At 45.2% G+C, this 72,089-nt stretch overlaps 2 protein-coding genes across 3 annotated transcripts; both read left to right on the forward strand.

The window, feature by feature from the left end:
* Positions 1–23,337: 23,337 nt before the first annotated feature.
* On the forward strand, positions 23,338–29,498 carry LOC137818237 (alanine--glyoxylate aminotransferase 2 homolog 2, mitochondrial-like). Its single transcript, XM_068621527.1, has 9 exons — positions 23,338–23,898; positions 24,645–24,875; positions 25,697–25,867; positions 27,611–27,754; positions 27,933–28,112; positions 28,515–28,740; positions 28,833–28,946; positions 29,034–29,120; positions 29,211–29,498. Exons 1-9 carry the CDS (start codon positions 23,548–23,550, stop codon positions 29,252–29,254), a joined length of 1,548 nt encoding a protein of 515 aa, XP_068477628.1. The 5' UTR covers positions 23,338–23,547; the 3' UTR covers positions 29,255–29,498.
* Positions 29,499–29,771: 273 nt separating this feature from the next.
* LOC137818238 (uncharacterized) lies at positions 29,772–33,914 on the forward strand. Of its 2 annotated transcripts, none has more exons than XM_068621530.1 (2): positions 29,772–30,909; positions 32,271–33,914. In XM_068621530.1, exon 2 carries the CDS (start codon positions 32,969–32,971, stop codon positions 33,782–33,784), a length of 816 nt encoding a protein of 271 aa, XP_068477631.1. In that variant the 5' UTR covers positions 29,772–30,909; positions 32,271–32,968; the 3' UTR covers positions 33,785–33,914. The 2 variants fall into 2 exon arrangements, with proteins under 2 accessions (XP_068477631.1, XP_068477630.1); XM_068621529.1 differs by lacking the exon at positions 29,772–30,909 and adding an exon at positions 31,211–32,093.
* The last annotated feature ends 38,175 nt before the right edge of the window (positions 33,915–72,089 follow it).

Here is a 72,089-nt window from a genome sequence, read left to right on the forward strand (position 1 = left end):
CTCCAAACTCCATTAACGATTTTGACATCCTAGCCGCAAAATTCTCCACTCAATATGCCACTAGCCGACCGCATCACATGTCCTCCATGTCTCTCCTAGCGGTACAACAAGAAAAAGGTGAATCTCTTAGAACCTTTCTAGATAGGTTCAACAAAGCATGCATGAACATCCGAGGGCTCAAACAAGAGGTTGCATTGCACCATTTGGTCTCGGCCATCCGACCGAGCCGTTTCACTGAAAGTCTCATTAAGAAACCACCTCAAGACATGGAGGACCTTCGAACTCGAGCAACCAATTTCATGCAAATCGAAGAACACATTGATTACCATCAACGGTTCAAAGCTGTCGGATTCGGAGCCCTTAAAGACCAAACTCAAAGTAAAGAAAGAGAAGTCGAAACCGAACGAACCGTCCGAACCACTCTGAGGTCCGACCGGAATAGGGGAGGCCGAATCCCCAGGTTTAACAGTTACACCCCTTTAACTGTGCCGAGGGGACGAGCCCTAGATGAAGCACTACAAACGGACCTAATCCCGACATTGAAGCAGTATCAAACACCACCGAATGCAGATACTGCTAAGCGTTGTCAATACCATCAGAATTTCGGTCACACGACCGAAGGATGTCAAGCTTTGAAGGATAAAATTGAAGAACTCATCCAAGCTGGCCATTTACGGCAGTTCGTCAAGAGGACAAGGAGTTCAAGATCCCCACCACGGAATACTGACCGTCCTTCCCGTGGTGTCGACCGGTCGTACCGTAACGATTACAAACGCCACACTGACCGTAGCCAGACTTCGCGAAAACGCAGCGAAAGCCCCGTTCGGCGTACACGCGCCCGTAGCACAAGTCCCGACCGAAACGCCCGACCTCGCCAACGAGTCCGCGAAGTCATCAACATGATTGCTGGACCCGTTAACTTGGGCGAACCGAACCACGAAACAAATTATATAGCTGGAGGATTTGCCGGTGGCGGGTGCTCAAATTCCGCCCGAAAGAAACATCTCCGTGACATCCAGTCCGCTCATGCTACCACGAGGAGGCGTCCACATATACCTCTGATTACTTTCACTGACGAAGACTTTACAGCCATAGATCCAGCCCAGGACGACCCCATGGTCATCACTGTAGAAATTGACAAGTTCGCAATTGCCAAGACTTTGGTAGATCAGGGTAGCTCGGTCGACATACTGTATTGGGACATTTTCAAGAAAATGCGCATCCCAGAAGCACATATTCAGCCCTATAACGAACAAATTGTAGGGTTCTCAGGTGAACGGGTCGATACTAAGGGGTACATAGACTTGTACACAACCTTTGGTGAGGAAGACGGCCTCCATAAAACAATAAACGTACGATACCTCCTGGTTAACGCACAAACTTCCTACAACATCCTGCTCGGTCGTCCATCCATTAACAGATTAAAAGCCATTGTGTCCACTCCACACTTAGCCATGAAATTCCCCTCGGCTAACAACGACATTGCAACCATCCATGTCGATCAAAAAACCGCTAGGGAATGCTATGTAGCAAGTTTGAAAAGTGAGCCAACTCGACGACTCTATACAACCAATACGGACGACCGAGTCCCGCAAAAACGAGGACGTTCCCCCACACGGCGTTCCGGACGACACATGTCCCGTCGTCAAATGATAGCCCTTGTTGACCTCGACCCTCGCATGGACGATCCCCGTATGGAAGCAGGAGAAGACTTGCATCCATTCCCGCTTCGCGATGATCGCCACACTACGCACATCGGTACTTCGCTGAAACCGGACGACCGAATAGCCATCGGGACGACACTTGTTAAAAATTCCGATCTTTTCGCCTGGATGGCCGCTGATATGCCTGGCGTAGACCCACAGGTAATCACTCACCGATTACCACTGTATAGAGAAGCTAAGCCAATAGCTCAAAAGAAAAGACATATAGGCGAGGAACGACGTCAAGCCGCACGTGAGGAAGCCGACAAATTGTTACAGGCTGGATTCATTCGAAAGGCCCATTACACCACATGGCTAGCCAACGTGGTTATGGTGAAGAAAGCGAACGGAAAATGGCGTATGTGTGTTGACTACACAGACCTCAATAAAGCTTGCCCAAAAGACTCGTATCCTCTGCCTACCATTGATCGTCTCGTCGACGGTGCAGCCGGGCATCACATCCTCAGCTTCCTTGATGCCTACTCTGGCTATAATCAAATCCAAATGCACCCGGCCGACCGGAAGAAGACGGCCTTCATGACTGATTCCGGCAATTTCTACTATGAAGTGATGCCCTTCGGACACAAAAATGCCGGAGCCACTTATCAAAGACTAATGGACCACGTATTCCACGACATGATTGGTAGGAATGTTGAAGTCTATGACGATGACATCGTCGTCAAGTCCGACTTATGCAAACAACATATTGCCGACCTAAAAGAAGTTTTTCAGGCCCTCCGCCAACACCAGATGCGACTCAATCCGGACAAGTGTGCGTTCGGCGTCGAGGGGGGGAAGTTCTTAGGTTTTATGCTAACTCATAGAGGCATAGAAGCTAACCCCGAGAAGTGCAGAGCTATCTCCGAAATGCGAAGTCCCAACTCCATTCAGGAAATTCAGAGACTTATCGGCCGACTCACCGCACTATCCAGATTTGTTCCTAAACTCGCCGAACGAACGAAGCTCATCGTCCGACTACTGAAAAAAGCATCCCGCTTTGAGTGGTCGACTGAATGTGAGGAAATTTTCCTCGATTTGAAAACTTTCTTATCAACCCCGCCGGTCATCCAGAAACCGGACGCACGAGAACCCATCATAGTCTACCTCGCCGTTTCACACGAAGCCGTCAGCTCAGTCTTAGTGCAAGAAATTAATTTTGAAGAACGGCCGGTTTACTTCGTCAGCCGCGCCCTTCATGGCGCCGAAATCCGATACCAGACGATCGAAAAGGTAGCCATGGCCCTCATCATTACCGCCCGACGAATGCGTATGTATTTTCAGAATCATCGGATTATTGTTCGGACAAATTACCCTATTGTAAAGATCCTCACTAAGCCAGATTTAGCCGGACGAATGATCGGTTGGACGATCGAACTATCCGAATTCCATATTCAGTACCAACCACGCGGAGCGATCAAGTCGCAAGCTCTCGCCGACTTCGCAGCTGAACTCACTACTTCTTCAGCCGAGACCGAACATTCATCATGGATCTTATATGTTGATGGCTCCTCCAACGAGAGGTCGTGCGGCGCTGGAGTTGTTTTGGAAGGCCCCGGCGAGATTGTCATCGAGCAAGCCCTCAAATTCGACTTCAAAGCTTCAAACAATCAGGCCGAATATGAAGCGATATTAGCCGGTCTACGTCTCGCTCAAGAATTAGAAATCACTAAGTTAATTTGCAAAAGTGATTCCCGGCTTGTCATCGGTCAGCTTAACGACGAATATGAAGTCCGAGAAAGCTTTTTACAGCGATACTATCACTTAGTCAAACAGTCGATGAGCACCTTTTCTGAAATTTCTATGCAGCACGTTCGACGCGATCACAATACCCGCGCGGACGCCTTGTCCCGGTTAGCAACCACGAAGTGTAAAGGAATGCATCGGTCGGTCATCCATGTTACGCTTGCACGCCCAAGCATCGACCTACAGGAATGCCTGACGACCGACACGGAATCTACTTGGATTACCCCAATCAAGCAATATTTACTCGACGGCACATGTAGTCCTCTCGGCGAAAAAACCATGAAGCTGCAGGCCGCCCGTTTTGTCTTAATCGGCGACGACCTTTATCGCCGAGGTTATACCCAACCACTCCTTAAATGTTTGACACCAGACCAAGCTTCCTATGTCATCCAAGAGTTGCACGAAGGAATTTGCGGAACTCACTCCGGCGCACGGACAATGGCTGCCAAAGTATCCCGGGCCGGATACTATTGGCCGACCGTCCAGGATGACTGCACCAATTTCGTACAAAAATGTCTTAAATGCCAAGAGTTTGGCACTTTGTCCCATCAAAAGCCTGAGGAACTCCATTTTATGTTATCACCTTGGCCGTTCGTCCAATGGGGTATGGACATCATTGGTCCTTTCGCCCCCGGTAAAGGCCAGTGTAAATTCTTACTAGTCGGCATTGATTACTTCACCAAGTGGATCGAAGCCGAGCCCCTGACTGCAATCACCGCCCGCAATGTTCAAAATTTCGTATGGAAAAATATCGTTTGCCGCTTCGGGCTTCCACAAATCATCATCACCGATAACGGTCGGCAATTCACCGACCGAACGTTAGCTGAATTTTACGAGAAGCTCCACATCAAACACATCGCTAGTTCAGTCGAACATCCGCAAACAAACGGACAGGCAGAAGCTGGAAACAAAGTTATTTTGAATGAACTGAAGAAACGTCTCGGCCCAGCAAAGGGCAACTGGACTGAAGAACTCTTAGAAGTATTATGGGCATATCGCTGTACTCCTCAGACGACTACACAAGAAACGCCGTACAGCCTAACGTATGGCACCGAAGCTATGATCCCCGTCGAGATTGGCGAACCCTCTCTCCGCCGGCAAACCCTTGATCTTGATCTAAACAAGGAAAGCCTCTCGGTCGGTCTCGATCTCATCAACGAACTCCGGGACAAGTGTAGAATTAGAGAAGAAGCATGCAAAATTCGGGCGGCCAGACGATACAACTCCAAAGTTAAACCAAGATTGTTCCACAAAGGCGACTTAGTATGGCGAATGCGGAGCAACGCACGGAAGGAAGGAGGCAAGTTCTCCAGCAATTGGGAAGGACCTTTCCGCATAACAGATACGGCAGCCGGTGGAGCCTATTATTTAGAATATTTATCTGGGAAGGAAATACCGAGAACGTGGAATGCCACACATCTCAAATTTTATTACAGTTGAACTTTAATAATAAAAGTGCACTCTTTCCTCGCTCGGTCGGTTTTTCCCTAAGGAGGGTTTACGACCGGGAAGGTTTTAACGAGGCACTAAATTAAAATCCAAATCTCCTAGTCCTTTACTCAATTCATATCTCGTTCGGTTTCATAGGTATTTAACGAAATCAGAATTTATCGGATTTATATATGCCTCGCTCGGCATCAGAATTATTACTTTTAACGAAGTCAGAATTATATATGCCTCGTTCGGCATCAGAATTATTACTTTAACGTAATAATAATTATTTATGCCTCGTTCGGCATCAGAATTTATCGGATTTATATATGCCTCGCTCGGCATCAGAATTATTACTTTTAACGTAGTCAGAATTATATATGCCTCGTTCGGCATCAGAATTATTACTTTAACGTAATAATAATTATTTATGCCTCGTTCGGCATCAGAATTTATCGGATTTATATATGCCTCGCTCGGCATCAGAATTATTACTTTTAACGTAGTCAGAATTATATATGCCTCGCTCGGCATCAGAATTATTACTTTTAACGTAGTCAGAATTATATATGCCTCGTTCGGCATCAGAATTATTACTTTAACGTAATAATAATTATTTATGCCTCGTTCGGCATCAGAATTATTACTTTAACGTAATAATAATTATTTATGCCACGTTCGGCATCAGAATTATTTACTCAATCTTATGCCTCGTTCGGCATCTGAATTATTACCTTAACGTAATCCAAATTATTTATGCCACGTTCGGCATCAGAATTATTTACTCAATCTGATGCCTCGTTCGGCATCTGAATTATTACCTCAACGTAATCAGAATTATTTATGCCACGTTCGGCATCAGAATTATTTACTCAATCTTATGCCTCGTTCGGCATCTGAATTATTACCTTAACGTAATCAGAATTATTATGCCACGTTCGGCATCAGAATTATTTACTCAATCTTATGCCTCGTTCGGCATCTGAATTATTACCTTAACGTAATCAGACTTTTTTATGCCACGTTCGGCATCAGAATTATTCACTTATTTATGCCTCGTTCGACATCAGAATTATCTTATTACTTTAATGTAATCAGAATTATTTATGCCTCGTCCGGCATCAGAATTATCTTATTACTTTAATGTAATCAGAATTATTTATGCAAGTGTGCATTGCCCACATGTCGGGTCCAGCAATTTTCTATGCCACATTGTTCATTAACTCTTCAAAAGAGGCGTTAGGCTGTGGGCCAGGGGTCTCCCCCTCGGCCTCCTCATTTAAATTATCATCGGGGTTGACCGGCACCAGCTTTCCATCAACTATTATTTTTTCTGTCGTACTGGTCGTCCTCCAGGGGTGCTACATGCAGGCAGGCCGCTTGTCCGATGCCTAACCGAAAATATTCTTCGCTAATGCGAACGTCCCGTCATTCCGTTAAATTTAATGTCTGACAACTCGAAAGGCACAACAATTATTACGACTCTTCGGCTTTTATTCACCTCGAGCCTGGGGGGCAAGTGTACTGGTAGGCACCGGACGAACGCACGTGGCCGACCGGCCTTATACACAATAAATGGAAACGAACGCACGTGGCCGACCGGCCGTATACACAATAAATGGAAACGAACGCACGTTCCGACCGGCCGTATGCACAATAAATGTAAGGGCATTTATGTGACAAGCTAAGGTGGTTAAGATACACCTCCGAAGATTAAGGAATATGCGTTTAGAGAAGATATGTTCCCCGGGTATTCCGGAGCACGACTGACAAGACATATCCATAACCACCCTGAGCCCAAGGGATAGAAAGCCCATTAGGCAATCCTATAAATACTGTGCTCAAGCCAGAGAAAGGTACGTTTTCATTCACTTACGAAACTGCGCTTAGAATCTCATACTTACTTGAGCGTCGGAGTGCCTTCGCAGGTACCCTCCCCCGCCCGACCGAAGTGGATAGCACAAAGGGACGACCGACCAAAGGAGACAGCAAGAAAGGACAATCGACCAGAGGAGAAGAAGATCAACACGTCAGCAATTACACCACGTCAACCGACCGTGCCTGGGCCCCATCTCTCCACTCAGGTACAATAACACTTTCACAAAATTCGATAATGATTTTTTAGTATTTAATAGTGTATTTTTTTGTTTTTTTTTTAATTTCAATACTCATCAAATTTTAAATATAGTAGTCAGACATTATTCTTTTTACAATAAAATTTAAATATAATATTATAATATATATATATATTATATATTACTTGATACTATTTTTAAATTAAAATAATAATAATGTGTCTATATGTATTATTTAAAAAAAGTGTATATATAAATAAAATATTTTATTAATTTAGTACGATTAAAATTTAAATTTTATTAAAAATTAAAATATCATTATAATTTTTTTAGTATTATCATGAAAATAATATTGTACCGCCCTGATGGTCGGATGCGATGACGTGGCATCCTGTTACAGTGTAGGCGTGTTGACAAGGCGCCAGGTTGACAGTTGGGAAGGAAGTCGGGAGGCACGTGTAGTCGCCGATAGTTAAGTTGGCGTGTTCCGATCTCCAGCTTACCAGAATAGGCGATCGCCAGGTTGAGGACGAAGTCGCCAGATGCAGACTCAGGCGACCAGGCAGTCGGAGATCGCCAGAACAAGCACATCGCCGAAGTTAAAGGAGAAGCAAATTATGAAGGCGGCCGGCGAGACCACAGGGAAGGTGTATGAAGGCCCTACCTCGCCAGTTTCAGTAGAGATCGCACTCCTGAGTTAGCTATGCACTGGGCAGCACCATGCATAGGTAACTTAGCCAAAATGAGAGTAGAAGTAGCGCCAAGTCAGGGAGCCTCCAGATGATGGCACGTGTACAGTTGGATACGAGCCACGTGTCCAAGTCTGTAACTGCCAGGAGAGAGAAAACCACCAGGTATATAAGAGTTCCTAACAGATTTTCTAAGGTACGCACGTTCAGTTCATACACTTTACGCTTGCGAGTGACAGAGCTGTTTGTGAGAGAGATTTGCACGATTCCAGTTCTTAGTATTTGGTGATACCGTCACTGACTTGAGCGTCGGAGTGCGATCGGCCGCAGCGGCGCCGTATCGTTTCTTTGCAGGTTCTTGAGATAGATCCCGAGGAGGAACGGAGGTGAGTAGCGGCGCGCACGTCGATCCTTTGACGAGGCATTCTCCAGCGCTCCGGTCAACAGGCAGAATCAAATATTATGAGACCTAATTTCATCTATAAAAAAATAATTAACTTAATAAATAAAAACTAAATTTATTCAAAATTTATATTTATAAATTATTTTTTATTAATTTTTAAAATATATTTCTTATACAGATTAATCTATAGACCCGCATGGAAGGGAACTAATAAAATCAATCTACATTTCATCTACATGGGCGGACCAAATTCCAGTGTACTGGTCCACATTCTCGTCTCTAACTTTTGGCACATCTTTATTGGCCATAGCTTTCATATGTGGTGATGTTTTGTCCTTTGCAAAGGAAATATTGTGTTCATGATGAGTTTGTGTCTTATATCTTAAATTCAAAAAGACAAGCAACACCGAAACATACATAAACACGTTCCACATCAATAAATGATGATGAAAATTGGTTGTGGAAATCCTACTCGGCAAACAAACATAGAAGTGTCATCACAATGCTCAAAAAGCCTACATTCTTAGTTGTGGAAAACCTACAATGTTGAAAGCCATTTTTATTTTTTTTACTTTTCCTCTTTCTGTCTAAACAGTCTATGAATTGATCATGATACTGATACATTTAGTTTAATATTCTTTATTAGCCCACCCAAACAACTTTTGATACTATATAAATTTTTTTTATTGTTTATCTCAAATTTGTAAGCTTTAGGCTCTAACATAATAAAAAAATGTTTACTTAAATATATTTATTAATTGATAAACTAGTACTAGATGATGAATGTCCAATTTATAAGTTTGAAATTGATAATTTATTTTACTGGATTATAAGTGTATGATAAATTACATGATCAAGTAGTTAATAAATGTAAAAATAATATAAAAGATATAATTATATAAATAAAATTTTAAATAAAATATATTTATTATGTATTTACAATTTTATATTTTTTAAAAGAATTAAATTGTTATTAAATTTTGTAGTATTGTTATTTTTTAAAAGTTGTATAGGATATTTTGATTTGGTCAAGTTGGTTTATTTAAATGAGTAGATGTAATGTGTATTAATCAAATTAATTAATTATTTTTTTAGAAATTTAAATTTTTTAGTTTCCAATTTAAACTGTTTTATTACATATTTTTTTACAATTTCCACATGATAGTTACTTTAATTTATAATGTTATTTTTGTTAATTTAAATTACATAAAAAATTAAAAAATATTGAAAATAGTACAATAAATAATTATTTTTATAAAATTAAAATAAACAATAATAGGTAAAAAAAAATTAAGAATAACACAACTATACATTAAAAATATAACAATTGTTTATAAAAACTCGTTCAAAATTCTTTTACAATGTCAAACAAATTATTTTACAATGATATTGATGTTGTAAAACTCTTCGCATTGTAAATGTTTTTAAGTATTAACTTTTATTTAATAATATACTTTTTTATATAATGTATATGAGAAATGCCGTATTTATTTATTTAATAAAAAATATGATAAATAAATGCAACATTTATGGCCAATAAATGCAATATTTATAGATATTTTTATTGTTAATTAAATTTTATATAATAAATAAAAAAAATTAATGTAATATTTATTGATATTTTTATTACTTATTAATTTTTATACATGTATATGTACTTAGCTTAATCTTATATTAAATGAGAGTGTAGCTCATCATTAATTAAGAATATAACTTATGTAAAGAGTCACAACCTATTAATTATTAACACGTAGATTTTTTTTAACAAAATTAACCAGAATTTCAGGAAAAATAAAAATATGCTTATTATATTGAACAAAGTACTCGGGACCTCGGTCCAAACATTTGGGTGTAGTCAGCTCGACTTTGGGTGAGTGTGGACGCAAAGGGTGGGTCATGAGTTTGGCTTAGATATTGGTAGTCAGCTTAGGAAAAATAAAAAGAAGTATTTTATTTTGGTTATAATACAAATGTTAGTTAAATACAAATAAAGGTTGTTGAGAATAATGTTGTTAGCACCCGAGAATAATGGTGCACATGTAAACAAAATATTTTTTTGTTGTTAGCACCCGAAGATAAGAGGTGCACTTGAACATTTGGTTTTTCTGTTATGGTTATATGCTTTATGTTGAGATTATACTCTCATTAGTAGAAGCTGAAGAGAGGATATATATAAAATGGGCTTGAGACCTCCGATAAAGGTATGTTGTTGCTGAAAACTTAAGACTGAAACTGATTTGATATTTGAATTCTCTCACTAACTTGATCATCGGAGTGATCAACAGGTAGAGCCCCTTTTGTCCAAGTGAAGCGAAGCAACAGTTGGAGACAAAGCAGAAGTGGAGCTTGTCCATTCAGTCCGCCCGAAGTCAACCGGTGAGAACATTTGGTGCCCACCGTGGGGCCCGATAAAACTTTATCTCATCCACATTCGTGATTGAACCTTTTGACGTGATGAGAAACACAAGGTAAGGCCCGTAGGGATCTGAAGGAAGCGATGCCCCTGTCTTACAACAACTCATGGATACCATGAAGGCCCTTCAAGAGGCGAATGAGGAGAACAGACGAGAGTAGGAGCAGATCCAAGAGCAGAACTCCAAGGTACATAATGATCTTAAAAGAAGCCTTTTCTACGTTCGACCTTGTTCACATTCCCAGATAGCTGAACTCCCAAGCAAAGATGTTGTCTAAGCTAGCCAGCTCAGGGAAGGGAGGTGGGCAGAGGTCAGTGATCTAGGAGACATTAAAGTTGCCCAGAACAGCTAAAAGAGGACCAACCCAGGTCAGCCACGTGGTCTTAGGGATCAACTCAGGAAAAAGGAGAAGGTATCGGTCGATGACTCAGGGAACCCTGAAAGTCCCAAGAGTAACCACCTACGGGTTATTGGAGAATGAGTTTCTTGAGGTTTTACAAGTTGACACCACAGAGACTTGGATAACACCCTACAAGCGTTACCTAGCTGATGGGTAACTTCCTACCGAGCCCATGGAGGCCAAGATGGTTAAGAGGAATGCAGGGCGGTATACCCTAATAGATGGCAATCTTTTTCGTCACGGTTATACCCACCCAATCCTCACATGTGTAAGTGGAGATCAGTGCGTCTACATAATGGCCGAGCTCCATGAAGGCATTTGCGGTAGCCACATAGGAGGATGAACTCTCTCGTTGAAGGTCATCTGAGCTGGGTATTATTGGCCGACCATGAAGGAGGATTGCGTGAAATATGCACAACGTTGTGAGAAATGTCAGAAGCATGCTGATTGGCACCATGCGCCAACCGAGGAGTTACAGTCAATTTATAGCTCGTGGCCTTTTCACACGTGGGAAATAGACATTTTAGGCCCTTTCCCTTTGGCGATACGCCAGATGAATTGAATACTTCACCAAGTGGATTGAAGTCGAGTCAGTTACACAAATAACTGCTCACAGGGTACAACATTTCGTACGGAAGAACATTGTGTGCCGTTTTGGGATTCCGAGGCACTCAGTGCCCGACAATGGAACCCAATTTTTTAGCCAACAGTAAGGTAAGCTCTGCTCGGAGCTCGGAATAAAGCAGATTTTTGCCTTGGTGGAACACCCTCAGACGAATGGCTAGGTTGAGTCAGCTAACAGAATCCTATTTAGAGGATTGAATAGGAGGTCAAAAAAGGCCAAGGGAACTTGGTCAGAAGAAATTCCCAGAATCCTGTGAGCTTATCATACCACCCCGAAATCAACAACCAAAGAGATGCCTTTAGTTTGGTATATGGGTCAGACGCCATGATACCAGTGGAAATACAAGAGAATTCTCTTTTGTTCCAAAGCTTCGTTGTTGAGGAATTTAACGAATGAAGGATGGTAAACCTGAATTCGTTGGATGAGGTACGCGAACATGCCCGTATTAACTCAAAGGCTTTAAAGAGAAGGGTGGAGCTAAAGCAAAAGACCAAGAAGAAATCTCGGCAATTCAAGGTTGCCGACTTGGTGATGCGAAAGGCCCATTCCTACGAGTTAGAAAACAAGTTATCTCCGAAGAGGACTGACTCGTTTCGCGTAGTCGAGGTGCTTGGGAATGGAGCGTATAGGCTGGAAACCCTGGAATGGGGAGCCATTCCCCGAACGTGGAACGTGGAAAACCTCAAGTTTTACTTCAGATAAGACATCTCATTTTAATGCTTTCTTTTTAACAATGTGATGTTTAAGATGATGCTTTTTTTTCCTTGAAAGGGTTTTTTAACGAGGTCATCTAGTGATAAATTTGTACGTGGAAGATGGTGCATTAGTTTTGTTGATTTACTTGAGTTAGCACATGGTAAGTCGACCTAGCTCGGTGTAAGTATGTATACTCGAGCATAGGCGCACTGTGAGAGTACTTTGTTTGTTGATTTACTTGAGTTAGCACACGGTAGGTCGACCAGCTTGGTGTAAGTACGTATACCCGAGCATAGGCTCCCTGTGAGAGTACTTTGTTTATTGATTTACTTGACTTAGCACACGGTAAGTCCACCTAGCTCGGTGTAAGTACATATACCCGAGCATAGGCGCCCTGTGAGAGTACTTTGTTTGTTGATTTACTTGAGTTAGCACGCAGTAAGTCGACTTAACTCGGTGTAAGTACGTATACCCGAGCATAGGCGCCCTGTAAGAGTATTTTGTTTGTTGATTTACTTGAGTTAGCACACGATAAGTTGACCTAGCTCACCTGAGCATAATCGCCATGTGAGAGTACTTTGTTTGTTGATTTACTCGAGTTAGCACAAGGTAAGAAGACCTAGTTCGATGTTAGTACGTGTACCCGAGCAGGGGCGCACTGTGAGACTGGTTTGCCTAGTGGTTCACTTGGTTTGGGGTCAGGTAAGACGACCTAGCTCGGTGTCAATATGACTACCCGAGTATAGGCGCCCTATGCGTAAATTGGTTATCTAGTAACAGCTAAGACTACCTAGCTCGACATCAGTGCGATTACTCGAGTATAGGCGCCTGTACATAAAATTGATATAGATGAAGTATTTGGCAAGGTAAGATGACCTAGCTCGGCGTAAGAACGACTACCCGAGTATAGGCGCTCTGCAAACTGATTTGTTATGACTAAATTGTTTGATTTGATGTAAGGTAAGACGACCTAACTTGGCGTAAGAACAATCACCCGAGTTTAGGCGCTCTGTGAAATTATTAGATGACATGTAGTGGAATCCTTCGATTATATACGTGGGTAAGATGACTGAGCTCGTAGCAATTACGATTATCCGAGTAGGTGCTCTGCGGATTAAGGCTCAGAGAATTCATGATATGCGGCCTTTGCCCAAGTTTGTGAAACAAAGATGTGCAAGTCGAGATTGAATATAAGCTCGTTTAAGCTATGGGTTTATGGTTCATCGAAAGGTTAGTTCTCTGTTAAGTGAGAATTCCATGGTTTTTCATGCTTAGCCTTACCCAAGTTAGATTTTCGTTATACTTATTACTTCACGCTCAGAATGTAGAGATGAATTAGTGTAAGTGATAAGGTATTTGCATGTGTATTGATAGTAGTTGCGTAAGGGCAATTGCAATTAGGAAAGAAAATTGTTATTTTCATATTTAAGCTAGGAGAGGCTCGCTATATGATTTTTGTTAAGATAAGTTAAGTAACGAGGTGTGCATTTGTAAAGGTCTCAAAATAGTTATACATGACAAAGCGATTCAAAGGCAAGAAATAAAAAATAAGTAAGGTGATGATAAACATAAAGTGTTCAAATTGTTAAAGTGTTAAGATGAGTTAACATATTACAGACCATAAAAGTTAAAGTTATTCCTCCTTAATTGGTCGTCGACCACGGTCTTTTCTAGGTTTAAGGCGGAAAGATCTAGGGTTGGATACACTATGGCTGCTTGTTCCAAGGCCGTTTCAAAGCCAGCCAAGAAGGATCGGGTAGCATCGTCTTTGAGGGCTTCAATCATCTTGGTGGAATCTTCTTCCTTGTGTGCCATCTCCTTCTTCAGGTTTTCTATCTCGCCCAAAAGCTTGTTCCTCTCACGGACAGAGCCAGTGCCTCTTGGGTCTTCTTAGTGTAGAGATGTTCAACTTTTTGGTGTAGGTCCTTGAGTTGGTTATTCTTCGTTTGAATGTAGTCCATCCCTTTTTGGAGCTCCAGGATCTCTTTGTTCTTTTGTTCTTCGGATGCCTGGCGATCTTGGGCCTTATCATCGACCAAGCAAGCCAAGGCAAATGTTGTTGGATATGAAGTCAGGACCAATTGGGTTGGGCTGACTAGAGACCATATTTAGTGAGTGGGCTTAATCATTGTGTCCCCTTTATTATCTCTATTTAAAGAGATCATCGTGCTTGTAATTTTGTACGCAACAGGAAAGAAATAAAACCTAATAGTTTCCCGTGTGGATGAAGGTTGCAGTTGGCGACCAAACCACGTTAAATCTTGTGTCGTTTATTTTTCTGCAGTTGATTCATGATTGTCTGTGTTGCTTCTGCGTGCATTTTTCACATCAAGTGGTATCAAGAGCTTTGGTTCGTTTACACACTAGAGATCCGATCAGCAGAAATTAATCGACGAGACGTGAAAATTGCGGTTGCAGTAGCGTCCCAAAGTTAGGGTTTCGCAATGGCAGCAATACCGTCCCAAAGCTAGGGTTTCACAGAGGCGACAACAGCATCCCAAAGCTAGGATTTCGCAGAGGCGACAACAACGTCCCAAAGCTAGGGTTTCGCAGGGGCTGCATCAATGTCCCAAGGCTTAGGGTTTCATAGCGGTGTAAGGAGGAGGCTCCCAGATCTGCTTCACGAAGGCGATTACCAGTGACGGTGGTGGTGCGAAGCGCTAGTGCAGTGGGGACTATGACCAGGTCTGTTGGTGAGTGATTTTGGGTGGTGCAATTTTTGTGTTCTTGATTTAAAAAAAAAAAAAAAGATTGCCAAGATCTGAAATTAGTTGTACCGAGTATCTCGTCTAGTCATTTGAGATGATAGAAGACGGGAGGTTCTGAATTAAAAAATTCGATTGTACAAATTTCAGTTGGTGGAAAATGCAAATTGAGGATTTGCTAGTTCAGAAAGATTTGGACGTGGTTTTGGGCGACAAGCCAGAAAAGATGTTTGATGCAGAGTGGGCAGGTTTGGATCGGAAGGCTATACCCGTTATTCGACTCTCTTTGACCAAGAATGTTGTGTTCAACATTCTGAAGGAGAAGACAACAAAAGGTATCATGGAAGCATTGCCTAACATGTATGAGAAGCCATCTGCAGCAAACAAGGTGTTTTTGATTAGAGAATTGGTGAACACAAGGATGAAAGAAGACAATTCATTTACTGAGCACATCAATAAAACGGATTCGATCTTAGCCGGACTTATGTCAGTGGGTATTAAGTTCGATGATGAAGTTCAAGCTTTACTACTGTTATCGTCTTTGCCTGACAGTTGGTCCAGAACGGTTACAACACTTACTAGTTCAGCGGGATCTGATGGATTCACTTTTGAGAAGATTCGTGATCTCATTCTTGGCGAGGATGTCTGGAAAAGGAGTTATGGGGAATTATCTAGTTAATCGTTATATGTCATCAGATGTAAAAAAAAAAATCAAAGATAATTGGAGCAAGAATAAAAGAAGAATTCAGTCAAAGACTCGGGATTGCTCAAGTGTAACATGTTAGAACTACAAGGAGGTGGGGCATTTCAGGAATCAATGCCCAAATGATAAACAAGTCAACATTGCAGAAGACTACACGGACGAGGACCTTTTAGTCTGTTGCGCGGATAACAGTGTGGATTCCTGGGTCATGGATTCTGGTGCTTCATTTCATGTTACCCACAGCAGTGAAGCATTGCAAAATCTAGTTATTAGAGACTTTGGAAAGGTAAGACTAGCAGACAATAGAACTCTTGATGTTACGGGAATGGGTGACATAATGTTGAAGACACTAGTTGGTTCCTGAACTTTGAAGGATGTCAGAATTGTTCCAAGCTTGACGAAAAGTTTGATTTCTGTTAGGCAGTTGGACGAACAGAGACATGAAGTGAAGTTCGAAAATCAGCAGTGGAAGGTCGTCAAGGGAAATCTTGTCATGACCCGCGGAAGAAAGAGAGGTTCGTTGTATATGGTCGAATTACCGTCTGAGGAAGTGACCATCCCAGTTCAGAAGATAAACAAAGTTCTGTTCACATAATCTCATGAGTAGAAGAGGGTTGTCTTTACAAGAGAGAAACCCAGAGCCACAGGTCAGATTCAGGATGAACGAGCATGGAAAAGTTTAGGTAGACCAGTCAGAGGTACTTGTGGCAGTGGAAGCACGGGTCGTGCTTCAGCTGAGGTTCCTAGATGACAGTGGGTTAGGAGAACCAATATTCCAGCTATTGAAACTTCTCCAAAAAATTTCTTGTTGAATATTGAAAGTGTTTGTTCTCAGGTTGTTCCAAGATCTGACAATTCTTGTAAGTGGGAGCCGATAGAAACAGAGAATGGGTTAGTGACTGACGTGTTAAAATCAAGGGAGTTTTAATGAAGTCTTCAAAATGATTAAGAAGGCTGGTGGCAACTAGTGGTGGAACATTGAGTTCCGTTGGCAGATTACAGAAGTACATGTACAAAGTTGAAGCGCAGGTGAACATTGTTACGTGGCTTCAAGTGGGAGATTGTTAGGTATAAAACCAGGACCAATTGGGTTGGGCTAACTAGACACCATGTTTAGTTAGTGAAGTCAATCATTGTGTCCCCTTTATTATCTCTATTTAAAGAGATCATTATGCTTGTAATTTTGTACGCAACAGGAAAGAAATAAAACCTAATAGTTACCTGTGTGGATGTAGGTTGTAGTTGACGACCGAACCATGTTAAATCTTGTGTCATTTATTTTCTGCAGTTGATTCATGATTGTGTGTGTTGCTTCCGCATTAATTTTTCTCACGAAGAACATGCGCCAAGGAGCCAAAGGGTGGTCAGACATTGGTCGCCAGGATGTACCGACGTGCCACTAGACATTGTGGAGAGGTCGGACATCGGGACCCAAACACTAAAGTTGGGCCACAAGAGGTGGATCCCAGACCACACACCAGTTATCAGTAAGGGAGAAGCCTAGGTCACAAGGGTCCATGCGTGTAGAGTGGATGACGCATTCAGGCGTAACACAAGTGTGGAGCCACTGGAAAGATATGACCCTTGAGGGTCGCGTTCCAGGGGTGAGCTGCATGCATGGCACGTGAACAGCTAGGGCACTCCCAGAGGCGGGTGACCCTAGAGATCAGGTGCACGAGAAGCCACCCAGGTGGTCACCCCGTCAGAGGTTGCACTCCAGTTAGGGACCCCGCGCGCTAAGTTATCCTAAGAGTAGGGTAACAACAGTGTTAGGCCTGCCCTATCAGAAAATTCCGTTTCGGGTAAAGAGAAAACCCTAGTTTTAGTTTATAAATAGTAAGGTAACAAACTTGGCAAGGTACGCTATTCATTTTGCACCGCTTAATCGCATACAGTGAACATATACCTGGTGGGGAGAGTATGCCAAGGACCCGAGGAAAGACACCAGGTATTAGAGAAGGCAACCCCCTTGGTTTCATGTCAGGCCTTCCCCGTATTGACTGTCTCTTTCAGAGTAACAGAGGTCCTCGGGACGAAGCATGCAGACTTGGGACGCTTAAGCAGAGGCCCAATTCTTCGCACATGGAACGCGGCCAATTTCAAGTTTTATTTTAGTTAAGCAGTAACGTTGTACATGGTACTAGGGGACGCTCTTTTTGGTTTTTTAACGAGGTCACCAGACAAATTTTGATTGAAATATTTTCTCGAGTTATGTACAATTCAGTAAAAACTTGTTTCCTTACGTTAGAAGTCTCGTGGGCGGAGAGGTAGGTTCGCGAGAGAACACCTCCCCTCTTAAGTGAAAATGCTAAGGTTAAACGAAATAGTTCGTGAGATAAATCCTCCTCGCCCTTGAGCGAAGCCGAGATCAGTTAAGGATTTGTTTTCCTCGCGTTAGAAGTCTTATGGACGGAGAGGTAGGTTCGTAAGAGAACACATCCCCTCTTGAGTGAAAACGCCAAAGTTAAACGAAATAATTCACCAGATAAATCCTCCGCGCCTTTGAGCGAAGCCGAGGTCAACTAAGTGTTTGTTCCCCTTGCGGTTAGAGGCCTTGAAAGTAGAGAAGTAGGTTCGTAAAGAACACCTCTCCTTTCAAGCAAGAACGCCAAGGAGGAACGACCTAGTTCACAGTTAAAACCCCCTCCTCATGATGAGGGGAGCATACAACAGAACGCTAGAAGAAGCGTCTTGGTGCCAGACACCTTGAGTTAGCAGTTAAGCAAGTTAAAGAGCAGTTTTAGATTTAAGGAAATGAAAGCGGCTATATGTTCGAGAAAGTAAAGTTTTGAGCAGATAATAAATTGTTTGTCTAACAACCAAATACAAGTTAAGGAAGGACCCTGGGAACGATTTGCTCGTTTGCAACACGGTTTGATGTCGTGAAAGGCGTAATATCCATCCCAGGATATGCGCAAGCAACTTGAGCGAGGGCATCTCCGAATCCCGCATCATAGGCATCGAGAACATCTCCGGTCAGCTCAGCCTCAGCTTCTTCAAACCTCTTAGCTTGTTGAAGGAGTTCGGCCTCCACTTGACCCAGTTGCACCTCTCGACTGATGGACCTTCTTTCAAGCCCCACAATCTTGGACTTGGACACCTCAACAGCCTCTTATAGCTCGAAGACCCAGATTCGCAAGGGCAGAACTCTTGCCTCCAGGTCAGCAACCTCTTGGCACTTGGCGTGAAGTTGCTTAGAGAGATCTTTTTCAGAACGGCGAAGGCGAGCCAACTCCTATTTCAGTGCAGTCTCGCGGGCAGCAAAGGAATGAACCAGCAGGGATGTTTCTTCTTCAGTCTTGGCCTCTACCACTCCCGGTTCAGGCCTGGTTAGGAGAGCGTTGGACTGAGCAAGAAGAGCCCCAAAATTGAAGCCCAGTCTTCCCTCGCAGCGACCTCATCCGAGTCCACAGTCACCCCTAGTTGGAAGCCTTTAAGGGCAGGCTGAAGGACAAGGGGCAGCTCGAGGGCAGGAGGAGTCGCAGAAGCACTCGTCCCACCAAGGTCAGGGAGCAGGGGAACGCTGGTCGTGTGATCCAGGGGCGAAATCGAGCGACCGATAGAAGAGGAATGGGAGGCCATCGCCGGCGTAGGCTTGGGCCTTTTAAAGATTGGCCCTTCGGCGGAATGGAGCGGGAGACGATTGGGCGGCGACGAGAGGGATCGCGACTCCAAGAGTGGGCGAAGGCGCGGCGGTGGCAGAAGCAAGGGCATGGTGGCTAGAAGTGCCCACATCCCTAGAAATTCCGCAGAGGTGAGCGAGGATATTAGTCAGTTTGGCTCGCTTCTCTTCACTCAGAACCATACCTGCGTGCAAATTTCAGAAGAAACATAGAGATAAAACATGCAAATGCACCGAGGTAGAGTGCACAAACACAACATTACGATAACAAGAGTTAGCTCCGCCAGAGTCCCGGGTTTCTTGAACCCTAACTCGAAGGAAACTCAGGGAAAAGGAACAGAGAGCGATTGAAATACAAAGATTAAACAGCCCAGGCAGTTATCCAACATCAGAATTGAAAGTGAGTGTGAACAATAGTCAAAGTTCATACCTTTAATCAGATAGCAAGAAGATCTTGGAATGTGTAGGCGCAAGAATACTCGAGGAAGAAGACGAAGCAATCGAGAGTTTCAGCGAATGATAGAACAGTGATTGGATGTGCGCGCTTTCGAACGTTTAAAGAAAACAAAAAAGCGTAAGTGACATTAAGCCCTAACTGTTGATCAAAACACATGTGCGCGGATAAGACAGGCCCATAAAGACGTCGCTTTGGTGCAACATTCACGTCCTGTCACACAGAGCCACGTAGGTCACCATGGCAAGGATTTAGTCTCTTCGCTGAACGAGTTACAACTCGAGACTGGGGTGCTTGTGTATCGACCAGTCCTTGGGCGTTTTTGACCACTAGTAATGTTGGTGCCACGTAAGCGGGGTCCCACGAGCGGCGTGGGCCAGTGTCTCGCGAAGCACGTGCACCAAGAAGCCAAAGGATGGTCAGACATCGGTCGCCAAGATGTACCGACGTGCCACTAGACAATGTGGAGAGGTCGGACATCGGGACCCAAACAGTAGAGTTGGGCCACGAGAGGTGGATCCTAGACCACACACCAGTTATCAGTAAGGGAGAAGCCTAGGTCATAAGGGTCCATGCGTGTAGAGTGGATGACATGTTCAAGCGTAACACAAGTGTAGAGCCACTAGAAAGATATGACCCGTGAGGGTCGCGTTCCAGGGATGAGCTGCATGCATGGCACGTGAACAGCTAGGGCACTCCCAGAGGCAGGTGACGCTAGAGATCAGGTGCACGAGGAGGCACCCAGGTGGTCACCCCGTCAGAGGTTGCACTCTAGTTAGGGACCCCACGCGCTAGGTTATCCTAAGAGTAGGGTAACAATAGTGTTGGGCCCGCCCCATCGGAAAAGCCCATTTTGGGTAAAGAGAAAACCCTAGTTTCAGTCTATAAATAGTAAGGTAACAAACTTGGCAAGGTACGCTATTCATTTTGCATCGCTTAATCACATACAGTGACAGTAACACAATTTCGGTGTTTCCTAACCCTAATACTGACTTGAGCGTCAGAGTGCAAACGGCCTCTAGGGCGCCCCTTGTCTTTGTGTTTTCAGGCATTCATCACAGGAATGGCACGTGCAAATGCAAAGATTCTGAACGAAAGAGTGACGTAGGCGCATGAAGGCACTTCGAGTCAACCGACAGGAACAATATCTATAAAAGGGGCTTGAAACCCCCGGTAAAGGTACGCTGTTTCTGAATACTTAAGACCGAAACTGATTTGATATTTGAATGCTCTCATTGACTTAATCGTCGGAGTGTGATCAACAGGTAGAGTCCCATTTGTTCCAGTGAAACGACACCTCAAAGTAACAGTTGGAGACAAAACAGAAGAGGAGTTTGCCCATTGAGTCCGAATTCAACTGGCAAGAACACTTATGAGATAGAACAAAATTCAAACTTTAAAGATTATACCATATTAATTAAGATTAAGATGTTAACAAAATAACTAACCAAATTTTATAAAATACTCCTCCCACTGTGAATAAAACCAACAATTTTATACATGTACATGTTTTAAGTAGGTATTAGAGCAATATAATAAGTAACACATTTAACGTAATATTTAACTTTTTTTGTTATAGTTAATTATATTTTTCTTTAATTATAATTTTGATCTCTATATTTTATAAAATTTCAATTTTAGTTGATAGTTTTTTTCCTGAAATTTTAGTCTTTTTATTTTTTAATTATCTTTATTCTTTTCTAAACTTTTTACACAATTTTAATTTTTAATTATATAACCTTCTTTAATTTTAGCTAAATTATACATAATTTTTTTTGTTACTTTAGCTATGACATAGTATTGAAAAGAGTAATAACTCCATAAAATTATTTCCAAATATAATTTATATATTTTTAAAATAAAAATCGAATAAGTTTAAAAATAATTAAAAATGAATTGATTAAAATTACGTAAAAGATAAGTTCAGAGATCATAGATAATTAAAAATTAAAGGACTAAAATTAAGAAAAAAATAAATTCATGAATTTTATAAAATAAAAGAATATTGTTACAATAAAAATATTAAATAAAAACTATTTTTAAAAGCAAAAAATAATTAATTAATATATTAACTAAATTTAATATTTATAAAGATATTATTTTATAAAGTAAAAAAATTATTGATATCTAAAATAATTTATATTATTAATAAATTAATTTATAAATTAGTATTTAATTAATTATTAAATTTTTAGATACTAGCTAATTTAAATATCAATTTAAAAATTAATTTATAATATTTTATTATAAATTAATTTAGATATCAATAATTTTTATTTTATAAAATAATATCGAATTTAATTAATATAGTAATTAATTATTTTAATCTTTAAATTGTTTTTTTAATAATTTTATAGTATTACATTTTAATTAAATATAATATTTGATATTTAATATATATTGATAATTTATATATCTGATAATTTATAGTTAATTGAAAATATAAAAATTATAAAAAAGATAAATTAGAAGATATATTTTTTGGGCATGTGAATTTTTGGTAAATTAAAATCGTTATCTTCAATAAAGAATTTTTTTTGGGAAATTTGCATTCTCCCTATTCGTGCTGATCCGGTCGGTCATCGGTAGTCGATGACGTCAACAGCAGATAATCACGTGGACCACTCGCAGGGTGACACGTGGATCAGGTGGCAGAGAAATCAGGGAGGAGATCACCCAGTACAGTGATCGGTGGTCAGTAACCGAGTGGCCACGACAGATCAGTTCCAAGATAAACACCCGGGGGAGAACGCGAGAAGCAATAGAGCACTGATCAGTCATCGGGTGCATGGTCATCGGGGTTTCGTGTTACACGCAGTTAAACTGGGACTGAGAGTCCCAGCGAGAGCGTTACGCATGATCATATCTCAGAGAAAGAGGAGCTGCTCGCCGGAAGAATCGTGCACGAGAGTGGCCTGAGGGAGTTAGTAAACTAGTCAGTGATTGGTGACTCTCTTAACCCATTACGTGTATGACATCGTGAAGGGGAAATCGTGTATGCAGAGAGAAATGCTTGGTGAGTGTGCCTAGTCCAGCCACACCTGGCGTTCTCCTGGGAGTGTGCGATTCACCCAGATGGAAGAAACGCGCTAAGTTACTCCGCAAGGGAATAACTTAGGCGCACAAAGAGATGCGCTAGAGCCCTTCAGGTAGTGGCACGTGTACGTTTAGATGTGAGTTGCATGCCTCCACGTGTCACCATCTGAGAGGGGCGCGGCCAAGATAAAGGTGCACTCCGCGTCGTGAAAGGTACACACAGAAAACACAGACACCCACGTTTTTACTCATTGTGGTACATTTTCGCACAATAGCGTAACAGAATTCTGACACACGCAAAGAATAGCGTAACAGAATTCTGTTAGGCACAAACATAGAGAGAGAATCAGAAAGAGATTGAGTGAGATTATTTTTGTTGGTGGTTCTGTGACCTAACTTGAGCGTCGGAGTGCAAACGGCCGCTAGAGGCGCCGTCTGTGTGTTTTGCAGGTTGCGTTTGAAGTTCCCGGAGAAGGTTCTAAGAACATTCTTACAGATAGCACAGTTGCATAGGCGGGGTAAGGAAATGACAAAGCAATTCCTCCACGCTAGAGTTGACGACAGGATCACGTGCTATTCAATTTAGAAAAGAATACGAATATATTCCTAATCAAAATTATTTATACAATCCATTAACAATTATTTACTTAATTAATTTTAAAAAATAAGAATATTAAAACATTAATTTTCCTAAAATAAAACTTAAAGCATGAAGAGTAAAATAGACAGAAAACCATTAAGGTTGGGAATTCCAAAATGGTAATTTTCACTAGATTCAAGGGTATTATTGCCACGTCCCTAACCCAATCCTTTATCCACGTCGTTATCCTCTATTCATACTTCTATATATGATACTTCCCATTCTTCTTTCTCTTAAGTCCTTCTCTTCAGTCTTCACCTTCATTTCTCTGATCGGGTCGGGTTTTTCTCCGGATCTCATAAGCGGAAAGTCCTCCGCTTTCAAAGTGAAAATGACGTTTCCCCTTGCAGCCAGGATTTTGATGCGACGATCACCGTCACTTCACTTGCGACGTAACTTTGCTCGGGCAGCGGTGGAAGTCGAGAATGGCTCTGCCGCCCGAGAGCTTCCGCCGTTTGATTACACCCCGCTGCCGTATGCGGGGCCCACCGCCGACGAGATTCTGGCAAAGCGCAGAGAGTATCTGAGTCCTTCCATTTTGCATTCGTACAAGAACCCCGTGAGTTCGCGCAACACCCGATTATTTCCACAAAAATACCGATGTCGTTTCAAAGTTTTTACCATGCGAAGAAAACCAGTCTTTCAATTTTTATATGATTTTCAAAATAATTTTCATATATTATGGTAGTTAAGAATTTGTTTTTATTATAATAATTTTGATGAATAACATTCTCAAGAAGATGCATATTTGTATATATTATTTACTACACTTTAATTTTTATAAGTAAAATAATTTATGCGTTAATTCATCAAAAAATATGATTAAGTATATATATATATATATATATATATATCGTATTTACAAAATTTGATAAAATTATTTTTCATGTTAATTTGTAATCAATTAAAAACAATTTTACAGTAATAATACATTATCATTCGGTATATATGTGTTAATTCTCCTACTAATTTTTAAATAAACAATTATTTTTTAAAGAGTTGTAGTCATTTTTTTATTTAATAGGCTTTAATGGAGGAGTACAAATATTTAAAGTTTTTTCTTTTATTTGTGATTGAATGAATTGGTTGTAAAAATTCTTTTAGTGGATGCGGTTTTTAATCGTATAGACAAATATTTATTCGTAAAACAATAAATATGATGTGAATATTTATTTAATGCTAATCATAATTAATTAATTAATTACAATAATATTTTTAATATTCAATGAGCATAACGTAGGAATAATAAAGATTAATTTATTTAGAAATGTATAGTAGTGATAAAGCAGTGGTTTGTGGGTGCAGGTGAACATAGTGGAGGGAAAGAAACAGTACCTGTTTGATGAAAAGGGAAGAAGATACGTGGACGCCTTTGGAGGGATTGCGACAGTGTGCTGCGGGCACTGTCACCCTGATGTGGTGGAGGCCATAGTGAAACAAACCACAAAGTTGCAGCACTCCACGGTTCTCTACCTTAACCACGCCATCGCCGATTTCGCTCAGGCTTTGGCTTCTAAGCTTCCCGGTGAACTCAAGGTTAGTTCCTCTTTTCCACACTCTCTTATTCTTTCTTCCTACTTTTTCTTTATTAGCTTTATTTTTTTATTTTTTATTTTGATGGGATTGAAATTATTATGCGGATATCCACTGTATAAACAGGTTAGTTCGGCTTGATGTAACCGTTTAACAATAATTATTAAAATAAAATAAAAAATTCTAAAGAAGCAGCAATTATTACAACCATTACAACAATGAAAATAATAATTACTAAAACAGTTATTAAAAATAGTACTTCTTTATAAGAAAAATTTAAAAACTTACCATTGTAATTCGTCCCTAATAAATAAATAATGATAAAGTTATAAAATTTGGACAAATTGTGTTCGTAAAGCATCACATGTTTTTGAAGAAATCTTATTATACAAATATGATTTTAAATTCATTATGGGTTGAGAGAATCACTACAAAATTGTTGTGTACCACATTTTTACTGATGGTGGAAGTAAAAATAAAGAAATAAAGCGAACCAAAGGCTAAGGACTATTGATGAAGTTAAAAACTTTTAGAGCAGCTTCCACGTAAGCCACTATCTCAAGTATCGGCATGTTTCAATGATCTGGGTGGAATATAGTATTTTATTTTTTTAAATGTTGCTTTCTTTGTCCTCATACTAATGGGTTCATTGGATTGAGATGCCACTGGTTGCGTGGATGGCATGAGTGCTTCAGTATTGCATAATGTTTCAATATTATATATTTCTTTCAATAATTTGATAATGAGGAAATATTAATATTTTATTTTACGAGCATATTTTGATTTGAAATAATCAAACCCTTTGTCTTTTTTTATTATGCTAGGTAGTGTTTTTCACAAACTCTGGAACAGAAGCAAACGAATTGGCCATGCTGATAGCAAGGTTGTACACCGGGTGTCATGACATAATATCTGTGAGGAATGCTTATCATGGCAATGCAGCTGGGACAATGGGAGCCACAGCTCAAAGCAACTGGAAATTTAATGTAGTACAGGTACAAACAATTATTGTTTTCATTTTTAAATTTCATATAGGAATTGGTACTATTTAAACACAAAATAAAAGAAAATAACACAAGTAATGTTTATAAAAATAATGTAATACTAGGTGACTTTTCATTTTTTTTTTATCAAAATAGTATAGTTTTACTTTAGAATATATAATTTTTTATTAGGAGTATCCAGAGAGCTTCATTTTGTGTAAAGAAGTTGTAAACAAAAAAGACTTTATAAAATTCGAAATCAAAGTCATGTCAACATAAAATAATTTTGATTAAAAAATTATAAAAAGTTTATCTAGATCACAAAATTTTTATATTAAATAAAAGTAAATAATACAATTTACCTGTATGCAATTTTAATTATTTTTATTTATTATTAAAATCGTGTTACGCATATACGAATTTACCAAATCTCTTAATAATTTTTTTATTTTTTTCAGTGAAATTACAGTCAAGTTTAATGAAAAAAACGTGAATTTACATATCTTTTCTTTCATTATTTGAAAGGAACAATTTAAAGATTCACCGGGCACAAGCTCATGTAGTGATGACACGTATAGTTGAGTGGATTGTCACATTGGTAGCTAAACTCATTTTTTTAACTCAATTCTTCACTTTCAACATCACCCTGTTTTGTGTCTAGCTATAGTGGACGTGTGTCACGGATCACAGGTAGCAACATATAAAGTGTGAACCTCCAAAGTGATGTTAACATTTAAAATGGACTTTAGTACTTTACAGTGTGTTGGACTAATAATAATATGACTGAAAAATAGGTTTATAAATTGGATGACTCTTAATGTATTATCTTATGTTATTAGGTTTATCGACTCGTGTCTAATATTATACAATTTAATGATCAAGATGTTAAATTCTCAACATAAAGAATATGTTTTGAAGATATATCTTATATTACTTAATAGTATAATCAATCATGGTATTTATAAGAACTAACTTTTTTTTCATCTCACTTTTAAAATTGACTTTCATCCAAATCTGTATTTAAGAAAATGAAAACTAACATTCCATCAAACTAATAATAAAATATTTTTTAAAGTATATTAATTTTAATATTTTAAAATATATCAATCTTTTTTAATATATCAGTATATTTTAAAGATTAAAAAAAATATATATAACACAGAAAATTTGGATTTCGTTACATATTATCACAAAGTTCCATCTGCTATATGAAAGTGTGGGTCATCCCATGAACAAATAATTTGCCATACACGTGGTCTCTGATTTGGCTTTGTTTCAGTTCTTCATAACAGAGTGAACAAATAAGTATGTATCTTGTGTTCCTATCTTCGGAATTATCATATTCATTGTATACGTCAAATTATCATATTCAGGACTCTTTCAGATAAATTTGAAACTATAGATAATTTTGAAAGATTTTCTAAGGAATATCATGACCCTGGAAAAGTGCATTTCTCAATAATACGGAAGTAATGTTCTGTATTCCTTGTTAGTATCAAATTAATTACGATTGTTTTCTTTTATAGTGATAATTTTTTATATTTAATATCACAAGTTCCATTCTTAAGATTTAATTATGTTTTTAATTCTTAAATATTTTAATAAATCCGGCTTTACTCTTCTAAATTTAAAAGCATTGATTTTGAGTCCTTCAAACTTAAACAAAAATTACTGTTTTAATCCTTCAAATATATTTTAGTCACTCAAACGAAGTAATGTTTACCTTACGTGTTCTTGTGTTGGTATTGTCAACAGAGTGGTGTTCATCATGCAGTAAATCCAGACCCTTATAGAGGCATTTTCGGTTCTGATGGAGAGAAATATGCAAGAGATGTCCAAGATATCATTAACTTTTCAACTTCCGGCCATGTTTCAGCCTTCATGTTTGAAGCTATACAGGTATTAAGCCAAATGTATATAGACAGATCCAACCTTTTTGTTTATTTTTCCTTCTCTTTTCTTTCTACATATAACATCATCTTCTAATACCTTAAATAACAAGATATTATAATTTGATTTATGATTTGAAACAATTTGGGAATTAAACACACCTTCATGCTGGTCTTGTTTGTGATAGGGAGTGGGGGGTATCGTTGAACTGGCTCCTGGTTACTTGCCTGCTGTATACAATACAGTAAAAGAAGCAGGGGGACTTTTCATTGCCGATGAGGTTCAGGCTGGCTTTGGTCGCACTGGTAGCCATTTCTGGGGATTTGAGGCCCACAATGTTGTTCCTGACATAGTGACAATGGCTAAGGTAACTTTCCTAATGTTGTGTAAGATTATTATTTGTTTGGAAAAAATCTTAAAAGTATTTATAAGAGGGATTTTTTTTTTATAAATTATAATCAGTTTATGTATAAGTTAAAATTAGTTTTTTTCTGAAGAAAATAAATGCTAATATTTTTATAAAATAATTTCAACATATAAGAGATTTTTTTCCCATTTTATCTTCTTATTTATTTCTTGAATCGATATTAATTTAGAAAATTATGTAATCAGAATGTATGTGAATTTGGTTAAGTTGATTACTAATACTTTCGACAACCATATAATATACACCAAAAAGTAATCATTTATCTCATGATAGATGGCATAAACTTTTGTGATAGCATCAATTTGTTATATGTTGCCTTGTTTTTAAATTTTAATTTGGCAGGGCATTGGAAATGGCTTTCCCCTTGGTGCTGTTGTAACAACTCAAGAGATTGCAGAGGTCTTAACCCACCGGAATTACTTTAACACCTTTGGTGGGAATCCTGTTAGTACTGCTGCAGGGATGGCTGTTTTAAAAGTAATAGAGAAAGAGCAGCTTCAAAAAAATGCGTTTGTGGTTGGATCCTATTTGAAACAGAGGCTCAATACCCTAAAAGAAAAATATGAATGTAAGTAAGAAATAAGATATCAAAAACAAAAATTATCATGATTTCATTTTTTTTTCTACCAATTTTATAGCCAAACTTGGTTTCTTCTGTAGTGATTGGTGACGTGAGAGGAAGAGGCCTGATGCTAGGAGTTGAGTTTGTCACTGATCGTGAGCTTAAAACTCCAGCTAACAAAGAAACATTACATGTAATGGACCAAATGAAAGGTAAAGTCCACACCCTCTAGATATGCACTTTGGTGCTAGCTATAGTTTTCTTCTATATTACAGACTGATCATTCTGCGTTACTACAGAATCAGGGGTACTTGTTGGTAAGGGTGGTTACTATGGAAATGTCTTCAGAGTTACACCCCCCTTGTGTTTCACCAAAGAAGATGCAGGTTAGGCTCAACCTCAATTTCTCTATTTGTAAAACTACACAACATGAAACTAGTCTGTTTTTAACAGCTTGTGTATTCCACTGTTTGCAGACTTCGTAGCAGATGCAATGGACTTGACCTTGTCCAGAATGTGAGGCTTAGAAAGGATCCTAGCTTTAAGAAAACTATTATATTATATATCATAAGTGAAACGGTGTAATGTCATCTTCACAGGGGTCAAATTTACAGTGATGAAGATTAATATAGCTAAAATAGCCAACCTATCCATGATCTTATAGGATATGAATGAGCCAACAACTCGTTGTCTCTTGTGTGATGTTTGCATCTTTTTCAAATGAATGAGACAACAATTCGTTGTCCCAATTAGCTGTTGCTTTATTTTCAGGTAACTTCATGCGAATCCTGACACTAATATCGTTCGTTTCACTTGTGCCTATCATGGTTGATAGTTTCACTATATTATGCCAAAACTGATAACTTGGCCACTAGAAGTTTCTAGCAAATAACACAGCAATTTCTTTTAAAGAAAAAATTATTAATTTCGTTTTCTTTATTAAGTATGTCTCTGCCCCCACGACATGTTGTTCGTTGTAATTTAAGAAAACTATTTATATAAAGAACTCTCCAATAGTGATCCTGCCTGTTGACCAGAACGCTGGAAACTGCCTCGTCAAAGGATCGACGTGTGCACCGCTTCACACCTCCGTTCCTCTTCGAGATCCACCTCAAGAACTTGCAAAGAAACAGAGCGGCGCCGCTGCGGCCGATCGCACTCCAACGCCCAAGTCAGTGACCGAATCTCCAAATACTAAGAGAACAAGAACCGTGCAAATCCTCTCTCACAGTCAGCTCTATAACTCGCAAGCGTAAAGAGTATAATCTGAACGTGCGTACCTTAGAAAGTTCGTTGAGAACTCTTATATACCTGGTTACTTTCTCTCTCCTGGCAGTTACAGACTTGGACACGTGGCTCGTATCCAACTGTACACGTGCCATCATCTGGAGCCTCCTTGACTTGGGCGCTGCTTCTACTCTTGTTTCACTAAGTTACCCATGCGTGGTACTACCCAGTACATAGCCAACTTGGGAGTGCGATCTCTACTGGAACTGGCGAGTTAGGGTGCCTTCATACACCTTCCCTGTGGTCTCGCCGGCCGCCTTCATAATCTGCTTCTCCTTCATCTTCGGCGATGTGCTTTCTCTGGCGATCTCCAACCACTTGGTCGCCTGAGTTTTCATCTGGCGACTTCATCTTTAACCCGGTGATCGCCTATTCTGGTATGCTGGAGATCGGAACACGCCAACTTAATAACTGGCGACTTCACGAGCCCCCCGACTTCCTTCCCTTCTGCCAACCTGGCGCCTTGCCAACACGCCTATACTGTAGCAGGATGCCACGTCATCACTCCCGACTACCAGGGCGGTACACAAGCCCCCCAGTCTTAAGCGAAGACTTGTCTAGCGAAAAGACTGAGAGAGTCACGTCAACACCGGTCTACGTGGCACTGACGCAGAATTCCAAGCGGTTGTACTTTCTGCTGCTCTGACGCTCCACCAAACCCCTCGTCCATCACTCGACACGTGGCTTCATCAACGGTTACCTTCAGTTATCGTTTGCGCTTCCCAAACCCATTTTCGAAAAAACTCTTAAACCCATTTTCACTCAACACTGTTCCATCACTTTCCCTCGCATTCACGAACGCTCTAACCTTCTTCTGCAAAAAACTCTCAGCGCTCTTCAACATTCTGAATCACCATCAACCTTCATCGTCTTCCTGATCATCAAAAGGTACCTACTTTCCTTCTTCTGCTGGTCTTTCTTGCATTTTAACCGATTCGCATCATCCTGTAACTGCCTGGTGCATACGCTGTGGGTTGCTTTTTCCATTTCTCCTTCTACGTAACTTAGGTCTTCGTTAATCATCGCAACGAACCTACGTTCGTTCGTTTTTCACCTTCCTTCCATGATCGAGTCAGCCTTTGTAACCCCTGATCATTTTTCCTTTTCTTCTTCCTTTGCAGCTGCAACAATGACTCGCACAAAGATCACCCCGAATCCTCCTCCTTCATCAAGAAACCCCCCTTCTCAAGCACACGACCCACCACGAGTTCGTGGCGCTTCATCTTCCCAGGCTGAGAGGCCTGCGTCTTCCCGTCCTAACCTGGCCCAGGCGACTCCACCTATCGCCGGAGGAGCCCCCGTTCCCTCGCCAGACTTCAAAACCTTGTATCCCTGGGCCAACTCGACCCTTCTGAGGGAGACATCTTCTGTGAACACTGCGGGAGCAGTTTTGCGGTTGACTAAGGGGGATGAGCCCAACCAATCGTTTCACAAGGAGCACGATGAGAAAATGATAGTGCTACCTTGCTCCCCCGATCTGCCCGTCTGTGTTGATGACAAAGTGAGTGCTGACGGGCCCTTCTGCTTCGTCTACACAACACTATTCAAGAAGGTGAAACTGAAGTTTCCCTTCACCCGATTCGAGAGGGAACTCCTTACCGAGCTCAACATTGCCGCCGCCCAGCTTCACCGCAACAGCTAGGCGTTTGTTCGAGCTTTCCAAGTGATGTGCGACCACCTGGGGCTGCCCGCATCCGTGGACGTATTTTTATTTCTCTTCGAAGCCAAGCACCCAGGAGACCGCCTGTGGGTTAGCTTGAACGCGATTGCTGGAAGGTCCATCTTTGCTATCTTCCAGCAATCCTATAAAGATTGGAAAGGGAAATTCGTCCAAGTGCGCCCTAACGACAAGGACGCCTCCCTACTCGACGGCTTCCCTTTGTACTGGGTGGACAAGGGGAAGAAAGAGTCCAAGAGCTGCTTCAGGAGACCCAGAAGTCCTGACAGCATGGGAGCGTTGGACCGAGATCTCTGCCTTTTCTGGAAAAGGGTCGCGGATGCCAACATCACCTTCCTTACCACCACCCTGATCTGCTTCGAATTCTACGAGGACCAACTCGAAATTCGAATAGGTTAGAACATTCACTGTTGTTTTAATACTGCTTCTATTTGACTGTTTCTGGGCGTCTTGTGCGTTATGCGCAAGACTTTGGTTTTATTTTTCCTGCACCGATTATCTGCTATGCTGCATACTGCCTTGTGCACTTATTTTCTCCTTGAGTTAACCCATGCATTTTCGTTTCATGCAGATAAAATGTTGGGCAAAGGTATGCTTGCTGAACTGAGGGCGCTCGCCCGAACCCACGGGTTGGCGACGGGTTCTCAAACGGTGCCCAACTCGGTGGTGGAGACAGCCATCGTCCACGGGCGATCGCCACCTAAGGAACCTGCCCAACGCAAGAAACTGGTCCTCAAGAGGCCCAAGAGGAAGGCTCCCCAGATAGTCCAAGAGGATGAGGAAGAAGATGACGAGGTCACTGAGGATGGCCTCGTTACAAAGAGGAAGAGGGTGGCACCTTCTTCACCACCTGCACCACCCCCTCTTCCCTCGTCAACGCCACCATCCACACCTGCTCCTCCTCCATCATCGCCACCTACACAAGCTCCTGTTTCACCAGTCCAAGCTATCCCGCTAGCCATTGCGCTGCCTGCGGTTGAGGCCCAAGAGCCAAACTTCATGGAGGACCCCCCGAGCGCCTCCACGCCACATGTATCAGCGGGAGGGGGTCCCCCTTCAAATGCCTCAGCCGCAGAGGTTGCTCCAATCGGGGATGAGGTCGCTCATACCTCACCGATTCTGATCACCGAATCCCCGATTCCGTCACCACGCCAACAAGCGCCCACTGAAGAACCTGCTAAGGAAGGTGGCGACGAGAACCCACAATAGGCCCCCACAGCGCCTCTGGTGCCTCTTCAAGCAGCAAACCTCCCCCTTGAGGTCACGAGGATGTGGGAGCCTCTATCTGCTAAACTAAAGACGATAGCAGAAGACATCCCAGCCATCATCACCAGAGTTGTGGAAAGCTCTACTAGGAGGCTCCAAGACGACCTCTTCAACCTCAAGACCGAGAACAGCACCATGAGGGTTGAGGTGGAGAAGTTGTCTTTCAACTTGACGCTGGCGGAGATTGAACACTCCCGAGTGGAGGACGCAATGAGCACCGAGCTCAGGTTGGCGCGCAAAGAGGCCACTGATCTCCGCCACAAAGTGCAACAGCTTGCTCAAGAAAAGATCGAACTAGAGAGCAAGATTGTGCCTTACCGCGTCAGGGTGGCTGACCTAGAGGCTCTCATGAAGGCCGACGCCGTCAAGGTGCAAAAACTAGAGAAAAGGTCAGTCGACCGAGAGACCCTCCTTGGGCAGGTGGAAAAGGCAAGGGACGACGCCATAGCTGATCTCGCCAAAGCCAACGAAGAGAAGGGAAAAGTAGCTGCTGAATTGGCCCAAGTGCAAGCGGAATCCAAGAAGGTTGCTGAAGACCTTCTCCAGGCTCAAGAGACCAATGAACAACTCAAGAAACAGGTTGAAGAGCTGGAGCAACAGAATAAGGAGCTGAAAGAGCAAACTGAAGATCTCAAGAAGCGGATTGAGGAACTTCAGAAGCAAATTGAAGAACTCAAGCTAAACTCTGCTCAAATTCTGGCCGCTGGATTCGAAGCTGCACGAGAACAATTTGCCTGCTTGTTCCCCGACCTAGATCTCAGCATGGTGTCGCTGGATAATGAAGTGGTGGATGGAAAAGTGGTGCCCGCCGAAGACTGAACAATTTAATTCATCCATCGCTTTCATACTCTCCCTTGCATTATAACTTGTAATAAACTTTATGTCCTTTCGTATATATGTTTTGAACTGTTATTCACTGTTAATGACAAAGTCTACGTTTTTCCTCTTATGTTTTCCTTAATCGCTTCAACTTTCCTGGCTTGTTTTACTTTCAACGAAATATCTCAGTAATCTCGTAGGCACGACCTTGTACTTGGCTGTTTCGAACCATCTCAATTTCGAATAATAACCACATTTATCGACTCGTAACTTAAGGCAATAACCCTTAGCGTAAAATGATACCTTAAGCAACAAACTTTGACTCAGCTACTGGCTTAAACACTGCTTCACCCGATCTGCTCCATCAAAACGGGTCTTTTAACTTTTTCGCCACTGTTTGAACTTTTCCTGGTCACCAGAAACTCTTGGCGATCAGCTTCTTTCTGGCTTCACGCCTTGGCCATTGCTCTTTGATCTGGGGGTAGAGATGCCTTTCGGATCCTTCTCTGCCTCCTTGTGCTTCAGAGCAAGAGACCGGGTGGCTAAGCGTTCTCTTCGAACCTACCTTAGCCACCCTCAGAACTTCTTCCACCCTCTACACCGTACCTGAACTCGCTCGAGACGAGAAGGATTTTATCTTGCCTGAACTCGCTCATAGGCGAGAAGGTCTTTAAATCATGCCTCTACATTGCCCCAGGGGTTACATCTTCTCGCCCCCAGAAACACTGAGGACTTTTACTTGCCTCTACATTGCCCCAGGGGTTACATCTTCTCGCCCCCAGAAACACTGAGGACTTTTACTTGCCTCTACATTGCCCCAAGGGTTACATCTTCTCGCCCCCAGAAACACTGAGGACTTTTACTTGCCTCTACATTGCCCCAAGGGTTACATCTTCTCGCCCCCAGAAACACTGAGGACTTTTCGCTCTTTCTCGCCTGCACTCGCTCGACGGCGAGGAGGTCTTTTACATGCCTCGGGACGCGCGCGGGCGTTGAGGTCTTTTAACTGGTGCCTCCGATCGCCGAAAGACGATGAGGACTTAAAAATTTTAACTGATGCCTCCAATCGCCGAAAAACGATGAGGACTTAAAACTTTAACTGATGCCTCCAATCGCCGAAAAACGATGAGGACTTAAAAACTTTTACTGATGCCTCCAATCGCCGAAAAACGATGAGGACTTAAAAACTTTTTAGAAAGCATGCAATATGCCTTTACTCGCCTTAAGTCACGTATAAGTGACAAGGTCTTTCTTCAAAACTTTTTGGAAAACAGCAAGCATGCAATCTGAAAACGCCTTATACTTCGTAAACTCTTCTTTTATTGGGTGGCCTCATTAAAAACCCTCCTCAGGGAAAAAAGAGTGCCCCCTTCAAACTGTTTTATCAGAAACATCGTAAAATAACTTTTGTGTTCGTCTTTACTTACAAGCTCTTAACTATAATACAACTTCAGGTGCGTGGCGTTCCAAGTGCGAGGGATCGCCCCCCCTTCCAGTGTCTCTAAGCGGTAGGCGTCGTTCCCGAGCGCCTCGGTTATTCTGAACGGTCCCGTCCACTTAGGCGACAGCTTATTCTCCATCTCGTACTGGTGGGCTTTTCTCATCACCAGGTCGCCTTCTCTAAACTCCCTTGGCATCACCTTCGAGTTGTACCTTCGTTCAATCTTTCTCTTCACCACCTCAGCTTTCAGTCTCGCCTCTTCCCTGACCTCGTCCAGTAGATCCAGGTTCAGCCTTCTCTCTTCATTCGAGTCTTCCTCTACAAAGTTCTGGAATCTCGGCGAGCTCTCCTGGATCTCTACTGGAATCATCGCATCACACCCATAGACCAAACTGAACGGGGTCTCATGGGTTCCTGACTGCTCGGTGGTGTGGTACGCCCAGACTATACGGGGCACCTCCTCAGCCCAGCTTCCGTTGGCTTTTTCTAGCCTTCTCTTCAAACCTCTCAACAACACCCGATTAGCTGACTCCACCTGGCCATTTGTCTGAGGGTGCTCGACGGATGCAAACACTTGTTGAATTCCCACCCCTTCGCAGAGCTTCTTCAACAGGTGGCTTGCAAACTGAGTCCCATTATCCGACACCAGGCGTTTAGGCACTCCAAACCGGCACACGATGTTCTTCCACACAAAACCTTCGATCTTGTGTGCGGTGATCTGGGCCATTGGTTCTGCTTCGATCCACTTGGTGAAATATTCAATCGCCACCACCAAGTACTTCATCTGCCTGATCGCCAGCGGGAAAGGTCCCAGGATGTCGATTCCCCAGGTATGAAACGGCCAAGGGCTATAAATCGACTTCAACTCCTCGGGAGGCGCCTTATGCCAATCGGCGTGCTGCTAGCATTGTTTGCAACATTGGGCATACTTCTTGCAATCTTCTCTCATGGATGGCCAGTAGTATCCTGCACGGAGAGTCCTCGCGGCCAGAGCTCGACCCCCGACGTGGCTTCCGCATATACCTTCGTGGAGTTCCGCCATGATTCTCGTGCACTTCTCGCCATGTATACATTCCAGGAGCGGGTGAGTGAACCCAAACCTGTACAGATTGCCATCAATCAGGGTGTACTTGCTAGAATTCTTCTTTACCTTCCTAGCCTCTGTCGGATCCAGCGGGAGCAGGCCATCCGCCAGGCACCGCTTGTACTGTGTTATCCAAGTGTCTGGCTCATGGGTAGCGCAGACCTGCATCACGTTCACCTTCTCTTCCCGGCAAGCTCTAATTCTCGGCGATCTCAGAGTTTCTTGTGTCAGGGATTTATGGCTTCTCGCTGTTTTCTCCGTCGACTTGCTTATCTGAAGGACCAGGTGATCTGCCACAAATGCTCTCGGCGTCTTCAGAGTTTCTTGAATCACCGTCCTCTGCCTACCCCCCTTGCCTGAACTGGCGAGCTTAGCCAGCAAGTCAGCTCGGGCATTCTGCTCTCTGGGAACATGCACTACTTCAAAGGAGGCAAAATAACTCTTCAACTCCTGCACATATTCCAGATAGGCCGCCATTTGTGGATCTTTAGCCTGGAACTCGCCTGTTACTTGCCCTGTGACTAGCAGCGAGTCACTCTTAGCCATCAGCACCCTAGCTCCCATCTCCTTGGCCAGCAAAATTCCGGCGATCAGCGCCTCATACTCTGCTTGATTGTTACTGGCTTTGAAGGCGAATCTCAAAGATTGCTCGATCAGCACGCCATTGGGCCCTTCTAAAATGACCCCAGCACCGCTACCCTGCTGGTTCGACGATCCATCAACCGAGAGTACCCAACGGAAGTCGTCCTCCTCAATTCGTGTCGCCTCAGACGAGAGCTCGACCACGAAATCTGCAAAGATTTGCCCCTTGATCGGGCCTCGGGGCTCATATTTGATATCAAACTCTGACAATTCTACTGCCCACTTCACCATCCTTCCTGCAATGTCAGGCTTCTTCAAGACCTTCTGGATGGGCAGGTCAGTCATCACCAGTATTGTGAAGCTATGGAAGTAGTGGCGCAACCTCCTCGCCGAAAATACCACAGCCAGCGCAGCCTTCTCCAGGGCCTGATATCACGTTTCGGGGCCCTGCAACACCTTGCTCACAAAATAGATAGGCTTCTGAGCCTGATCTTGATCCTGGGCGAGCACCGCACTCACCGCCCTCTCAGTTACAGCAAAATACAACCTGAGAGGGGTTCCCACCAGCGGTTTGCACAGAACCGGCGGGCTCGCCAGATACTCCTTCAGCTTGGCGAAAGCTTCCTCGCACTCTTTCTTCCACACAAACTTATTGTTGCGCCTCAAGCACTGAAAATAGGGATGGCCCTTTTCTCCGCTAGCGGACACGAAGCGGGACAGGGCTGCCATCCGACCTGTTAGCTGCTAAACCTCCTTCACCGTAGCTGGGCTCCTCATCGCCAAGATGGCGGCACACTTATCAGGGTTGGCCTCTATGCCTCTTTCAGTCAAGAGGAAACCCAAAAACTTCGCAGCCTCCACGCCGAAAATACATTTCTCTGGATTCAGATTCAATCTGAACTTGGCGATCGTCGTGAACAATTCTTCCAAGTCGGCAACGTGCTTGCTCTTTTCCGGCGAGGTCACGACCATGTCATCGACGTACGCTTGCACGTTCCTTCCCAGCATCGGTGCAAGTACTCGATCCATCAGCCTCTGGTACGTGGCCCCCGCGTTCTTCAGCCCAAACGGCATCACCTTGTAGCAATAGCACGACCTCTCCGTCATGAAGGCTGTCTTCTCTTCATCCATGGGATGCATCTTGATCTGATTATACCCCGAGAAGGCATCCAGGAAACTCAACAGCTTACACCCCGCAGCACTATCCACCAGGGCGTCTATGCTCGGTAAAGGATATGAATCCTTTGGGCAAGCTTTGTTCAGGTAAGTGAAATCGACGCACATGCGCCATTTCCCGTTACTCTTCTTCACCAGCACGACATTCGCCAGCCATTCAGGGTACTGGACTTCCCTGATGTGGCCTGCAGCAAGGAGCTTCTGTGTTTCTTCTCTAATCGCCTGCCTCCTTTCTTCGTTGAACTTTCTTCTTCTTTGTCGCACTGGCCTCACCAAGCTGTCCATCGCCAGACGATGGCACAGGAAGTCGGGATCAATCCCGGGCATGTCCGAAGCGGACCATGCAAACGCGTCCAGATGCCGCTCAATCACCTTGGCGATCTGGTCCTGGAGCTCGACCTCCAGAGATCTTCCCAGCTTGAAGATTTTTCCCCCAATCTCTTTCTCGAGCCACTGCTCGACAGGTTTTGGCCTGGATTCTCGGGGGATCACCGCCCTGGCGATTCCCTGATCTCTCGCTTCCTCAGGGCGATTCCGCGCCTCTTCCTCCTCCAGACCAGCGTTTCCCTCCACTAGCTTAGCGTCCACCATCTCCGCGTCCCTTCCGGCGGCCTCGTCCGCTACCGTCGATCTGGGCTTCACACCGGGAGGTGGGGTGGTTGTTACATAACTCACTGATCTCTTGTTTTTCAGGCTATTCTCATAGCACTTTTTCGCTTCTTTCTGATCAGACTTGATCGTGGTCACCACCCCCTCCACAGACGGCAACTTTACCTTCATGTGCCGAGTCGACGGAATGGCGCCTATCCTGTTAAGCGTGGGCCTTCCCAACAGGATGTTATATGCTGAAGGAGCGTTTACGATGAGGTACTTGATTCTCTCCGTCCTCGAACCAGCCTCATCTGTAAACGTGGTTCTCAGCTCAATATACCCCCTGACCTCCACCTGGTCACCAGCGAACCCATATAGGCACCCTCCATAGGGCATTAGCTGGTCAAGGGGTAACTCCAGCTGCGTGAAAGTCGGCCAGAACATCACGTCTGCCGAACTTCCTTGGTCCACCAGAACTCTGTGGACCTTCCTTCCCGCCGTAACCAACGAAATGACTATGGGATCGTTGTCATGAGGCACAACGTCCCGAAGATCCTGCTTGGTGAACGTAATGTCCACTTCCGGCGAGTGATCTTCAAACATATCCACTGTCATCACCGACCGCGCGTACTTCTTCCTCTGCGATGCGGTGCATCCACCACCTGAGAAGCCTCCTGCGATGGTGTGGATTTCCCCGTGGATAGGCATTTCGTGTTGCTGGGCTTCTCCACCTGCTGGCTGGGAACTCGACGCTCCCCCCGTCCTCCTATCCAGCAGATAGTCATTTAGGAACCCGCTTTTAACCAGATCATCGAGCTGATACCCTAAGGACAAACACGAGTCCAAAGTGTGGCCAAAGCCCTGGTGAAACTCACACCAGGCGTCTGGCTTTGGTCCCAGCACCTTGTCGCCCACCTTCTCAGGCGCTTTCAACCTGGCAGATATGTTGGGAATGGCGATCAGGTCCGCTAATCCCATAACAAACTTGTGCTTAGGCGGGCGATTGTATTCCTGGCGTGCTGGTTGCTGGCGCCCCTGGCTCCTCCCCTTGTTCCTCCTATCGTAAGGATGGCGAGTCCTCTGGTCCTTCCTGGCCGCCGCCGCTGTTTCCAGCACCCTTTGCGGCTGGATTCTGGTCTGGGCGCGTGGCCTAGCGGGAGCCACGCTCCCCCTCTTCTCAGCGACCTCACTTTCGTCGGCGATGTGAGCCACCGCAAGTCGCCTAACTTCAGCAAACGTTGCAGGGTGAGCCCTGATCAAGGCCTCGCAGAATGGTCCCGGCAGCACGCCCTTCTTGAATGCATAGACCAGCATTTCTTCATCTTTGGCCGGCGATCTGACCATCTGCGCTCCAAAGCGATTCAGGTAGTCTCTGAGGGACTCTCCCTGGTACTGCCTTATATCAAACAAATCATAAGACACCCTGGGGGTGCCTTGTTCACGATGTATTGCTCGACGAAAACCTTCGAAAACTGCTGGAAACTGGTTATGTGACCGTTAGGTAGGCTCACAAACCACTCCAACGCCGTTCCCTGGAGCGTGCTTACAAACATCTTGCAATACACGGCGTCTGACCCTCCCGACAGCATCATCTGCGTATGGAACGTGGTCAGATGGGCCTCTGGATCCTCCACGCCGGTAAAGACAGCCTTGACAGGGACCACGCTCGTAGGAAAGGGCGTGTCAGTAATCGCCTGAACAAAAGGCATAGGGAAAACGCGAGGTGGCGATGACGGCGCCACCTCTTCAGCAGAAGAACGCCCTTGCTGCTCCTGAAGAGCTTGACGCAACTCCTCAGTCACCTTGATGAGCTCCTCATTCCTGGCGCGAGAGGCGACCAGGTCCTCATGCATTCTCGCCTGCTCTATGCGTGAGGCTTCCACAGTTGCCTGCAACGAACGCATCATCTCTGCCATCTGCGCCATGGTCATGGCAGCGGCGCCTTCGGCAGCGACGGGCGCAACTGGACTTGAGCGATTGCTTCTCATTTTTCTCATGAAACTCAGCGAATCACAGAATGCAGCGAACAACACTTACTTTAGCTACGATTGAGTCAGCGATCAATCGGAAAAACTGTGCGAAACTCCGGGAGAAAACCCAAGAACACCGTAAACCTTCAAAGGAACTTGCAACTTCACCAGCAACCACTGCTCTTCTCGCGGACAACCGAACGGACGAAAGAACTCAACTCCTCCGAACAAATCGCGCGAAAATAGCAGGAAAACCTCACTTCACCGATCGAAAACCCAAGCGAACGGTGTAAAACGCGAATTCACCGAACAAATTTCAAGCAAACAGCGAACGATGGTTGCACCAGCACACAACCACGCAGAAAACTTCGAAAACCTCCAAGAACTCACGCTGTGGATGGGAGCAAGTTTTACACGGCCCCACGGTGGGCGCCTGATGATCCTTCCTGTTGACCAGAACGCTGGAAACTGCCTCGTCAAAGGATCGACGTGTGCATCGCTTCACACCTCCGTTCCTCTTCGAGATCCACCTCAAGAACCTGCAAAGAAACAGAGCGGCGCCGCTGCGGCCGATCGCACTCCAACGCCCAAGTCAGTGACCGAATCTCCAAATACTAAGAGAACAAGAACCGTGCAAATCCTCTCTCACAGTCAGCTCTATAACTCGCAAGCGTAAAGAGTATAATCTGAACGTGCGTACCTTAGAAAGTTCGTTGAGAACTCTTATATACCTGGTTACTTTCTCTCTCCTGGCAGTTACAGACTTGGACACGTGGCTCGTATCCAACTGTACACGTGCCATCATCTGGAGCCTCCTTGACTTGGGCGCTGCTTCTACTCTTGTTTCACTAAGTTACCCATGCGTGGTACTACCCAGTAATAGCCAACTTGGGAGTGCGATCTCTACTGGAACTGGCGAGTTAGGGTGCCTTCATACACCTTCCCTGTGGTCTCGCCGGCCGCCTTCATAATCTGCTTCTCCTTCATCGTCGGCGATGTGCTTTCTCTGGCGATCTCCAACCGCTTGGTCGCCTGAGTTTTCATCTGGCGACTTCATCTTTAACCCAGTGATCGCCTATTCTGGTATGCTGGAGATCGGAACACGCCAACTTAATAATTGGCGACTTCACGAGCCCCCCGACTTCCTTCCCTTCAGCCAACCTGGCGCCTTGCCAACACGCCTATACTGTAGCAGGATGCCACGTCATCACTCCCGACTACCAGGGCGGTACAAATAGGAACTTATATTTTTAAAAGAAAAATTATACGTTTGAGAACTAAAGAGTTGTATATATTTTTAATGTTTCAATTTAAAAAAAATATATAATAAAAAGTAAATTTATAATTAAATGATGTAAAATATGATTAAAATAATAATATTAAAAGTTGGAAGGTGAGTGATTTTCAATGTATGATGATTTTTTTTTAAAATTCATATTAAAATAATATTGTTAGTGATAAGAAACTCTTTTAAGAAATTCTCATTAGAGTTGGTCGGTCTTTGGTCTGGGTGTTGTAAAATATGGAGGCGGAATGTTCTACTCTTATAATGTCATTCCAACTTTGTTAGAATTATAGATTTTTTTTTTATAAAAACTTAATATGTCATCAATATATGAGAAAAATACTCAAATTTCTAAGAGACTTAATATTCCCTACAAAAAATAAATATGTCATCAACATATAAAATACAAGAGGGAGTGAGATAACCTTACGGACTAGCCATATGTAATTTTTTTTTATCATTCACAAGCTTAGAGATACCTCTACTAAGAACTTCCTCTGTCAGAAAGAAAAGTAAAGGAGACAAAGGATCACATTGTCTGACACCTATGCTGTAAGGAAAAAAACCCACCAAACTGCCATTTATTATGATAGAAAGTATAGCTGAACGGAGAATTGTAGTAATCCAACTGACAAACGAGAGGTGAAAACCAAAGCGTGTCAAAACTAATAATAAGAACTTCCAACTGAGAGTGTCAAAGGCTTTATGAATATCAACTTTGTAAGCCACATTACCTCCTCTATCCTTTTTTGAAAGCATGTTAATAGCTTTAGAAGCAATACCAATGCAATCCTGAATTTCTCTACCCTGCACAAACCCATATTGATTAGGATAAATGATTCTAGCAGTCATAAATGCAAGTCTATCCTCTAGTATCTTGGAAATAATCTTAAATTTGAAATTAACAATAACAATTGGCTTGTAATCTTTAATGGAATCAACACCCTGAATCTTAGGAATAAGAGATACCACATTACTGTTCATTCCAAGGAGAACCCAGTTTTGTTTAAAAAACTGTTGAACAACATTGCAAACATCTGTCCTAATAATGTTCCAGCAAGAATGATAGAAAACACCACCAAAACCATCAAGACCAGAAGCATTATTACCTTTAAGATTGAAAACAACAGTCTTGATTTACAAAAAGTCAAGATATTTAATTGATCCGGTCGGTCATCGGTAGTCGGTGACGTCATCAACAGATAGCCACGTGGACCGTTCTTAGTGGGACACGTGGGCCAGGGAAGCTGATGTGTCTTGGAGAGGGTCACCGGGGGGGTGATCGGTGATCAGGTGGTGATCGGTGGTCAGAAAGGATGCGAGGAGGCCTTCGTCAAGCTGAAGGAATATATGGCGAGCCCACCAATTTTGTGCAAGCCACAGATGGGCACCCCTCTCCGTCTGTACTTTTTTGTGACAGAGAGGGCGGTAAGTTCGGTGTTGGTCCAAGAATAGAGCCAGGCTCAGAGACCTATTTATTTCGCGAGTAAGGTGCTGCAGGGCCCTGAAATAAGGTATCAGGCCCTGGAGAAGGCGGCTCTGGCGTTGGTGTTCTCGGCGAGGAGGCTCCGCCACTACTTTAACAACTTCACGGTGGTGGTGATGACCGATCTGCCTATCCAGAAGGTGCTGAAGAAGCCAGATGTAGCTGGGAGAATGGTGAAGTGGGCCGTAGAGCTGTCTGAGTTTGATATCAGATACGAGCCCCGAGGACCGATCAAGGGGCAGGTGTTCGCGGACTTCGTCGTAGAGCTGTCGTCGGGCGTTACACCTTCGAAGGGCTTGGATTTTCGCTGGGTCTTATCAATGGATGGTTCCTCCAATCAACAGGGGAGTGGCGCTGGAGTAATCCTGGAAGGCCCAAACAGAGTGCTGATCGAGCAGTCTCTGCGCTTCGCCTTCAAGGCCAGCAACAACCAGGCGGAGTACGAGGCCTTGATCGCCGGTATGTTGCTGGCGAGAGAGATGGGAGTAAGGAGTTTGATGGCCAAAACCGACTCTCTGTTTGTCATCGGGCAGGTAACAAGAGAGTTCCAGGCCAAAGACCCTCAGATGGCTGCATACCTCGAGTATGTGCACACCCTGAAGACATCCTTTGCAAAGTTCGAATTGGTCCATGTGCCGAGAGAGCAGAATGCCAGAGCTGACTTGCTCGCCAAGCTAGCCAGCTCAGGCAAGGGGGGAAGGCAGAGGACTGTCATCCAAGAGACCCTGAAGGTCCCTCGCGTGTTCGTGACGGACAACCAGGTACTTCAAGTGTACAAGTCAAGGGAGCGTATAACGATCGGTCATCGGTCTCTAACTCAAGAAACCTTGAGAGCACCCAGGGTGAGAGCGCGACCGGTGAGGACCGATGAGGTGATGGAGGTTTGCGTCGTTGGAAGGGCTGATATGTGGATAACGCCGTACCAGCGGTATTTGGCAGATGGGGTGCTCCCACTGGACCCGTCGGAGGCAAAGAGGGTAAAGAAGAGCTCAAGTAAGTTCACTCTTATCGACGGGGATCTCTTTAGGTTTGGATTCACCCATCCGGTGTTGCTGTGTGTGCACGGGGAGTAGTGCACGAGGATCATGTCAGAGCTCCACGAGGGAGTGTGCGGGAGCCATGTGGGTGGTCGCGCTTTGGCAAGCAGAGTTCTCCGTGCGGGGTACTACTGGCCAACGCTGAAGGAAGACTGTGTGGGGTATGCTCAGCGTTGCAAGCAGTGCCAACTACACGCAGATTGGCACAAGGCGCCCCCTGAGGAGCTGAGGTCAATTCACAGCCCATGGTCGTTCCACACCTGGGGAATTGACATCCTGGGACCTTTCCCCTTGGCAATAAGGCAGATGAAGTTTGTGATCGTCGCTATCGAATATTTCACAAAGTGGGTAGAGGTAGAGCCGGTCGCGCAGATCACCGCTCACAAGGTTCAACAGTTCGTGTGGAAGAACATTGTGTGCTGTTTCGGAGTGCCAAAGCGTTTGGTTTCTGACAACGACACCTAGTTTACGAGTCACCAATTGAAGAACCTGTGCGAAGAGATAGGGATACAGCAGGTGTTTGCCTCGGTGGAGCACTCTCAAACGAATGGGCAGGTAGAGTCGGCCAACCGAGTACTGCTCAGAGGGCTGAAGAGAAGGTTAGAGAAGGCCAAGGGAACGTGGGCAGAGGAGGTTCCCAGGATCGTGTGGGCCTATCACACCACTCCACAATCTAGCACCCACGAGACACCGTTCAGCTTGGTCTATGGGTCAGACGTTATGATCCCTGTGGAAATACAAGAAAGTTCACCAAGGTTTCTAAATTTCGTGGCCGAGGAGTCCAATGAGGAGAGGAAGGTGAACCTAGACCTCCTGGATGAGGTACGAGAAGAGGCTAGGGTCAGTGCTGAAGCTGTGAAGAGGAGGGTGAAGCGTAGGCACAACTCCATGGTGAGACCGAGGCAGTTTCGGGAAGGGAACCTGGTGATGAGGAAAGCACACCAGCACGAGATGGAGAATAAGTTGTCCCCCAAGTGGACTGGCCCGTTCAGAGTGGCGGAGACGTTGGAGAATGGCGCTTATCGACTGGAGACTTTGGACGGAGGGGCGATCCCCAGAACGTGGAACGCCACACATTTAAAGTTCTATTTCAGTTGAAAATGTAAAGTAGTCGCGCTTTCGCGCTAGTATAAACAGTTTGAACAGTTCAAGGGGCACTCTTTTTCCCAGAAGAGGGTTTAAATGAGGCCACCCAATAAAAAAGAAGTTATCGGTTAGGCCTTCCTCGCCCCAGGCGCGAGCGCAGGTAATCGGTTAGGCCTTCCTCGCCCCAGGCGCGAGCAGGGCAACCGGTTTAAAGTCCTCCTCACCCCAGGTGTGAGTGCAGGCAGCTAAGGTTCGAAAAGCCAGGGGTGTTAGTAAGCCCGAGAAGGGAAAGGAAGGATTTCGAGAAACGCCTTTACCCAAGTGGCATAGCATCAATATTGGCGCAGTAGAACTCTTAGTCAAAAACCATCCTCACCCCAGGAGTGAGAAGGTGGAAGTATGACCCGACGTGTTAGGGGTTGATGACCTTGGGGCAGGCAAGAGGGGTTATCGAGAAACACTCTTCTCCCCAAAACAGGGCATCATCCTTGACCGATCGGTGGGGAGTCCTCTATGCACTTAGCGCTGGAGCGACAAGCAATCCAGAAAGACATAAGGTGGAGGCAGAGCGCGATGACTGATGAGTGGTTGGCTGAACTATCCTGATCGGTTATCGGTGGTTAGAACGCTGTTTGAGGAGTCTTAGACAAGTTCTTACGCGATAGGCCTAAGCAAGCAATGCCACGCCAGAACAGTTATCAAGCGTTGTTAGTCGCAATCAAAGTCAGAAGTAGAGAATTCAAGGTACAACGAAGTTTCGTGCCAAGTTTAAGCAGGTTAGCAGTTAATCGTGCATGGAAAGAGATAAAAACTAAAGAAATACACAGCAGAAGAAATAGTAAGAAGAAAGTGCATTTTATACGCAATCAGAGTTTTTACATTCAATAGTTTATATACAAAGAGATGTAAACTGGATAAAAAAGCGATCAAGGGCGGACGATCTTGCCGTCCACCACCTCGAAGTCCATAGCAAATTGAGAGTAGTCGACCTCCGGAAAGACACACTTCACTTGCTCAAGGGCCAAGTCGAACCCATCAGCAAAGGTATCGGCAGCCTCTTCCCAGAGCTTGGCCTTCTCATTTTCAAGCTCAACCTTATCGGTCTCGAGCACGACTTTCTCAATAATCAGGGTGGCGTTGGCGGTCTCGGCCTCCTTGAGCTTTTGATCGTTCGCTGCGAGAGCCTCCGCCAGATTTGCAATCTGTTGGCGCAAGAAGGCGTTCTCAGCTTCAAGTTGGATGGCCCTCCCCGTGGTCTCCAATAGATCGGCATCAAGAGCGGCAACGACATTCCCCATCAACATCTCCGTCTTGATGGTTTCTTGGACTTGCAGGGCGCGCCCTCTCTTGGCTTCCTCCACCATACCCTTCAGCATGTCGTTAGTGCTCTGCAAGGCCTCGTAGTCGCTTTAAAGCGACTCCCTTTGGTTGAGCAGCTCGCTCATCGTACCCTCCAGCTTTTCGAGGCGACGATGCTGTGTGGAGAACTCAAGGGAGAACACCATTTGGCGGGCCAGATGAAGGTCCACCTTGCTGGCGCTCCACTTGACTAGCTCACGATTTTGGAGCAGTTGTTTAGTCAGTCGGAGGACCCTGGTGAGCCCTTCAGCGCTGGAGCCCGATGCTTGAAGGGAACTCTCGCCACCACCCTCGGTTGTGGTAGCAGAGTCTTGAGGGCATGGTGAGGTTGGGGGGTGAGAGGTTCCCTCCGAGCGAGCAACCCCGCTCCCAGCTGTTTGAGTTGGTAAGGCAGGGAGTGGCCTGGCTGGGGGCGGGGAGGGAAGAGGGGCTGGGGAAGAAGAGTGTACAGGAGAAGCCTGTGCTTGAGGGATCAGAGTAGCATCTCCCTCAAGGCCCTCGGTTCCCCTCTTTCTCCGTTGGACTAGGGGAGACCCCGAGCTCTCCTGTTCGATAGATATAACGGTGGTGGGAGCCTTCACCAACCGTTTCCTCTTCTTATCACCCCTGGTCTCCGGGCCTTCAGCTGGTGCGACCGAGATGGGGGAGGCAGGGATAGGCTCGGCGGTAGCCTCCGTTCCAGAAGACGACCCGACAGCTCGTCGGCTCTTAGCTAGCGCGATCAGCTTCTGTCGTCGTTCTTTGTTGGAAGTCATATCTGCATCAGTTAAACATGGAAAAGGGTTAGTGCACGAGGAGCCAAGAAGCAAACAAGTGCAGAAAAGTAATAAACATATGAAAATACGCAAGTATGGCAAGCAAGCGCGAGGATGCATGCCCAGAGAAATAGCAAGTTAAAGGAAAGAAGAGAAGGTAAACCAATGTATTTCTTGAGCATTTCTGCGTCGAACTCGTGCTTGATGAGGGTGGAGGAGTCGAACTTAGCGCTCAAACTCGAAAGTAGGCCGCACAGCTCGCGCTCGTATGGTGCCATGGCCTCCAAGCCTCGAGGTTTTCTGAACTCTACCTTGGGGACCCAGTAGAGCGGGAAGCCCTCAAGTAGAGTCGGGCTGTGCTCGTTGGAGGTGATCATGTAGAACCTACCCTTCCAATCCTTGAAGGATTGCTGGTATAGGCCCAAGATGACCCTCCCTGACACACCATTCAAGCTTACCCACGACCTATCACCCGGGTTCTTGGCCTCAAAGAAGTGGAGACGTCGGTTGATGGAGGGTGCCCGAAATGGTTGCAGAGAATTTCGAACGCTCGGATGAAGGCCCAAGCGTTCAGATGGAGTTGGCAGGGAGCCACGTTCAGCTCGGTAAGGAGATCCTTCTCGAAGAAGGTGAAGGGAAGTCGGAGGCACAACCTCTTGAAAATGGCAGAATAGATGAAGGTGAAGGGCACCTTATTGGTGACCCTATCATCCACACATATTGGCATGCCTCGGGGGGGGGGGGGGGGGGATGCACACGCCCAAGTGTCGGTCATCCTCCCTGTCAAGAGCGCACGAGGGCTCGTCTGTATTGCTGCTCAGCAAGGTAGCGAGATGGTCGGCGGGGAGTTGGCTAGACATCTCGGCGAGCAGGTGGAGGGGAGCCCACTGGTACACCCGCGCGTAGTCGTGGTGAGGAGGGTGCGCACTCACTGATGGGGGCGCACTCGTCGAAGGCGATGACGGTGCACTTGCGGAAGGCTGTGCACCAGAAGATGAAGCAAGACGAGCGGTGGTTTTCGTACGAGCCATTGTGCAGTAGCTACAATGGAGAAAGAAAAGAAGGAGTGAGGGTCAGCGAAAAACAAGAAGAAGGTGAAGAGAACGAAAAAACTATGGTTGAAGGGGTTGGAGAGACGAAATAGACGAAAAAGAAGAATTGAAAACACAGAAAATGCAGAAAAACCAGGAGAAACCCTAATACAGTGCAGGAAAAGAAAAAACAACCCACAACGTATGCACAATGCAGTTATTGGATGATGCAATCGGTAGAAGGTATTCAAATACGCCATAGATAAAGAAAAGGGGTACCTTTTGTTGATCGCAAACGGTTTCTGGAAGCTTGAGGTTGGGGAAGACGAATCGCAGAGAGGAGGTTCGAGGGTCTCAGAGAAGAAGTGTTGGAGAAGGTGATGGAACAGTAGAGGCACGTAAGTTTTGAATGTGAAACACAAACGACGTTTCATGCTAGCCGTTGATGCGTACACGTGTCGCAAGATTAAGGAAGGAAGGCGTAACGTCACTTAAAGCACAACACGTGATGTGGCGCGTGATGTGGCACGTGACGTGGCGTCACTTGCCACGTGGCCCCTGAGGACGATCACTTAGTCTCTTCGCTGAAAACAAGTATACAGCTCGAGACTGGGGGGCTTGTGATCCGGTCGGTCATCGGTAGTCGGTGACGTCAGCAACAGATAGCCACGTGGACCGTTCTTAGTGGGACACGTGGGCCAGGGAAGCTGATGTGTCTTGGAGAGGGTCACCTGGGGGGTGATCGGTGATCAGGTGGTGATCGGTGATCAGGTGGTGATCGGTGATCAGGTGGTGATCGGTGGTCAGAAAGGATGCACGATCATCGTCTAGATAAGCGCCATGAAGCAGAGGGCGTGGCGCTATGGGGGACCGATCGGTCGTTTGGGGTGAGTGACGGTCGTCGGGTCTTCGTGTTACGCGCAGTTAAGCTGGGAACAAGAGGCGATTCCCGGTGAGAGCGTTGCATACGAGCCTTGTGTGGCAGAGTATCAGATAAAGGAGAAGTTATGTGCTTTGTAGTGCCGTGCATGAGAGTGGCCTAAGAGAGCTAGCAGCCAGTCGGTGATTGGTGCTCTCTTAACCCATAACGTGCATGGAGCAAAGCAGAGGTGATCGTTCACACAGTAGGTGACGCCTGATACGTGCGCTTAGCCAAGCCACACCTGGTACTCACGCTGAGGTTGCGCGAGACACCTAGTGAAAGAAACACGCTAAGTTACTTCGTACACGAATAACTTAGGCGCGCAAACAGAGTATATAAAGGCATTCCGCGCTCAAACAAAGGGAGGTAAGATTCATTCTTGCAAGTGACTAGTTTACACACAGAGAGAAAGAGAGAATCATAGAGCGCACACGAGTCTCGCTGAGATTCCTAGTTCTTAGTTCTTTGGTGGTTTTGCGTGGCTGACTTGAGTGTCGGAGTGCAATCGGCCGCTAGAGGCGCCGTTTGTTGTGTTTCGCAGGTTCGCTTGGAGCTTTTGGGAAGTGCTTGGAAAGTTCTTGCAGAAGACAGAGTTTGACGTGGCGAGTCCTTCGACGATCGAATCACCTGCAAGATCATTAATCAACATCATATTCTCCTCAGACGAAACCTCAATCTTATCCTAAAATCTAGCATAATTCCTCATACATCATATCATCCAAATAGAAAATGTTATCACAATAAGCTTAATCAATTTAACCAACGGACTACCATCACTCTTCATAAAAGAAAGAAGATCATCCTTATTAGAGAAATGAGAAGTAAGAAAAATTTGTCTAACCCAACTCCAAATATGCAAAGCATTAGAACATTCAAAAAATAAATGATGAATAGATTCATCATGCTTTTCACAAAGCGACACATAGAACATATATTCAAACCTTTATTTTGAATATGTTGATATGTAGGAAGTTGCCCATGAAAAACTTTTCAGAGTACTAGAGTTTTGGAAGGCAGAATAGATGAAGACCGAATGAATTTACCCCAACCACAGGGAACTTCTGGTTCCAAGAAAAAAGTCCTAGCCAATTTAAGAGTGAAACGACTAGACTCGTCTAAAATCCAATTAGGAATATCATGTTCCTCCCTAAAAATGAGGCATCTACAGTAAAGATAAAGGATTATTCCAATCACAACCTATCCAAAACTGAGAGACTGTATCTGGAATGCTAGCACCATCAGATAACCTTGCAATATTTGCTAAAGAAGTAGTAGAACACCATTTATCATTCTAGAAATTAATAAAAGAACATGTACCAACATTCCAAGAAGTATAATCAAGTACAATAGAATAAACTGCTTAATTCCAGGCCAAAGAGATGAAGATCTATAAACCATTCTAAACTCGTATTTTGATTTAAGAACCCTGACTTTTAAGAGCAAAGACCAAGGCCTATTGCTATAAGCAAAGTTCCAAGCAAGATTTAGAAGATATGCATTATTTTCATGACGAAGATTAATAATCTTCAAACCTCCATTCTCAAGAGGAGAACAAATCGTATCCCAATTCACGGTGACTATGCCTTTTTTTCAGAATATCACCAGTCCAAATAAAATTTTGACACCACTACTCAACTTGGTTAAGAAGTGAAATATGCTATTTATACATATTAAAACTGATCCGGTCGGTCATCGGTAGTCGATGACGTCAGCAGCAGATAACCACGTGGACCACTCGCAGGGTGACACGTGGATCAGGTGGCAGAGAAATCAGGGAGGAGATCACCCAATACGGTTGTACCGTCCCATACCCAGGCGTTGACGAAGTCAAGGTCAAAGTCAGCGTCGAAGTCAAAGTCAACGTAAGGCGTCGCCCGGGTGGGGTGACGCCAAGCGCAGGCGTCGCCAAGAGGAAGCGTCGCCAACAGAAAGGATCGCCAAGATAAGGCGTCGCCAGGATAAGGCGTCGCCTAGCATGGTGTCGCCAAGGTGGAATAACACAAAAGCAAGGTAACCACAGCGCCATTCCCCGACACCCATGGGTAGGAAAGACCATGGAGGAGGCGACGCCGTGGGAAGGCCTCAGACCCCTGATAACCAGGGAATAGTGATGAAGAGAAGGAAAAGGTGGCTTCAAGGCCATAGTGACAGCACCAGTGTAGGGCAGCCCGACTCGTGAAGTACCCCTGCCGCCCCAGAGACGCCTTTGGGACAGATACGACTCAAGGGGAGGGTCACGCCCAGGGTAGCCAGGTGCAGGGTACGAGAGGAAGGCAGATACGCTCTCAAAGTGAGTGACTAGATGATTGGGGCATGAGTTGGCACCCAAAAAGTCACCCCTTGCGCAGTAGCACTCCCAAGCAGGAGGACTCACACGTAGAAACGTCCCCCGATGGGCAGAAACGTCCCCAGATGGGGTCATGGCGTTGTGAGGCCCTCCACGTGTACGACAGCCAGGTCAGAATAGAAACACCCTTCAGTCAGGTACCAGGTAATTAAAGTCATTCAATACAGTTTCTGTTTTGAGCGTTTCAGGTACTATAAAGGCTCCCAATCTTGACTTGAGCGTCGGAGTGCAAACGGCCGCTAGGGCGCCCTTTTGTCCTCTTTTTGCAGGAATCCACAGGTAACTAGTGGGAAGGAGTCCCTAGCTGACGGTCGAGGACGCGCACGAAGACGTCCCAGTCAACCGGACGGAACAACGGTGATCGGTGGTCAGTAACCGAGTGGCCACCGACAGATCAGTTCCAAGATAAACACCCGAGGGGAGAACGCGAGAAGCAATAGAGCACCGATCAATCATCAGGTGCATGGTCATCAGGGTTTCGTGTTACACGCAGTTAAACTGGGACTGAGAGTCCCAGCGAGAGCGTTACGCATGGACTTCGCATGATCATATCTCAGAGAAAGAGGAGCTGCTCGCCGGAAGAATCGTGCACGAGAGTGGCCTGAGGGAGTTAGTAAACCAGTCAGTGATTGGTGACTCTCTTAACCCATTACGTGCATGACATCGTGAAGGGGAAATCGTGTATGCAGAGAGCAATGCTTGGTGAGTGTGCCTAGTCCAGCCACACCTGGCGTTCTCCTGGGAGTGTGCGATTCACCCAGATGGAAGAAACGCGCTAAGTTACTCCGCAAGGGAATAACTTAGGCGCACAAAGAGATGCGTTAGAGCCCTTCAGGTAGTGGCACGTGTACGGTTAGATGTGAGTTGCATGCCTCCACGTGTCACCATCTGAGAGGGGCACGACCAAGATAAAGGTGCACTCCGCGTCGTGAAAGGTACACACAGAAAACACAGACACCCACGTTTTTACTCATTGTGGTACGTTTTCGCACAATAGCGTAACAGAATTCTGACACACGCAGAGAATAGCGTAACAGAATTCTGTTAGGCACAGACACAGAGAGAGAGAATCAGAAAGAGATTAAGTGAGATTATTTTTGTTGGTGGTTCTGTGACCTAACTTGAGCGTCAGAGTGTAAACGGCCGCTAGAGGCGCTGTCTGTGTGTTTTGCAGGTTGCGTTTGAAGTTCCCGGAGAAGGTTCTAAGAGCATTCTTGCAGATAGCACAGTTGCATAGGCGGGGTAAGGAAGCGACAAAGCAATTCCTCCACGCTAGAGTTGGCGACATGATCAGTGGTCTATAGTAGGAGTGCACATAAGATATTCTCTTTTGAATTGTTTGAGAAAATGAAAACTTGTTCAAGGAACAAACTTGTTCAAGGGAATGTGAACCAATTTTTGATGAAGTAATTTGAAACCTTTGTAGAGGGCGGTCATCGCCAGCGAGAGAAGACCCCACCCAGCTGAGGGGTGGGTAGAAGTAGATATAAGGGGGAAAAGTTCAAGTTGGGAGGATCGCTCGGCGAAGAAGAATGAGGGCTGATCGCCGGGGTGGTCGAGAAGCACATGGGCGCGTTCGCGTGGTCAGCATCTGACATGCCAGGAATCGACCCTGACTTCCTTTGCCATCGCCTGTCGATGGACCCTAAAGTTCGACCTGTGCGTCAGAGGCGAAGGAAATTCAACGAAGAGAAGAGGAAAGTGATCCACAACGAAGCGCAAAAGCTCCTTGCCGCAGGGCACATCAGGGAGATCCAGTACCCAGAGTGGCTAGCGAACGTGGTACTGGTTCAGAAGCCAAACGGCAAGTGGAGGATGTGCGTGGACTTCACTGACCTCAACAAGGCATGCCCCAAAGATTCCTACCCTCTACCCAGTATAGACGCTCTGGTGGATAGCGCATCAGGGGGAAGCTACTCAGTTTCTTGGATGCATTCTCAGGATACAACTAGATCAGAATGCAACCCAGGGATGAATGCAAGACCGCATTCATGATCGAACGGTCTTGCTACTGCTACAAGGTAATGCCGTTCGGGCTGAAGAATGCGGGGGCTACCTAGCAGCGACTTATGGATAGGGTGCTCTCGCCCATGCTTGGAAGGAACGTGCATGCATATGTAGATGACATGGTGGTCACATCCCGAGAGAAGGAGCATCATGTGGCCGATCTGGAGGAATTATTCACCACCATCGCCAAGTACAGGTTGAAGCTCAACCCTGAGAAATGTATTTTTGGCGTGGAGGCTGGGAAGTTCTTGGGTTTCCTCCTGACAGAGCGTGGAATCGAAGCTAATCCAGAGAAGTGCGCAGCAATCGTGGCGATGAGGAGTCCAACGACGGTGAAGGAGGTGCAGCAACTCACCGGTCGGTTGGCAGCATTATCTCGGTTTATGTCCGCTTGAGGGGAGAAAGGTCATCCGTACTTCCAGTGTCTTAAGCGCAACAGCAGATTCCTTTGGACACAGGAGTGCGAGGAGGCCTTCATCAAGTTGAAGGAGTACCTGGCAAGCCCACCGGTCTTGCGTAAACCACAAGTGGGCACCCCTCTTCGTCTATACTTTGCTGTGACAGAGAGAGCAGTCAGTTCAGTCCTGGTACAAGAGCAAGATCAGGTTCAGAAGCCTGTGTACTTTGTGAGTAAGGTACTGCAAGGCCCTGAAACAACGTACCAAGCCCTCGAGAAGGCTGCCCTGACGGTGGTATTTTCAGCAAGAAGACTCAGACATTATTTCCACAGCTTCACAGTAGTGGTAATGACAGATTTGCCCATCCAAAAGGTGCTAAAAAAACCAGACGTAGCGGGAAGGATGGTCAAGTGGGCGGTGGAATTGTCAGAGTTCGACATTCAGTACGAGCCCCGAGGACCGATAAAGGGACAGGTGTTCGCTGACTTTGTGGTCGAGCTGTTGTCGGTCGCGACACCTTCAGAAGGTTTAGACTTCCGATGGGTATTATCAGTGGATGGCTCTTCCAATCAGCAGGGGAGCGGCGCTGGGGTCATTTTGGAAGGCCCGAACGGAGTGCTGATCGAGCAGTCCCTCCGCTTTGCCTTCAAGGCTAGCAACAATCAGGCGGAGTATGAAGCCCTGATCGCAGGAATGTTGCTAGCAAGAGAAATGGGAGCAAGAAGTCTGGTTGCTAAGAGTGACTCTTTGCTAGTCACCGGGCAAGTTACAGGGGAGTTCCAGGCGAAAGATCCCTAGATGGCAGCTTACCTGGAATACGTACAGCTCCTGAAGACGTCCTTCACCGAGTTTGAACTAGTTCATGTGCTGAGAGAGCAAAATGCCAGAGCAGACCTACTTGCCAAGCTGGCCAGCTCAGGCAAGGGGGGAAAACAGAGGACCGTCATTCAGGAGACCTTGAAGGTACCGCGAGCGTTCGTGTCAGACAACCAGGTACTTCAAGTGTATAAATCGATGGAGCGTCTGGCGATCGGTCATCGTTCGCTGACTCAAGAGACGTTGAAAGCGCCGAGGGTTAGAGCGGGACCAGCAAAGACCGACGAGGCGATGGAAGTCTGCGCTGTTAGGGAGCCCGACACGTGGATAACACCGTACCAGTTGTACTTAGAAGATGGTGTACTCCCACTTGACCCGACAGAGGCAAAAAGAATAAAGAGGAGCTCGAGTAAGTTTACTTTGATTGATGGAAACCTGTTTAGATTTGGGTTTTCTCATCCTGTGCAGATCTGTGTGTATGGCGAGCAATGCACTAGACTTATGTCAGAGCTACACGAGGGGGTATGCGGAAGTCATGTAGGTGGTCGCGCTTTGGCAAGTAGGATCCTCCGCGCAGGGTACTACTGGCCAACGCTGAAGGAAGACTGCGTGAGGTATGCTCAGCGTTGCAAACAGTGTCAACTTCACGCAGATTGGCATAAGGCACCTCCCGAGGAGTTGAAGTCCATCCATAGCCCGTGGCCATTTCACACATGGGGAATCGACATCCTATGACCTTTTCCCCTGGCGATAAGGCAGATGAAGTTCCTCATCGTGGCCATCGAGTACTTCACCAAGTGGGTGGAGGCAGAACCAGTCGCGCACATCACTGCACAGAAAGTCGAGCACTTTGTCTAGAAGAACATTGTCTGTCGTTTCGGAGTACCCAAGAGGCTGGTCTCCGACAATGGCACCCAGTTCACAAGTCATCAACTAAGGAAGATGTGCGAGGAGTTAAAGATACAACAAGTTTTCGCCTCGGTGGAACACCCACAAACCAATGGGCAGGTGGAGTCAGCCAACCGAGTGCTGCTCAGGGGGCTGAAGCGAAGACTAGAGAAAGCTAAAGGAAAATGGGTAGAGGAGGTCCCCAGAATCGTATGGTCCTACCATACCACCCCACAGTCCAACACCCATGAGACACCCTTTAGCCTTGTCTACGGGACAGATGCCATGATTCCCGTGGAGATACATGAGAGCTCCCCCAGGTTTTTGAATTTCATTGCCGAAGAATCCAACGAAGAGCGAAAGGTGAATCTCGACCTACTGGACGAAGTGCAAGAAGAAGCCAGAGTTAGTGCTGAAGCCGTCAAGAGAAGAGTAGAACGGAGGCACAACTCCAAGGTGAGGCTCAGGTGTTTCCAGGAAGGTGATCTGGTGATGAGAAAGGCACATCACAATGAGATGGAAAACAAGTTGTCTCCAAAGTGGACAAGTCCATACAGAGTGGTTGAGGCGTTGGAGAATGGAGCTTATCGGCTGGAAACTCTGGAGGGAGGAGCAATCCCCAGAACGTGGAACGCCACCCACTTGAAATTTTATTTCAGTTAAGTTGTAAAGTAGTTGCGTTCTCGCGCTAAAGACACACTCAGTGTATATACTGAAAACAGTTGAACAGATAAGGGGGCACTCTTTTCCCTAAGGAGGGTTTTTAACGAGGCCACCCAATGAAAAGATTATCAGCATATCAAGTGTGCGAGAGTTTTCAAGTTAAAATCCTCCTCACCCCAGGTGCGAGTGCAGGTGATCGGTTAGGCCTTATTCGCCCTAGGTGCGAGTATGGGCGCTAACCTAAGTCCTCCTCACCCCAGGCGTGAGTGCAGGCGACTAGGGTTCGAAAAGCCAGGGGTGCTAGTAAGACCAAGAGAGGGAAAGGAAGGATTTCGACAAACGTCCTTACCCATTTGGCATATACCAATATTGGCCCAGTAAAGCTCTTAGTTTAAACCCTTCTCACCCCAGGAGTGAGGAAGGGAAAGCACGACCCGATCCGCCCAAGGTTGATGACCTTGGGGGAAGATAAGAGGGGCTATCGAGAAACACTCTTCTTCCCCCAAAACAAGGCATCACCTCTGACGATCGATGTCAAAGTCCTTTATGCACTTAGCGCTAGAGCGACAGAGAAGCAAGGTGAAGACCGAAGAACGATGACTGATGAGTTGTTGGTGGATATGCTAGTGCGTAGTGCCTTGTCGGAGGAAGCTTTTCCAAACAAGTTCTTACACAACAAGCCGAAACAGTCAGACTATGCCTAGTCAGTCATCTAGTACGAAGCTATGCATAAGAACTGTTAAAGACAAAGCTAAGGGAGTTGTTAGTCGTGATCAAGGTAGAGGCCAAGATCAAAGAGTACAGATCGCGCTAAACCTAAGCTAGTTAACAGTTAGTCGTGTGCAAAAAGAAAGATGAAGCTTAAGAAGATACGAGAGAAGAAACATATAGCTGAAGCAAGTATATATTCACACCAAGGTCTATACAAGTTTCAAGTACAAGAATTGTGCTGAAATATGAAATTACAAGAAGAAAACTCAAGAAGGAGGAATGAGCTTGCCATCTGCTGAACTGCGTAAGGTCCAAGTCTGGAAGAACGCAACGAATCTGCTCGAATGCCAACTCGAACCCATCAGCAAGGGCGTCAGCACCCACGTTCATAAGTTCGGCGTTCTCAGCTTCGAGCTTTTGCTTTGAAGTCTCCAAGGCGTTCTTCTCAGTGGTCAGGGAAGCAATGGAAGAGGCAGCTTCTCCCAGTTCGCCCTTTGCTTCGGCAAGCTCGACCTTCACAGCAGAAAGCTCGTTCACTGCCTTCTCAAGTTTCTTCCCCCTATCAGTCGCCTCCTCCTTGGTAGACTTGAGATCCCCCGCTAGTTGTGAGTTCAGTTGGCGTAGGGAGGAAGTCTCAGCCTCCAAGTTGATTACCTTGCTCCTCAGCTCCACCACTTCGCTGTCCAGAGTGTTGACAGCTTGCCCCATCAAGATCTCAGTCTTGATGGTCTCTTGGACCTGCGATAGGTACTCTTTCCTGGATTTTTCCACCATATCCCTCATCAGGTCTACGGACCCTTGGGCAGCCTCAAAGTCACTCTGCAGTGACTCCTTGTCGTGCTCAAGCTCCTTGATCCTCTTCTCCAGGACCAGTTGCTTGCGGTGCTGGGTGGAAAACTCTAGGGAAAGCACTATCTGCTTGGCCAAGTGCATGTCCACCTCCTGCCCACTCCACTCGAGGAGCTCCCGGCTGCTATGAAATGTTGAACCAAGGCAATGACTCGACAGAAATTTTCATTGCTAGCACCAGAGCTGCATGGCTGCGAGCTGGCCTCACCACCTTCAGCAGTAGCAGCAAAGGTTGGCGGTGGTGGTGATGCAGGCAGTCTTGAGAAACCCCCCGAGTGGGCAGAATCACTCCCAGCAGGTGGAGTGGGTTGACCAATAGCTTGGCCCGCTGGGGGTGGGGGTGGAAGTGATGCTGGAGACAGTAGTTGAGGCGTCGGAGATGGTAGGCGCTGAGGGGAGGGGGAGGAAGCTGGTGCTGGGGCAGGTTGAGTAGGAGGAGGTGGGGGTGAACCCTCATCGATCTGCACCACTTCGATTTCCCCAGGCCTAAGAGACGAAGCCCCCCCAACCTCTTGGTGTTTCCTCTTGCGATGTATAAGAGGGGAGCTAGAACTCTCCTCCTCGGTTGAGGGGGTAGGAGCAGCAGCGACCGCCACAGTTGCGGGAAAGGCCTTTACTAGCCTTCTTCTCTTCTTCTCTGGCTCGGGGCCTTCAGTTGGCGCGACCGAGAGAGGGGGAGCTGCGATGGGCTCGGTGGTAGAGGAGGAAGAACCAGTCCCCTTGGCACCCCTGGTCCGGGCAAGCTCCAGTAATGCCCTTCTCCTATCTTTCCCTGAAGTCATGTCTACATCAAGGGTAAAAAGAAGAGTTAGATGGCATAATTATGCAAGTGGATAAAATGTTATGCAAGTATGCATGAGAGTGTGCAAGTATTCTAAGAGGTGCAAGAAGAAGAGCCTACCTATGTACTTCTTCAGAGAGACCACATCAAACTCGTGTTTGATGAGAAGGGCCGAGTTATATTTTGCCCCTAGGAGCAACCTACACAGCTCGCGCTCGTAGGGAGCCATGGCTTCAAGGCCCCGGGGTTTCTTAAACTCGACTCCAGGAACCCAATAAAGGGGAAACCCCTCGAGCAGCGTTGGGCTTTGCTGGGTAGCAGATATCATGTAGAACCTGCCCTTCCAATCTTTAAACGATTGCTGGTATAGGCCCAAGATCACTCCTCCAGCAACTCCATTCAGGCTGACCCAAGACCTATCCCCAGTGTTCTTCGCCTCGAAGAAATGTAGGAAGACGTCTACAGAGGCGTTATGCCCAAAGTAGTTGCAGAGGATCTCGAATGCCCGTATGAAAGCCTAGGCATTCGGATGGAGTTGGCAAGGGGCGACGTTCAACTCCATCATCAGCTCCTTCTCAAAGAAGGTGAAGGGCAAGCGCAGCTTCAACCTTTTGAAGATGGCGGAGTATATGAAGGTGAAGGGCACCCCATTGGTAGCCCTATCGTCTATGCAGATTGGCATCCCTCGAGGAGGAATGCGTATACGAACGTTGAAATCATTCTCTCTGTCGATGGTGCAGGAGGGCTCATCAGGGTCGTTGCTCATAAGGGTTTTGAGGTGGCCTTTCGGTAAATGAGTGGAAGTTTCGGCCTGCAATGCCAGGGGAGCCCAGTCATAGACCCTGGCGTAGTCCTGATAGGAAGTTGCATCAGGTGGAGGTGACGCTGGTGCACTTGCTGAAGGCTGTGCACCAGAGGATGAGGCGACGACGCGAGCAGTTTGCTTCAAGCGAGCCATTGCGAGATAACTGCAATGGAGGAAAGCAAAAGGTCAGATGAACGGAAGAAGAGGGAATGATGAATGGTTCGGTGAAAAACAGAGGAAGGGAAGAAGAAAGAAAGGTCCAGGCAAAGAAGAGGAAGAGGGAGAAGTAGAAAGCGAAGTGAGAAACGCAAAAAACCCTAGCGCGGGTTGAGAAGAAGAAAAACAGAGAAGATGAATGCATGGTAGTGAAAGAGGTGAATGCAATCGGTGAAAAGAACCTAAATGGATCAAGGAAGAAGAAAAGTCATACCTTTAGATGATCGCAGAAGGTCTTGAGGTAGAAAGCTTGAAGAAAGTTGGGCGCGCAGAGAGGAGATTCGAAGTGAGTCTGAGAGTTGGAGTATTGAAGAAGATGATGAAACAGTGAAGGCGCGCGCCTATTTGAATAAGGGAAGCATTAGCGACACTCCATGCTGACCGTTGGTGCGTCCACGTGTCGCGAGATTAAGGGAGGAAGTCATAACGTCAAAAGGCAACAAGTGAGGTGGCACGTGATGTGGCCCCACTTGCCACGTGGACCGAGAGCGCGACCACTTAGTCTCTTCGCTGAGAACGAGTTCACAGCTCGAGACTGGGGGGCTTGTGATCCGATCGGTCATCGGTAGTCGATGATGTTAGCAGCAGATAACCACGTGGACCACTCGCAGGGTGACACGTGGATCAGGTGGCAGAGAAATCAGGGAGGAGATCACCCAGTACGGTGATCGGTGGTCAGTAACCGAGTGGCCACCGACAAATCAGTTCCAAGATAAACACCTGGGGGGAGAACGCGAGAAGCAATAGAGCACCGATCAGTCATCGGGTGCATGGTCATCGGGGTTTCGTGTTACACGCAGTTAAACTGGGACTGAGAGTCCCAACGAGAGCGTTACGCATGGACTTCGCATGATCATATCTCAGAGAAAGAGGAGCTGCTCGTCGGAAGAATCGTGCACGAGAGTGGCCTGAGGGAGTTAGTAAACCAGTCAGTGATTGGTGACTCTCTTAACCCATTACGTGCATGACATCGTGAAGGGGAAATCGTGTATGCAGAGAGCAATGCTTGGTGAGTGTGCCTAGTCCAGCCACACCTGGCGTTCTCCTGGGAGTGTGCGATTCACCCAGATGGAAGAAATGCGCTAAGTTACTCCGCAAGGGAATAACTTAGGCGCACAAAGAGATGCGCTAGAGCCCTTCAGGTAGTGGCACGTGTACGGTTAGATGTGAGTTGCATGCCTCCACGTGTCACCATCTGAGAGGGGCGCAACCAAGATAAAGGTGCACTCCGCGTCGTGAAAGGTACACACAGAAAACACAGACACCCACGTTTTTACTCATTGAGGTACGTTTTCGCACAATAGCGTAACAGAATTCTGACACACGCAGAGAATAGCGTAACAGAGTTCTGTTAGGCACAGACACAGAGAGAGAGAATCAGAAAGAGATTGAGTGAGATTATTTTTGTTGGTGGTTCTGTGACCTAACTTGAGCGTCGGAGTGCAAACGGCCGCTAGAGGCGCTGTCTGTGTGTTTTGCAGGTTGCGTTTGAAGTTCCCGGAGAAGGTTCTAAGAGCATTCTTGCAGATAGCACAGTTGCATAGGCGGGGTAAGGAAGCGACAAAGCAATTCCTCCACGCTAGAGTTGGCGACAGGATCAAAAACTATAAGCTAGAAATCCAGTAATCACCGTATTGACCAACTGAATTTGACCCATCATGCTAAGAGATTTACCTTTCCAAAATGCTATCTTTAATTTGAATTTATCAACCAAAGGTTGAAGAAATCGAAACTTTGGAGCACCAACAAAGATAGGCACTCCTAAATAATTGAAAGGCAATCAACCATGACTACAAGAAAGAATACATTGATATTTGGTGACAAATCTTGCAGAATTATCCATGGCGAAAAAACTACTTTTTAAGTTATTAACATATTGACCAGAAAAATCAACATATGTTTTAAGAAAAATACTCAAATTTCTTAGCGACTTAATATCCCCCTTACAGAAAACAAATATTGTTGAAGATGAAGCTTTGATGATTCCAAATCCAAAAAGAATGCTTGAAACTGGGTTGTTTCTTGTGGGGCTTTTGATCTGTGTATTTAGAATTTGTTAAATCACTCTTAGTCCAATCCAAAGCTAAAAAAATCAAGATCTTTTAAAGAAAACTGTTTTTCAAAGTAAGTGAAAAACAACCTGTTGTTTCTACGTTTCAATCGGTTGTTTAACACTTGGTGTTTTGAAAAGCTAAAATTGGATGACTTTACAAGTCAAAGCCAAATTAATCGATTGAATCGAGGTTTCAATCAATTTTTTTTTTTAAAAACATAGCAGATTCTGTTTTAACTGTCAAAACTGTTTTTGCTTGATATGCATCTGTTTTGGACTTTGCCTAACTGAATCAAACGACTATTTTTTTGTGGGATTATAACTGGGTTTTGAATCTCAAAATAAAATAGAAATCAGGTTACAAAAAATAGCTTGAGATTTTTTCAAAGAGATTGCAGGATTGCTATATGCTTTGCCTTGGTTAAAAGACTGAAATAGAAGCTATGATTTTCTTCTTGTATCAGGTGTAATCTTTCCTATTCATTCTTGTATTTCTGTTTACTTTTGAATACTCTAAAGTGTTTTGTATTTCAAGTCAGAGGGTGTTCTGACTGTGTGTGGTGGTGGTGCATCAAAAAGGGTGTGTAGTCTTGAAGGTATCAAGATAGGCTCTTTTATGTGTTTGTTTTTGTAATCTATTGTTGATTACATAGTGGATTATCCAGAGGTTGTTCTGGGACTGAATGTACCTCAGGTTATGAGTGAAACAGTATAAAAACATTGTGTGTAAATCTCTCTCTCCTTCTCTATTTTTAAATCTGTTCTTGTTGAAGTGTTGGTAAGAACAATCGATTGATTCGCAGAAACAACCAATTGTTTTTCTAGAATCAGTTCAAATACATTTTGTTTCTTGGCTAATCTGATTGCTTTATATGTAATTCTGCATTTACTTTCATTCTTATCCAGTATTTGCGAAAATCCTTCAAAAACAATTCATCCCCATCTTGTTTAGCCTTACATTTCTAACAATTGGCATCAAGATCTAGGTTCTTGAAATTTACTGAAGTCCTGTTTTCAAATTTTTAAATGGCTAACAAGTTACCTTTTGGGGAAGGAAAATCTATCAATAGACCACCTTTATTCTGTGGTGTGAACTATTAGTTTTGGAAAATAAGAATGAAACTTTTTTGTACAATCAATAGATAAAGGAATTTGGGAGACTATTGAAAATGGTCATTTTATTCCAAAAATAGAAAAATATGGTGTGTTTACTGTAAAACCTTGCTCTGAATGGACTGAATCTGATAGCAAGAAAGCTAAGTTTGACTGGATTGCTAAAAATATAATAACCTATGCATTAAGTTGTGATGAGTTTTTTAGGGTATCATAGTGTGAATTTGCAAAGGAAATGTGGGTCATCCTTGAAGTCACTCATGAAGGGACAAACAATGTGAAAAGGGCAAGAAAGCATGCTCTCATTCAAGAGTATGAAATGTTCAAAATGCAGAAAGGAGAAACAATCTTTGAAGTGCAAAAAAGATTTTCTCATATTGTCAATCATCTCATGAGTCTAGGAAAAACTTTTGAGAAAGAGGAACTCAATATCAAGATCCTCAAATGTCTTGACAGAACATGGCAGCCAAAGGTCACAACAATCTCAGAATCCAGAGATTTGACTTCCTTGACAACAACTTCATTGTTTGGGAAGCTTAGAGAGCATGAGTTGGAGATGAACAAATTGTTTGTTCAAGAAAATGAAGACAAACAAATTAGAAGCATTTCTCTAAAGACTGCTGGCCATAGGAGCTGTCAAGAGACAAGTGATGATAAATGATCCTGCCTACAACTCGAACGTGGAGGAATCGCTTTGTAGCACTCTCTGCCCCGTCTACGCGACTGTGTTATCTGCAAAATCACCCTCAGAACCTTCTCTCGGATCTCCAAACGCGACCTGCAAAACACACAGACGGCGCCTCTAGCGGCCGTTTGCACTCCGACGATCAAGTTAGATCACAGAACCACCAATGAGAAAAACTAGTAGTGTGTGTGAAAACTCTTACTCTCTCTGTTCTCCCCTTTTGCTCTCACCCTGATTCTGTTTTATGCCACTCCCTGTATCTGGGCCTAACAGAATTCTGTTATGCTTTCTGGCATGTGTCAGAACCCTGTTATGCTTTTCTGCGACAACGTACCTCCAGAATCAGTAGAGTGTGGGTGTCTGTGCGTGTTCGCGCGTCTCTGCGCTTGACTGCGCTTGTCTGTACCTTTAGCGGTACGGAGTGCACCTTTATCTGGACCGCGCCCTTCTCAGATGATGACACGTGGAGGCATGCGACTCACATCTGACCCTACACGTGTCACTACTTGAAGGGCTCTAGCGCTTCTCTTTGTGCGCTAAGTTATTCCCTTGCGGAGTAACTTAGCATATTTCTTCCAACTGGGTAAATCGCATACTCTCAGGAGAACGCCAGGTGTGGCTGGTCTAGGCACACTCACCAAGCGTGGCTCTCTGCGTAGACGGCTTACCCTTCACGCACGTAATGGGTTGAGGGAATCACCAATCACTGATCGGTTTACTAGCTCCCTCAGGCCACTCTCGTGCGCGATTCCCTGATATGTGCTCATGCGAGGTCCATGCGTAACGCTCTCGCTGGGAACCTCAGTCCCAGTTTAACTGCGTGTAACACGAGACCCCGATGACCATGCACCCGATGACTGATCAGTGCTCTATTGCTTCTCGCGTTCTGCCCCCAGGCGTTCATCTGGGAACTGGTCTGTTGGTGGCCACTTGGTTACTGACCACCGATCACCGTTCTGGGTGATTTGTCCCCTGACTTCTCTGCCGCCTGATCTGTCGGTTGTCACTTGGTTACGGACAACCGATCACGTTCACCCTGATCTATCTGTCACCTGGTCCACGTGTCACCCTGCGAGTGGTCCACGTGGTTATCTTCTGTTGACGTCATCGACTACCGATGACCGACCGGATCAATAATGATGAAGATACCTTTAGTTTGTTGTGCAAAAATATTAGTAGATTCTTGAAGAAGAACAACAGTAAGAATCACTCCTCTAACGTGGTGAGCAAGGACACATTAGAGCAGATTGCCCCAACAGTGAGAACAAAGAGAAAGCAAAAATCAATAAAAGTGAGAAAAGAGGCAAAGCCAATAAGGCATACATAGCTTGGCAAAACAATGAGGTGTCATCCTTTAGCTCCTCCTCAAAAGATGTAGAAGTTAATCTGTGTCTGAAGGCTAAGGAAGAACATGAATCAAGTACTGTAAGTTCAAATTCTTCCATTAATGTTGAAGACTATAGTCAGCTTCTTGAGGCTTTCAAAGAAACTCATGAAGAAGCTAATAGATTGGCCCTCATAAGTAATAGGTTGAAAGGTTTAAATAACTGGTTGGAGAAAAGAGTCAGAACCTTAGAAGAAGAGTTTGAAAACTCCATAAATGATTTTGAAACTCTTGAACTGATTTACAAAATCTCTTCTTATGAGTCTGACTCAAGTTTTTGTATAAACGATGAATCTCTTGAAAATAAGATTAATTATCTTGTAAAAACCGTGGATAAACTTTCAAAAGGAAAATCCAACTTTGAGAATGTCTTAGCATCTCAAAGATGTGTCTTTGGAAATCTGGACTTGGTTTTAATCCACAGGGGAAAAATAGTGGCTTTTCAAAACCCTTTTCAACCACTGCAGAAAAACAACCTATTAAAAAGTCGAAACAATCGGTTGTTTCCTGTTTTTATTGTATGAGTAAATGCCATTCTGTTAGATTCTGTAGAGTGAGGAAAGTTCTTGTTCCCAGAGGTATTTTAAAATGGATTCCTAAGAATCTTATGAGTTCCTAAGAATCTTAAGGGCTGTTATTACCAATTTAACTCAAATAGACCTAAATTCAAAAAGGGACCAAATTTTTTTGCTGATATTTGTAACTTGCAAGAGTTCATGAATGCTTAAACTCTTTAGATGAAAAGATGGTGCCTCAAATTGAGAAAGAAATATGGTTTGAACACCTTAATGGCTTATTCAATGAACAAATACAGTTTATGATGTAAAACTCTACTGTTATAAGAGTCAAACACTCAAATATTGAAACTTTTGTCTCTCACTATGCATACTTGGTTCATTATGAATTGTTCCACTTGTGTACATTTGGTGTGAAAAAAAATCTTTTCTTTATGGCTTGTGAAAGTATCAAAGTGCTTCTCTAACATTGCCAAAGTTGTTTTAAAAATTTGTAAAGATCTGTTTCAGGTGCAGAAAAACAACTGATTGTTGTTTTGAAACAACCAATTGTTTTGCTCTGTTAGTTTTCTATGAAAGCTGTTTTGAATTCTTGTTCTTTGGTACAATTTTTTTCTTCTTCTCCAAATTGTTTGGGTTAAAGCTGCACTCATATTACTTTAAAAAATTAACATGATTGAATGTTATTCTTGGTTTTAAAAGGAATATATTCTTTAACCCTTGGAAATTTAAGTGCTTTTATGAATAGTCAAATCTTCCATGTGCTGGTCATGTGGACTATGGTCAAAACTGACATAAGGCAGTTACTTCTCTGAACAGATTCTTTTTATGAGAAAATCAACCCACTAAATGTAACTTGTTTAACTGCTTTTACTACTATATAACCAGATTTGTGCAGTTGTTTTTCTCCACAGAATCAACTCATTGATTACCTTTCTGCACTCAAATCAAATCTGTTTTCTCCTTCTCCTTTCTCCTGTTGTTCTCTTCCTCCTCCAATGGATTCCACGCCTCATTCTTCCAAAATAATGAAAACCCGTGGTGTGAAAAAAGGTGGACGTATAAAGGGATGGTTCTCGGGTGAAGGTGAGAAATTTTATAAATATCTTCATGAAATAAGTAGAAAGATGATCAACAATCCAAAGATCATCACCTTCAACTGGCTGAAGGAACAAAAGCTCTTGGAAGTGAGGAGTCTCCTAAAGGAATAAATGCTGAAAAGATTTCTTGGAATGACTGGGAACATCTACCTAGATTTGGTAAGAGTCTTGTTCCTGCAGGTTGACTCGATTGCCTTCGTGCGTCTGACGATACTCCCACTTCCGATTCTCTGTGCCTTCGTTCGTTCCTTTCTCTCGATCTAACACCTGAAATCACAAAGACAAAGGGGGCCCTAGAGGCTGTTTGCACTCCGGCGCTCAAGTCAATCTTAAGGCTAGGAAACATCGATATTGTTAAGCGTAAAAGCTCTGTGTCAACTGTATGTGTGAAGCTGCGCAAGTGAATAACGTACCTTGTTAGGTTTATTACTACCCTTTATATAGTCTAGGGTTTCCACTATTTCCGCTACCCAAATTAGGATTTATGAGGGTGTGCCCTAGCGCCACTATTACCCACTCTTAGGGCAACCTAGCACGTAAGGCTCCCTAACTGGAGTGCAACCTCTGACGAGATGACCACCTGGGTGCCAACTCGTGTACCTGATCTCTGGGGTCACCCGTTCTGGGAGCACCTTAGCTGTTCACGTGCCATGCATGTAGCTCACCCCTAGAATGTGACCCTCATGGGTTGTATCTCTTCCAGTGGTTCTTTACTTGTGTTACACCTGAACGCGTGATCCACACCACATGCATGGACCCCTCGTGATCCAGGCTTCTCCCTAACTGGCAACTGGTGTGTGGTGTTGGATCCACCTCTCGTGGCCCAGCTCTGCTGTTCAAATCACCGATGTCCGACCTCTCTACACTGCCGAGGACACATCAACACATCCTGGTGACCGATGTCTGACCACTATCTGGTACCTTGGCGCACGTGCCTTGCGAAACACTGGCCCACGCCGCTCGTGGAACCCAGCTTACGTGGCCTCATCATTACTAGTGGTCAACGACGCCCGAGGACTGGTCGGTACACAAGCCCCCCAGTCTCGAACTGTAACTTGTTCAACGAAGAGACTAAGTCCTCGCCCCTGGCGACCTACGTGGCTTTGTGCGACGGGACGTGAACAGTGCACCGAAATGACACTTCTCTGTGCCCGTTTTAATCTGCGCACACGTGTCTCGATCAACGGTTAGGACTTAACGTCGCTTGTGCTTCTTAGTTTACGTTAACTCTTTAAAAAACGCACACCTCGCTACTGTTGCATCACTTTCTCTGAAGAATTCTTGTGACCACTGCACCCTTTCCACGAAAGCTCTCTACTTTGCCTCCTCAAAGCTCAAGACTTTCCACACCCTCGATCAAAAGGTATGAACTTTGTGCATTGATCACCCTTGCTCTGCTATCTTATTGTTGAATAACTGTCTGGGATTGTTTAAATTCTTGCATTTAGGTTTTCTGCACTTTACATTTTTCCCGTTTGCGTTGCATTTAGGTTCTTCTCCCTCTTTGACTCCCTTTCAGATGGCTAGAACCAAAACAACTTCAAAACCTCCTCCCCAAGTAGATTACAGAGCCCTATACCTCTGGGCCTTTGAGGACATCCTTGCTGAGACCTCCGCTCTCACCTTCAGTAAGGACGTGATGAAACATAGGGAGGATGAGGCCGCTCACATGCTTCGTGTGTTTGGGCGAGAGTGCGATGATTATGTATCCGTCCAACCCTGCACTATGGGCGAACCCGTGTGCGCTGATGAACGTGTAAACAACGGGGAACCCTTCTTCTTCCTATACATTACCATCTTCAAACGGATCAAACTTCGTTTGCCGCTCACAGGGTTCGAGCGGGCTCTACTGACGGAGATCAACGTGGCCCCTACACAGCTGCATCCTAACCGCTGGGCCTTCGTGAAGGCGTTTAGCATTCTCTGCAACCACTTCGGGCACGCCCCCTCTATGGATGTCTTCCTCTATTTCTTCGAGACCAAGAATCTAGGGAAAAAGCTTTGGGTAAGCTTTAATGGGGTGGCAGGGAGAGTTCTCCTCACCCTGTTTCAACAATCGTATAAGGGCTTCAAAGGGAAGTTCTTTAGAGTGTGTTGTAATGATTACGACTGCACACTTCTGGATGGCTTCCCACTCTATTGGGTGAAGAAGCTAGAGTTGAAGAAGCTGAGGACTCTTGAGGAGCTGACTCCTCAGGATCGCGAGTTTTGTTAAGTCTTCGTAAGCCTAGGAGCGGTGTTCAACACTGCCTAGTTGATTAAGCATGAGTTCAACCCTTTTGACCTCAAGGGCTATATCGGTACTTGTCTCCACACCTTCCTCACCCCACTTTATTGTGGAGGTTTTCTCGGTTCCACAGTTGCTCGTGGTTTGTTCGTGGTTCAGCTCAGTTCTCACCGATTGTTTCTTCAGTTCAGTTCAGTTTCCACCGGTTCTTTCAGTCTTGATCAGTTTCCACCATTCGTTCTTCAGTGTTCTTAAGTTTCTACCGTTCGTTTCTTCACACCGAAGGATTTGTCAAGAACAACCGTTACAGCTCGAAGAACTCCAAGAAACCACAAGAAATGAGGACAACAAGGCAAAGTTCGACGCGCGCTGAGAGTGACGATATGACCATGCAGCAGGTCATGGAGATGATGCAGGGCCTGCAGAAGGAGATGGCTACATCAAGAGCAGAGCAAGAGCGCATGCAGGCGGATCTCGCGGCGTCGCAGGCGAGGAATGAAGAGTTGTGCTGTACGAATGAGGAGTTGCGCCCTGGGTTGCGCAACCACTCAGGGCTACGTGAAGCAGATGATCCTGAATGTTTCACGCCATCAAGGGAGTTCTCCACATCGTTCTCGTAGTAGATCATGGAGGCGGTGATCCCACACACGTTCGTAGGTCCTAAGGTGACGTTCACGGGAATGGAGGATCCCGAGGCGCATCTCACTGCGTTCCACACGCAGATGATGCTGGTAGGCGGCTCCGACGCCGTAAGATGCAAGCTCTTTATGAGCACGTTAACAGGAATGGCCATGGACTGGTTCATCAGCCTTCTAGAGGGCCACATCACGTCCTTCGCACAACTCTCACAGCTGTTTCGCGAACAGTACATAGCGAACAGGGCTCCGCCACCAGTATCGTACGATTTATTCGACGTAAAGTAGTATCAAGGCGAAACCTTGAAAGAATACATCAATCGCTTCGGGGCACAGGTGGTAAAGGTTGGCACCACGGAGGAGCCTATGATCATCTACGCGTTCAGGAAGGGGATGTGCCCTGGACCTTTCTGTGTGTCGATCATCCGGAGCCGCCCCCAAACTTTTGCTGAGATTAGGCATCGCGCTGTGGAGCATATCGCCATTGAGGGTGAGGTGTGCGAGAAGCGCACAAGTGTTGCACCAGCACGCCCAAGAGCGTCGTCGCGTGCACAGCCCGCTAGGGTGAACGAGGTCGCGACTAGAAGGAAGAATCAGGATAGGAAGCGCCCATACGAGGCAAGGAGGCCCCAGGCTAAGGGGCGGACAGAGGGAAATAGGCCGGCGAGGGAGGGAAATAGGCCGCTGAGGCACAATTTCATGGTAGAGTTGAATGATCTCATAGCCGTGCCTAGCATAGCAGATAGGCTGAGGCCCCAGTGAAGACTGACAAAGTGTTGGGACCTCACAAAGACGCGTGGTGCGAGTTCCACCAAGCGTTCGGGCATCACATCAACAACTGCTTGGCGCTGGGCCATCAGTTAAATGAGTTAGTGAAGAATGGATTCTTGAAGGATTACCTGGCCGGGTCTTCTACGGCCGTGGCCCTAGCGGTACCAGAAGAGGAGGATCAGGCACATGAAATGCTGATCCATGGGGAAGTACACACCATCTCTGGTGGGTTCTCAGGAGGATGCACTGCCTCTCAGCGCAAGAGGTATGTGCGATCAGTTAATTCAGTAGCTGAGGAGGGTTCAGATGACCCGTGGGAGTCAGATCTTGTGTTTACAAAGGCTGACCTACGCGATGTCGTCCCACATGATAACGACCCCGTGGTCATTTCGGTCGTCACTGCTGGGAGGAGGGTGCACGACGGGGAGGAAAAAGCCAGAGGGGAGACGCCCCTATGAGACCAGGAAACCCCAGCCCAGGGGTCCAGCAGGAGGGGATCGCCCAGTCATAGAGAGGGCGAGACCGGCGAGGTACAACTTTGTGGTGGAACTGAAGGACCTGATCGCCATGCCGAATATAGCTGAGAGGTTGAGGCGACCGGCAAAAACTGACAAGGTGTTAGGGCCACGGAAAGACTCCTGGTGCGAGTTCCACGAGGCTTTCGGTCATCACATTGACAACTGCCTCTCGTTGGGTTATCAGCTTGATGAGCTGGTGAGGAGCGGGTTTCTGAAGGATTACGTCGCAAAACCCGCCGCGACCGCCGCCCTACCGGCACCAACAGAGGAGCAAGCGCACGAGATGCCAGTTCTAGGCGAGGTTCACACCATTGCTGGAGGTTTTTCCGGCGGGGACCCACCGCCTCCCAGCAGAAGAAATACGCGAGGGGGGTCAATTCAATTGAAGAGAGAATTTCGGGTGAGCCATGGGAGTCGGACCTCGTGTTCACGAGAGGGGATCTCCGAGATGTGGTACCCCACGACAACGACCCCTGGAGGGCTTTGAGCGCCCCTAGCGACTGGCGTTTTTTAGACACCCTGAGGACGATACGACGCTACGGTAGCAGACCTCTCCTCAGGCGTGGGCGCCAGGCACCGAGAATTAGGGGACAGGCCGCTTAGGAGTTGGAGACACCCCACGGACGATACGGCGCCGTTAGGCAAGCCTCTCCGTGGGCATGGGCATTGGTGTATGGCCTTATCCCGAAAGTTTGGGGCCTGGAGTAAGCCTCAACTTTTGCGCTACAATAACGGCAAAGCCACTGACGCCTTCATGAAGCAGAGGCCTCATAGATACGAAGGCGGAACAAGCTACAAAGGAACGCGATGAGGGGCAAAGCAATCGGAACACGTGGAAATGAGAAAGGAAGGTAAAATCACACAAACAGAATTGGATAACGCAAAGGCACGAATTAGTCATGCAAAATCCAAAGTTCCGACAAAGTGCATAGGAGTTACAAGTTTATCACAGAATGGCAAAAATAACTATGAAGCTCGAAAGGTAAAGGTGGCGGAGAGCCTCAGTTTGCGGAGAGCC

This window comes from Phaseolus vulgaris, chromosome 10 (genome assembly GCF_000499845.2).
Source record: "Phaseolus vulgaris cultivar G19833 chromosome 10, P. vulgaris v2.0, whole genome shotgun sequence".
NCBI classification, from domain to species: Eukaryota; Viridiplantae; Streptophyta; class Magnoliopsida; order Fabales; family Fabaceae; genus Phaseolus; species Phaseolus vulgaris.

What these genes read in the sequence shown, in the direction of transcription:
- LOC137818238 (XM_068621530.1), top strand. Translation starts at nt 32,969, where the DNA reads ATGTGGGAGCCTCTATCTGCTAAACTAAAGACGATAGCAGAAGACATC.
- LOC137818237 (XM_068621527.1), top strand. Translation starts at nt 23,548, where the DNA reads ATGATACTTCCCATTCTTCTTTCTCTTAAGTCCTTCTCTTCAGTCTTC. An exon ending in TGCATTCGTACAAGAACCCC is followed by an intron (nt 23,899 to 24,644) that starts GTGAGTTCGCGC and finishes TTGTGGGTGCAG; the next exon opens with GTGAACATAGTGGAGGGAAA. An exon ending in TCATGTTTGAAGCTATACAG is followed by an intron (nt 27,755 to 27,932) that starts GTATTAAGCCAA and finishes TGTTTGTGATAG; the next exon opens with GGAGTGGGGGGTATCGTTGA.